Here is a 71,665-nt window from a genome sequence, read left to right as displayed (position 1 = left end):
GAAGAACATGTCTGTAAGTTATTTTCTTCCCTGAGGTACTAATTTCATTTACAGAGTGAAAATTTCAGAACTGAAGACATAATGCTTAAAGAAAATGATCCTAGAAAAAAAAAATCTGTCAGCCTCAGTTTCCACATCTGTCAAATAATCTGTGGGTTTATCGTAAGAATGAATGGCATAATAGGACAGCAATTTTTTTCTACAAACAGTAGTTAAGTGGAAACAAGTCCCCCAAATTCAACAATGATACAGTTAGAAAATATTTACCCATTTCCTATCCAAACCCAGATACTTCTCAGATGGGAGTTCACGGAACTTCTGGATTTGACTGCTAATCAAGGACAAGTTTCAAAAGAGGGAAGGAATGTTTCCTGTGAACACATCCGTCATCTGACAACTTTGGATAAGAAAAAGGATAGTGGGACCCTGAATTTAAAAACAGAAAAGGACATTCAGCTTATTAGGAGGAAATGGGTATTACCAAATGGGTTTCTGATGCTTAAGAATAAATTTATTCTGGTTTGTTTATTTTTTTAAGGAACGGAATATTAAAATGCCAGAAGAGCCAGTGAATTTTTCGCAAATCTGTAGACTAATAAAAAAAACACTAAATAATCTGTTCCTCCTTGAGATGCCTCTTAGCAATTAAAGCATGTCAAAACATTTTATTTACCATACACTTGGACAGAAACAATCATCAGTTGATACCTATATGTCTATCAACTAGCTTTCTAATTTCCTTAGGAAACAATAATTAAGTCAATTTAGCCCCACTTCATTGATTAACCCAACCATAAATAATAAGTGCACTTAAAATTTTACAATGATTTGCATATTTGCCTGCAGGTGATAATTTTTCTACAAGCATAAAGTTAATTGTTATTTGGCTACTCTTATTTAACTTCTCATTAAAATTTCCTTAAGGTAATCAAGGCACTAACTTCTGCAGTATTTAAGTATGTATATACTATAGGAAGAGTATATAAATTATTTTATATTTCATGGTTAAGGGATTTTAACAATGGCTACTATTATATATTAATTACTACAATTATTAGACATACCATTTCAGGCACTAGGGAGACATTTCAATACCTGATCTCTTCTCTTTTATTTTTTGGCTGTCTGTGTCTTGGTTGCTGCCCATGGGCTTTCTCTAGTTGTGGGAGCAGGGGCTGTTCTCTAGTTGTGGGAGCAAGGGCTTCTCACTGCTGTGCTTTTCTTGTTGCAGAGCACGTGGGCTTCAGTGACTGCAGCTTCCTGGCTGTAGGACTCGCAGGCTTCAGTTTCACACCTGGGCTTTTAGTTTCACACCTGGGCTAGGTAGTTTCTGCTCACTTAGTTGCCCTGTGGCATGTGGGGTCTTCCCTGCCCAGGGATCAAACCCGTGTTCCCTGCACTGGCAGGCAGTTATCCACTGCGCCTCAGGAGGGAGGTCCCTGAGCTCTACTCTCAATGATAAACCTGGAAGGTAGGTACCCTTCAGTGCACTATGCAGAAGAGAAAATCAAGGCCCATAGAGTCTGTGACCTGCCAGTGTCCCTCAGAGCAGTGGTCCCCAATCTTTCTAGCGCCAGGGACTAGTTTCCCGGTTCCCCGAAAGGCAATTTTCCTATGGATTGGAGTAGGGGATGGTGCATGAGGATTCAAGCGTGTTACATTTATTGAGCACTTGATTTATACCGCCTTACACCAGCTCCACCTCAGACAGTCGGGCACGAGACCCCGGAGGTTGGGGACCCCTCTGTCAGGGAACAAGGGGTGGATTTTTCTGCGTCACTCCCATCCCCACCAGGCCCAGGACCCCATCAGGTCACTTTCTTGCAGCCATATTGTCGGCGGGTCACATCCCTCCTCTTTTCTAAGCCCATGTGACACACGATCCCGTCACCGCAGCTCCTCCCAACTCCAGGGCCAGAAACCATCACCACAGCTGGGGAAAAACAGGGGGAGCGTTTTTGGCCCCCACTGTTGATTGAGGGCAGCCCGTCTTGCCCAGTCGGTTTTAGTTGAACACGTGGTGACGGTTTAAATTTCCGCAAACTCCCTGAAGGCAGGAAAGAGGTGCTACTCAGCTTGCTTGTCTACTGCCCCTACTCCAGCCCGGAGTCCCGGAACACAGCAGTCACTCAGTAAATATTGAATGGATTGGATATCCAGTTCATTGTTTTCATCTAAAAATCCTGAATTAGGTCAATGAATGTACATACGAATTTTATAATAGTGTTAGTGACGGATTTGTGTCTCCAAACTGTCAGCTCCTGCGGGGACCTAGGATGGAGGGCTGGGGGGTAACCTGTCCCTCTGAGACGGCCACTACCAGGTGGCTCCCCCACCCTCACCCCAACAGCCCTCTGAGGCCGCCGGAGGACGACAGGGTGGGGAGCTGCCTACCGCCTCCGTCGCGCACGCGGGGAGCGCGTTGAAGTTCAAAGGCGCGTGTTTACCAGCAAACAAAGCGCGTCGTGGTCTTGGTCCCAGGGACCAGCTGCGGTCCCCTCAGAAGGGACGAGGGCCGTGGCGACAAATGGACATTCCGCACGCTGGCAGAGGGACATCCGATCTGCTAGCCCCACTCCCGGCTCCAGCGCCTGTTCGCGCGCCGGGCCAGCAGCCTGGGGGTCGCAGTCCGTAGAACTTTGCCAGCCGGGCGGGGATGGCCGGGCAGAAGGTGCATTAGGGAATTCCCAGGGGCAGGTGGCCACTCCCGCTACAACCCCTATCCCTGGCGCCTCTGAGGAGTTTCCGGGAGCGAGGGCCCGGTGGTGGCCCGGAGCCGGCCGAGCGGGCGAAACAAAGGGAGCCTGCGGGCTGGGAGGATGCTGCGCTCACTCCCCTGCGCCCCACCCGGCCCGCTCCCGGGCGCTGCCTCGCGCGCAGGTAGCCCGGCCTTCGGCGCCGCGGGAGGGTGTGTCGCAGCGGAGCCGCACAAAGACTCACTTCCGCGGAGTCTGGGGCCCAGACCCTGGCCCCGCAGCTCACAGCAGGTCCTAGTCCCTGCATCCCCGCCGTCGGCCAGGCCCGAGTGCCCGCAGCTGCGGCGCGCGGTGCCGGGCGGAGCCTGTGCAGGTGACCCTCGGTGGACCGGGGCAGGCTGGCAGCGGTGGCGCGGACAGGCGTGCCTTTACAGGCCGTCGCGACTCCCCAGTCTACGATCACTCTGTGCCACCAGCGGGTCTCGGCTCGCAGCCGGGGAGCGCCCACCTTGTACCCTTTGCGCCGCACCCGCCAGGCAGCGGGGCCCGGCAGTGGGGAGTGGTCGCGGAACTTCCCGAGGCCAGCTGCCGCCCGCTAGGTGAGCGCGGCAGCGAAGGGAGGCCGGAGGAAGCCTCGGAGGCGGAGGGGCGGGGGGCAAGGGGTGGGCGCTGGGGAGCGCGGGGCGGGGCGCGGCGCAGGCTCTGCGCGGGGGCTGGGAGCAGGGAGCCGCCTGGAACAATGAGGCGCGCGGCGCTGGCTGAGCGCAACACCGCGCCGGCCCGGAGACCGAGTCCCCCGCGCTCGTTTTCGCCGCCCAGCACCGAGCGATCAGCACCGGAGCAAACCCCGCCGGCCGCCCTGGACGCGAGCGCGGACCGCCGGGTCTCTGGGGCGGCGCCAGGAGGCTGCTCGGCGGAGGCGGGCTGCTGCTGGAGCCGCTGAGCCGCGCGCGCGTCTGGCGCCCGGGCCCCAGCTCTCTGCTCCAGTCGGTGAGATTGTGGGAGCGCGTGGCGCGCGCCCGAGCGGCCGCGGGAGAAGAAGATGTGACACGCTCGTCCCCGACTCCACGCCGCGGGGTCGGGCGCAGGGAGGCGCGGCGTACGGAAAAGGTGGGCGACCGAGGACTCGGGGTCGGGCGGTGCCAGACGGCTGCCGCTGGGTCGCCGGAGCCTGGGCGCAGCTCGGCACCGAGTTAGACTCGCGACCCGCTCCCAGACCTGTGGTGGGGTGTAGGGGGAGCGCTGAGGACAGTTTTTGGGGGGGAGAAGCAGGAATTCCTCGAGAGGTGAGACCACCGGAAGACTTGCGCTCCTGGGATAAGAGGACACAGTGTGCTCCGGTGACTCAGTGACCCTGATCTTTAATTTTGGCTCTGGAAGGGGCTCGATGTCTTTAATTGTCTTCTCGACCCCATCCGCAGGCACAACTGCGCTTCTTAAAGTCTAAAGTGCGTTGCACTGATCTCTAGTTTTCTGTAGCTGAAACGTTTGGGGCAGAAGGATCTTGTGAATCTTGAGCAGTGGGGTGTTCGTTCTTGCGCACTGGCGCGAGGAGGGCGGCTTCGGAGTTGTCCCACTTTCCACCGTGTACCGAAAGGAGATTTGATGCATTCGAGGGTACGGAATGCAACGTCCATCTCCTTCGGATTTTGCGATGCAGGGGGATGGAGCGGAGTGAAACTCCTGGCTGGAGCGAAGCGGCTGCTGCCTCCTTCCAGAGCGATCCGAATAGCTGTTTGAGAAGCCGTGCTTTCCAGGAATTTAAATGAGACTTTTTGCAAACGCCTTCCAGGTCTCTCCCCCGGTACCGTGTTTGTTTTGTCAGGCTGAACTTTCAAAGCTGTTTTATAATCCGAGAAGCACTTTGGGAGAAGAGTAATGCTTGGCTGGATTGGTTGTGAACGTATTTTTAGTGAGCAGGCTGAAAAATTGAGGAGAGGCAAACCATATTTGGTCGGAATCTTTGCTTTGTGTGCGGTTGGCGTTCTGACCGGGAAGGGGCCAGCTGATCCCCAGCTGTGTCGGCTCTATGCTTGGTAAGGACATTGCTGGGGGACTCGAAAGCGTTTTAAGTACTTTCTGCACATTTTAAACGCCTCGGGCAGGTTGCTCGATAGTTACTTTTTTTTTTCCAATTTTGGTCGACATACTTTGCCATATTGAAATAAAATTCATGACCCGTGGGTTTCAAAAATTGAAATGCTGTTGTTGCAAACTTGGGGTTGACGTTTTCTTTTAAAAGGAGAAATGATGTGTGGCCTTGAGCTTATTTTTACCCTGCTATTTTTCTGAAACTGGCAACCAAAATTTTTCCAACCCTTGAAGGCTCGCATTTCCCACTAATGCATCAGGAAAACTGTTGGCAGTAGGGAGTGGGGAATGCTGGAAACTAATGGAAGAACTGCCTTGAATTTTACAGCTGAGTTTAAGAAAAGTCACTCAAACATGTTGGAATTCTTGATAAAATTTTTTTTGTGAGTGAGGTAAACTGGGGTATTCCTTTCTGCTTGGTGCAGGTGAAGCTTCTGAAGCTTTGTGTTAAATCTAGGAAGTAAAGATAAAGAATTGAGGATATTTAGACTGGAGGATTCAAAGCTGATATAATTTCACATCTGAAAATATATGAATGGATTTATTATGTGGAGAAGAGCAGGCAGCTCTGCTCCGTCTCTGATGAGGATAATTAAGAGAGAAAGGTTTACTCATGGGGTGAATATGTCAGCTGGGTCTGGGGAAGGATGTGTGGCCAGCCTGTGAGATTAGTTGAACAGTGAAGTGGTTGCTGAGAAATTCCTGTAGATGTTTCTTCCTGGAGCTCTTTTTTTCTGAGATTCTCCTTTTCCTGAGATGATGAAGTATGTGAATGCTTATACTAACTGGAGTTTTATCCTCTGTGTCTACAGTTTATCCAAGTGTTTCTCAGTGCTTAAGTCTTTCTATAAATACCAATTTATTTCTATACTTTTGTACCTATTGCTTAGGTAAGCCAATGACAAGTTCCTTTCCAGAAACTTGGAGATATTTGACCTTTGAGAAACTTTTAATTAATGTCTGGATTTGGTGTATCATTCTTGATGCTTTTGCATAAAAAAATGTTTTATGCATTAATAATTGGGACAGCCTTTGTTTTAATATTCACCTAAGTATACAGTGTTTTTTCTCCCTCTTGGATCTTCTATTATATCATCTTAATTTTTAATTGCTTAAATTAAGTGAACTACTTTACTTTTCTTGCTTGAATGTCTTAGCAAAGATAGTGCCTTCAAGGTAAGGGTATGTCAAGCTTTGAGATTTTAATCATTGGACACGCCTTTAAAAAGAACTAGGGGATTAAATTGACAACTGACAGTAAGAGAAATAATTACATAGAATCAGATACTAATTTTGGAGTCAGGACTGTGCAGTTGTAATTTACACAGCAGTTTTCAATGTTCTTAACGGGTTGGTGTCAAGTCCAAACCCTGAGTGTGCTGGAAGAGATGACCAGCTACTCTTATGCATAAACATCGGACTGTGGATTACTACATCTGCCATTTTTCTACTTTTGAGCAATTTATGTGTAAACATGGGGCTTGGGCAGAAGCATGGATTTATTATGACTCTTAAAAAATGCTATCCTGATCTTAAATTCGAAGCCCCGTCCCGCCCCCCTAAATTGATGGGGCAGAAATGCAATTCAAAATGCATGGAACGCACCTGGCCTGTGGGTGAAGTGGTGGCCCTAATGTAAAGGGTGTGAGACTGGCCTGAGCAGTCCTCAGCCGTTAGTTTGGTCCAGCCCTCACATCCACTCTAGACCTGCCACTTGGTAAAAGCTGGGTTTCCCACAGTGGTCTGCCTACTGTCTTTCGCTGGCCCTAGGCAGGTTCCGGTCTGCCTCACAGCACCAAGTCCCTCCTGCTTTGACGTGGAATTGCCCTCTGGATGGAATGACATCAGAGCACTGCCACCCACTCTCAGGGACTTGTCTGAACAGACCTGTCCATACCCTTCCTGCTTTCCGCTGCCCACTGTGGTCTTCTCCAGGAAAGAATCCCCAGTTCCAGGCAGATGTTTCTAACAAGTGTAAGGACTGGGTAGCAGTTTTGCACTGGACTTTCTCAGAGAATGAAGCAGCAGGGAGACCTCTCGGTCCCGAGTCCTGCACAGAGCTGCATGGTTTTCAGGGCTGCCAGATGAAGACTCTGCTTAAACTCTCTCCAAGGTGTCTTCCAGCATGGGGATTGCGTGGAATGGATAATTGTGTTTTCTGGCGTATTGGAAAGCTGATTCCCCTGCTCAGAAGAGAAGAAACCTTTAGTTATCCATACTGGACATCCCTTCCAACAGCCCATAGTCCTGGGGAGAGCAGTGATGCCAAGAATAATCAGAGCCTCTGCTTTGAGACTTTTCATGCCCCACCCTGCTATTATGTCTGCACAGGGCATCAAGGGGCACCTTGGCCATAACCTGAGCCATGCTATGAGACTGAGCTCAGAAGCAGGAAGTGGCTGCCTCAAGAGTGAGAACAAAGCTGGGTCTGAACTTGGGCTTGGATGTCTCCAAATGCAGATGACACCACTCTGATGGCAGAAAGAAACTGAGGAACCTCTTGATGAAAGTGAAAGAGGAGAGTGAAAAAGTTGGCTTAAAATTCAACATTCAAAAAACTAAGATCATGGTATCCAGTCCCATCACTTCATGGCAAATAGATGGAGAAACAATGGAAACAGTGACAGAGTTTATTCTCTTGGGCTCCAAAATCACTGCAGATGGTGACTGAAGCCATGAAATTAAAAGACACGTGCTCCTTGGAAGAAAAGCTATGATCAACCTTGACAACATATTGAAAAGCAGAGACATTACTTTGCCAACAAAGGTCCATCCAGCTTAGTCAAAGCTATGGTTTTTACAGTAGTCATGTATGGATGTGAGAGTTGGACCGTAAAGAAAGGTGAGCACCAAAGAAGTGATGCTTTTGAACTGTGGTGAAGAAGACTCGTGAGAACAGACTGCAGGAGATCAAATCAGTCAATCGTAAAGGAAATTGGTCCTGAAGATTCATTGGAAGGACTGATGCTGAAGCTGAAGCTTCAATACTTTAGCCACCGGATGTGAAGAACTGACTCATTGGAAAAGACCCTGATGCTGGGCAAGATTGAAGGCAGGAGGAAAAGGGGGTGACAGGATGAGATGGTTGGATGGCATCACTGACTTGATGGGCATGAATTTGAGCAGGTTTTGGGAGTTGGTCAGGGACCAGGAAGCCTGGTGTGCTGCAGTCCATGGGGTCGCAAAGAGTCATACCTGACTGAGCGACTGAAGTGAACTGAACTTGGGTGTCTCCAAAGGCCATGCAGCAACATGAGATACCACTCTGAAGAGGAAGGGCACTGACTGGGAGCTCTCAGCCCCACCCGGGCATGCTGGCTCCGGAAGGTTATCCAGGCTGCAAGCGCAGGGCCTGGAGCTCGTGTCTTTTGGAACCTGGAGGCAGACAGAAGCTTGAGTTACAGCTGAAAGGTGGCCCAGGCCATTTGGGATATCTGCTCATGCAGTAGTAGGATGAAATTCAGGCTCACGGGGTGTGACAGCAGTGACATTTCCAAAGAAAAATGTAAGCTAAGATTCAAGACAATTACCCCTGTGCTTTGAGGCCTCCCCCATGGCTCAGACAGTAAAGAATCTGTCTGCAATGCAGGAGACCTGGGTTCGATCCCTAAGTTGGAAAGATCCCCTGGAGAAGGGAATGACAACCAGCTCCAGTATTCTTGCCTGGAAAATCCCCTGGGCAGAAGAGCCTGCCAGGCTACAGTCCGTGGGCTCGCAAAAAGTCAGAAACGCCTGAGCAACTAACACACTTTTGAGTTATTGAGTCAAAGAGTGCAAGCCTAGAAAGTAGTCTCTTGGGATGTTTAGAAATATATTGGCTAAAGCATTAGAGAATACATCGTAAAGAAAAATCCTGCAGTATCTTGATCAGAAGCCTTTGTTTTTAGAAATTTAAAATTCACATACTTAGTCCTATGCTAGGCTGCTTCTAAGATTTGAGCCTGAGAGAAGAATGCTGTATTAACTTTAGAACCATTGGTTTTCTACGTTCAAATTATACAAATTTTTCAAGTACAGGTTCTTGCATGTTGTTAATTATTGTGGCTTCTAGAATGTCTTTCCCAGATAGCATATTGAAAAGCAGAGACATTACTTACAAAGGTCTGTCTAGTCCAGGCTATGGTTTTTCCAATGGTCATGTATGGATGTGAGAGCTGGACTGTGAAGAAAGCTGAGCGCCGAAGAATTGATGCTTTTGAACTGTGGTATTGGAGAAGACTCTTGAGAGTCCCTTGGACTGCAAGGAGATCCAACCAGTCCATTCTGAAGGAGATCAGCCCTGGGATTTCTTTGGAAGGACTGATGCTAAAGCTGAAACTCCAGTACTTTGGCCACCTCATGTGAAGAGTTGACTCATTGGAAAATACTCTGATGCTGGGAGGGATTGGGGGCAGGAGGAGAAGGGGACGACAGAGGATGAGATGGCTGGATGGCTGGATCACTGACTCGATGGACGTGAGTCTGAGTGAACTCTGGGAGTTGGTGATGGACAGGGAGGCCTGGCGTGCTGCGATTCATGGGGTCGCAAAGAGTCGGACACGACTGAGCAACTGAACTGAACTGAGAATGACTTTCTGGAGTAGGAAATGGCAAACCACTCCAGTAGTCTTGCCTGGGAAATCCTATGGACAGAGGAGCCTGAAAGGCTACAGTCCATGGGGTCACAAAAGAGTTGGCCATGACTGAGTGACTGAGCATAGAATGAGCCAGCTCTAAATTACATTTGGGAAAAGGTAAATCTTGTAGGTACCCCAATAGCTTTCATGAATCAGAAATTAATGTGAAAAGTAGCTTCCTTGAAAGTCTATTGATGGCTTTTTGCAGTGTGTTAAAACCTGTATATGTACCTCTGGCCACAGATGGGTAGGAAAAAGTGCAATTAATACGGAATTTGTTTTCTAAATGATACAGTTTATCCAATAGGTGCATGATTAAATGAATGAATTCGCTTTTCTTATTAGAAGAAGGGTCTTACTATGTAAATTATATTTTACAGTTGGGAAGACTATACCCCTGAGAAGTCCCAGCGCCAAAAAAAAAAAAGGAGGACTATCTTTTAAAAGACGACGCAAGCACACACACACATTGGCACACCCTCACACACACTCACACTTAAATACGGGAGGAACACATCCGAGGACTGATGTGACTTCATGTCAGATATGAGGAGAGAGAATGTGAATCGTGACAAGTAAACATTCCTGGCTGGGATTCACGGCCACTGAGAAACAAACTCAGGGTCAGAACCCTGGCCATCTGACTGAGAGAACACTCTTCTTCCTGTATCAGTGATATCTGCAGAATTCCACATCAGTGGAGTAGGAAGATCTCAAAAATGTTTAGGGTTTAAACTGCACTTTTAGTTTATTATAAGTAGACCATGTCTTAGAGAAAGAAATGGCAATTCACCCCAGTATTCTTGCCTAGAGAATCCCCTAGACAGAGGAGCCTGGTGGGCTACAGTCCAGGGGGCGTCACAGAAGAGTTGGACATGACCGAGCGACTGCACAGCAACAAAGACTGCATGTGGGAACACACACTTATTTCTCTCTGTGTGTAGTGTGAGGGTTCTTACAGCATCAACATCTTCGGATACCCAGGTAGGTGCAGGACGTGTTTCATCCTCGGGACCAGATCCTGCAGTGGCATCTCCAGCAGGGTATCTAGGGTGCATCTAGGGTGCTGGGCCGGGCCAGGTGACTGGACTCCTGGTATCAAAACTCAAGTTCCCTGCAGGGGGAGGTAGATTCAGAACAGGATTAGAGGAGGAAGGTCAGGTGTGTGCGTGTGTGTGCTTGCTTTATACTTTATTTTTATATGGATTTTTATGTGGATGAAAGCAGGACTGAGGGTTGCAGTTAGATGTTTCAGCATTCCCCTTGTTTATCCTGTGTGCTTGCCAAGGACATTTTTGCTTAAAGTCAAGTACCTTGGGATGCCCAGTCACCTGTGTACCTCAAAACCAAGCGTCCTTCCTTTAGTGTCTGGCAGTTTGTAGGGAGAGCAGAACGCAGGGGCTGTCACAGGCCCCCTTGCTTGTGTGGGGAGAACAGGGGACAGATGGTAAAGTTCACACCAAGATACACAACAGTGAGTGTCAGTCGCTCAGTTGTGTCCTACTCTTTGTGACCCCATGGACTGCAGCCCACCAGGCTCCTCTGTCCATGGGATTCTCCAGGCCAGAATACTGGAGTGGTTTGCCATTCCCTTCTCTAGGGGATCTTCCCCACCCAGGGATTGAACCTGGGTCTCCTGTATTGCAGACAGTTCTTTACCAACTGAGCAAAACCTTGAGCATCTGATGATCTCCAGGTGGCAGGGCAGTGACATCATGGAACATACTGGGTCTGGAGCAGGCCTTCCTTTTCTCACATTTTGTTAGCTACTTTAGGAAGTCAGACTTAAACCATTCAACCCTATTATTTGTATGCCTCCCTGAATCTCACAGAGAACACCTGAAAAGTGCCTCTCTTTTCATAATGATCCCAGATGTGGTTGGGCCTCTTTGTTCCTTTCTTTAACAGAGCATTCAGAAGTGAGGGACATGTGTAGTCGCCGGTAATTAGTAAATAAATTGGGTAGGACCTTCCCAGGGAGAGTTTACAAAAGCACTCATCTCAGATTCATAAACGTATCAAATCCTAACAATCAGAGCACACACATTAGCAGCCCCTGGTGGGATAATAAGGCTGGTCCCCAGGGATGGGCTGGCGGTGGTTGTGGTTGGGCTGCATTTTTTTCCTGCTTGCCCATGAATCATCTGTGAACAGATATTAAAATTTGGGAAAGGTCCCTGGGCGGGAAAGTATCAAGTCTCAGCTGACCACAAGGAATTGCAAGTGCGGTGCTTTGATTCTGAGTTCTGGCCCTCCCGGTGCAGGTGGAGAAGGTGACACACACCTCTGGTGGGAAGCCGGAGACGGTACTGTGCTCTGTCCCCACCGGTGTGTCACACCTGGCCTGAGTGTCACACATGGCCCTTACACGTTCTGTCAGCACTCCCTGCAGGAGACAGCAACCCAGACTAAGGGCATCTTCCCGGGACAGAGGGTCAGCTGCCTGTGGAGTCATGAGAGTTCATATGGCGCTTCCTGTATTTTCCAAGCATCTTCCCAGACTACGTCCTCTATGTGCTAAGCGCTCTGCATTGCTTTCCCTAAAGGTCGAGTGAGGGCTCAGGGCAGCCCTGGGTGAGTCAGTCAATTAAAGGAACTCTTTCCATTACTCTGAACCCAAAAAATAAAGTCTGACACTGTTTCCACTGTTTCCCCATCTATTTCCCATGAAATGATGGGACCAGATGCCATGATCTTCGTTTTCTGAACATTGAGCTTTAAGCCAACTTTTTCACTCTCCACTTTCATTCAGTTCAGCTCAGTCGCTCAGTCGTGTCCGACTCTTTGCGACCCCATGAATCGCAGCACGCCAGGCCTCCCTGTCCATCACCATCTCCCGAAGTTCACTCAGACTCACGTCCATCGAGTCCGTGATGCCATCCAGCCATCTCATCCTCGGTCGTCCCCTTCTCCTCCTGCCCCCAATCCCTCCCAGCATCAGAGTCTTTTCCAATGGAAAATAAAGACTGTCATCAGTGGTTGAAGTTAGGGACTTCAAGTGATTCTGTGTGGTAAATAGAACATTGCAGGAGTTTAATGAAAGCACGTGGAGTTTTAAAAAAAATACATGGAGCATTTGAATAAACTGTTCTTGCTCCATTAAAGTATGCTTAAGATACAAAGGATGACTTGCAAATGAACAGAGAGGTACCTAAGCGTGGCTTTCCTCTCACCCAAGGAAGTCATTTTAAATCGCTTTCATAATCCAGTTAAGTGGATTTTAATGACAACATGTGTGTTGGTCGTTAGCAGTCAAGTTGCTGCCTGTGGCATTGCGGCAGCTCCATCCCGTGACAATCCCCAGCACCACCAACACTCGGCATCTCCACAAAGTCTCATAGACCCAGGTCTGTTCTGGACATACACACCTGGCAAAGGAAGCTCTTTGGAGGAACCTCCATCCACTTTGGGCTTCCCAGGTGGTGCTAGTGGTAAAGAACCCACCTGCCAGGGCAGGAGATGTAAGAGACGTGGGTTCAGTCCCTGGGTTGGGAAGATGCCCTGGAGGAGGGCATGGCAAATCACTCCAGTATTCTTGCCTGTAGATTCCCATAGACAGAGGAGCCTGGCAGACTATAGTCCATGGTGTCACAAAGAGTCAGATACGACTCAGCACTGCACCATCCACTGTCACAGGCCTGGGTTGACTCCCACAGCGTTCAGTGCTACTGCTATTTGTGGTAATATATTAAAATTGAAAATCTATGAAAACGGTTCTATTTTGTGAAGGACCTTAGCTCTCTGCACACCCTTGAGCCCTTTTAATTTTCCTCATGAGTCACGCTGTGCCAACTTAATGAGGTTTGCACTACCAGTTGGTTTCTCTGCACTTTTTAATTATGTTGTTGTCCTGGACAAGGTCTTTGATAACTGAAAGTGGGTAGAAAATTCTCTTACTGGGTTCTGAAATTCTGATGCCAGTCAGGAAGGCCTAAGCTGGTGATCAGACTAGCTCACCAACTTGTGCTGTGTTCTCCTGGGAATTCAGAACCATGGGTTATTGAAGCTGGTTTCCAGTGGATCCCAACATTTCAGGAGAGGGTGTGAACTCAGCCTTGACCTTTGCAGTGGGCTGAGTGTTTTGCTTGTTTGTTTGGTTTTCGTCTTTCCAACTGCTTCAGACTGCTTGAGAAGATTTACTCTCTGGCAGGGAACCTCAAAGTCAAGACAATTTTGTGGCCTCCTAGAAACTGATGATGAATAATTCAGATCTTACAAGAGGTCCTGCCTTTCCCTTGTTTGTGCTGTGTGTGTGCTCAGTTGTGTCAGACTCTTTGCAACCCCATGAACTGTAGCCCCCCAGGCTCCTCTGTCCATGGGATTCTCCAGGCAAGAATACTGGAGTGTGTTGCCATGCCCTTCTCCAGGGGATCTTCCTGACCCAGCAATTGAACAGGTCTCCTGCACTTTAGGCAGATTCCTTACTGTCTGAAACACAAGCAAACCTGACAAACAGGTAAATAAAGATGATCTGTCTCCCAGGTGTAGAGGCCAGGCACCTGCTCTGTCCAGCTGAGCTGTGTATCAGGATGGGTGAGGGGCAGCTGACAGGGGAGGGAGTCCCCTTGGAGTTCAGGGGGGTCTTCACTTTCAGCCTCATAGAGAGGATAATAGAAAAAGCAAGAGAGTTCCAGAAAAACATCTACTTCTGCTTTATTGACTACACCAAAGCCTTTGACTATGTGGATCACAGCAAACTGGAAAATTCTTCAAGAGGTGGGAATACGAGACCACCTGACCTGCCTCCTGAGAAATCTGTATGCAGGTCAAGAAGAAACAGTTAGAACCGGACATGGAACAATGGACTGGTTCCAAATTGGGAAAGGAGTACCTCAAGGCTGTATATTGTCACCTTGCTTATTCAACTTCTATGAAGAGTACATCATGCAAAATGCCAGGCTGGATGAAGCACAAGCTGGAATCAAGATTGCTGGGAGAAATATCAATTACCTCAGATATGCAGATGACACCACCTTTATGGCAGGAAGCAAAGAGGAACTGAAGAGCTTTTTGATGAAAGTGAAAGAGGAGAGTGAAAAAGCTAGCTTAAAACTCAACATTCAAAAAACTAAGGTCATGATGTCCAGTCCCAGCACTTCATGGCAAATAGATGGGGAAACAGTGGAAACATGACAGACTTTATTTTCTTGGGCTCCAAAATCACTGCAGATGGTGACTGCAGCCATGAAATTAAAAGACATTTGTTCCTTGGAAGAAAAGCTATGGCCAACCTAGACAGCATATTAAAAAGCAGAGACATTACTTTGCCAACAAAGGTCCGTCTAGTCAAAGCTATGGTTTTTCCAGTGGTCATGTATGGATGTGAAAGTTGGACTATAAAGAAAGCTGAGCACCAAAGAATTGATACTTTTGAACTGTGATGTTAGAGAAGACTCCTGAGAGTCCCCTGGACTGCAAGGAGATCAAACCAGTCAATCATAAAGGAAATCAGTCCTGAATATTCACTGGAAGGACTGATGGTGCAGCTGAAACTTCAATACCTTGGCCACCTCATGCGAAGAATTTACTCATTGGAAAAGACCCTGATGCTGGGAAAGATTGAAGGCGGGAGGAGAAGAGGACGACAGAGGATGAGATGGTTGGACGGCATCACCGACTTGATGGACATGAGTTTGAGCAGGCTCTGGGAGCTGGTGATGGTCAGGGAAGCCTGGCGTGCTGCAGTCCATGGGGTCACAAAGAGTTGGACACAACTGAGCAACTGAACTGAACTGAACAATGGTCCTACATGTAGGGCAGCAAAGGAGACACAGACATAAAGAACACTGGACTCTGTGGGAGGGGCCGAGGGTGGGATGATTTGAGAGAATCGCATTGAAACATGTATATTACCATATGTAAGATAGATGACCAGCGCAAGTTCAATGCGTGAAGCAGGGCACCCAAAGCTAGTGCTCTGGGACAGCCCGGAGGGATGAGGTGGGAGGCGGGTTCAGGATGGGGGGACACATGTGCACCCGTGGCCGATTCATGTTGATGTATAGCAAGATTATCACAGTATTGTAAGGTAATTATCCCCCATCAAATAAATTAATTAATTGAAAAAAAGACAGATGTGGGAACTTATCTAGTCTGCCTTTGTGTCGCCATCTCAAACATTCCTCCTGCAGATCCTGTAGATATTTGTTGAGTAAAAGTCGCTCCTTTCATGGCAGACTTGGGCTTGTTGCCATCAAGCAGTGAGTCAAGGAGAGGGGCCGAGGACACTCCTTCCATGAATCGTGCATCTCACAGGGTTGTTATTGTACTCGGTCCCTGGTTCGCGCTCTTTAGCCACAGTTAACAAGTCTGGGAACAGGAACGTGCTGAGGCCAGACATTTCCTTCTTAGGAAGAGAACTAAGTTGGCTTCTTGTCATAGTCTCCGCAGCCCCCAGACTCTCCCCTGAGGGAGGGCGGATGAGGTTTCTTGTGCTGGATTCCGTGCTCCCTGCCATCAGCCTCCGTCTCCATCTCTTTCTCCGACACACACCTCATTGCATCCATACCTACAAGAGCGCTGTGGGGGCGCGGCAGGGGATTTCAGTCCCTGACCTCTGCTTGGAGACTTGAACACTGATGCTTACTTTATTATAGCAGGTGCTAACGATTTATGAGCTGTGAAAAGTTTCTTTTCAGTGCACCGGAGGTCAGAACTGGACATTTAATTTGAAACCCATATGGCACTGACTTGACAGTATGGGGAGACCCTTTATAAACTGTAGAGGGCAGTCGCTGTGAGAGACATGATCTCTGGAGCCAACAGACTAAGTTTCAGATTCCAGGCCTCCACTTTGGAGGAATTTGTGGTCATTATTCTTTTTTTCTTTTCTTCTTTCTGTTCTACTTTAAAAAAAAAAAAAATTCAGACTTTTAGAGCAGCTTAAGGTTCCCAGCAAAATTGAGCAGAACATATGAAGACTTCCTGCCTCACACATGCACGGCGTCCCCTATTATCAGCATACCCCCAAATGGTATATTTGTTGCAATCCGATGAACCTACATTGATGCATCATAATGTCCCAAAGTCCATAGTTAACCTTTGGATTCACTCTTGGGTTTATACATTCTATGTTGTTGATGTTGCTGTTGTAGTTGCTAAACTGTGCCTGACTCTTTTTTGACCCCATGGGCTGTAGCCCGCCAGGCTGCTCTGTCCATGGGATTCTCCAGGCAAGAATCCTGGAGTGGATTGCCATTTCCTTCTCCAGGGGATCTTCCCAACCCAGGATCAAACATGAGTCTCCTGCACTGCAGGCAGACTTCTTAGCATCTGAGCTGCCAGGAAAGTTGAAAACTTATGTCCACACAAAAACTCAGCTGCCAGACATGGATGAGTAGCAAGGACTGGTGGTCGCACATGGGGCCCACATATTCTCCACCTCTGTTCTGCTGGAGCACACGTTCCATGGTCCTGGTCTCCCTTCCAGCTTCACTTAGAATACACAGAATCAAAGACACAACTCTGGAGACCTCCAAGACAGCGACAGGGGAGCAGGAAACCAAGGCTGGCCCTTTGCACGCGGGTTCCTGTAGGGCTCCCGGCTGTGTGCCTTTGAAGTCGGCCCAACTGATGTCCATGGACTCTTAACTTCGGTTTCTCATCATGAAACTGAGGCACTCATAGCACACAGCACACAGGTCATTCTTAGGTTTATCACTGACACAGCAGCACACTTGGAGCCTGTGAGCTCTACCCCTTCTACCACCGGGCGAGGCTTAAACACAGGCAGCTGGTCAGATGCAGCCAGGCCACTCAGTGTCACCTCCAGAACTGAGCAGGCTGCCCAGAGGTTTCCATAAGTCACGGAAGATGAATCTTATTCAGTTCAGTTCAGTTGCTCAGTTGTGTCCTACTCTGCGACCCCATGAATCACAGCACGCCAGGCCTCCCTGTCCATCACCATCTCCTGGAGTTCACCCAAACTCATGTCCATCAAGTCAATGATCCAGCCATCCAGCCATCTCATCCTCTATCGTCCCCTTCTCCTCCTGCCCCCAATCCCTCCCAGCATCAGAGTCTTTTCCAATGAGTCAACTCTTCGCATGAGGTGGCCAAAGTACTGGAGTTTCAGCATCAGCATCATTCCTTCCAAAGAAATCCCAGGGCTTATCTCCTTTAGAATGGACTGGTTGGATCTCCTTGCAGTCCAAGGGACTCTGAGGAGTCTTCTCCAACACCACAGTTCAAAAGCATCAATTCTTTGGCGCTCAACTTTCTTCACAGTTCAACTCTCACATCCATACATGACCACTGGAGAAACCATAGCCTTGACTAGATGGACCTTTGTTGGCAAAGTAATGTCTCTGCTTTTGAATATGCTGTCTATGTTGGTCATAACTTTTCTTCCAAGGAGTAAGCATCTTTTAATTTCATGGCTGCAGTCACCATCTGCAGTGATTTTGGAGCCCCCAAAAATAAAGTCTGACACTGTTTCCCATGAAGTGATGGGACCAGATGCCATGATCTTCATTCTCTGAATGTTGAGCTTTAAGCCAACTTTCTCACTCTCCTTTTCACCCTGGCATGAATACCCTTGCAGAATAGCCTTCTGGGAGGGGTGCGGTGCCCCAGTTTCTGCAGCTGTCTTGCCAGCGTTCAGGAACTCTGTGCTGGGTGCTCAGTCGCTTAGTCATACCTGACTCTGTGACCCCATGAACTGAACCTGCCCAGCTCCTCGGTCTATGAGATTTTCCAGGCAAGAATACTGGAGTGGATTGCCGTTTCCTCCTCCAGGGGATCTTCCTGACCCAGGGATTGAATCCACATGTTCTGTGTCTCCCACACTGGTAGGCGGGTTCTTTAGCACTGAGCCACCTGAGAAGCCCCCAGGAATTGTGTGAGCCGATTATTAACTTATATTAAAAACAAAGATGGTCAGCTCTCAAAACTCATCGATTCCTAACAGTTTCATCACATCTTCTGCCTTTTCTCCTTCAGGAGTCCTCTGCATCTACTGCATCTGTGTAGCAAAAATACTGAGATGAGCTTCTGGGTCTGTTCCCACCTCTGAGTTCAATAAGGACACAGAAGTAGATTGAAATTGGCCGTGGTGGGAATATTTACACCATAGAAAGGCCAATGCTAAAAATCAGGTCTCCTCCCCACTTCCCTTGCCTGAGAGCCAATTTTAAAACTTTTATCTGTTCATTGCTGAGCAGGGATGGCATTTAGAGAAGTTCCTTTTGAAAGGTTTGTTACAAGCTGTATTTATCATAGACCATTCCAGAATCCAGTAGAAAGTGTGGAAAAGGAAAAAAGGAAGAAGGGGTGACCATTCTGGGAGCACCCGTGCCTGGAAGCACATGGACTGTATAGAATCTAATAAAAATCCTCTGCAAGACCGGCTGAGCTGTGTGATGGCACTCAGCCTTTCAGAGGAGAGAGAACTGGAGTTTGTGACTCAGCTCTTTAACATCTTCCTTCTGTAGAATGGGAATCTGGGTATGATTTGCAAAGGCAGTAGTGTTCAACGCTATGGGAAAGTTTTTGTAAGTATAATTACACTCTGCTGTTTCTTTTATTCATGTATCTGTGCCTCAGGTGTTAAAAGCCCCTTGCCAGTGGGAGAAGCAGGCACAGACACAGGGCTGGGTAGCACAGGAAGCACCAGGGAAGGGTGCCCCAGCTGGTTCCTGAGGTGACAGCCCCCATTTTCCTGCAGAGGAAATGGCCCTCACAGAGGCACTCAGCTGGGAGCCCAGTCTCGCTTGTGGGGTCCAGGGCTGCACAGGTCAAGGTGAGTGTGGCTGGTTTGGGGAGAGGTGATGGGGATTAGGAAGCTGTGGTCACACAAGCATCTGTGGGTGGTTCTGTGGGTGGTTTGGGGATTCCTGCCAAACCACCTCCTAACCGCATGGGAGGGCAGTGCCTCTTCTCTCTCTTGCCCTGAGGTTTTACTCACTTATGCAGCCATCCAAGGGCCAACATTCAATGCAGGCACGTGGCCCCTGCCTCTGGGATTTTGGTTCAAGTCTGGAGCAGATGCCAGGAGGTTTCATTTTTTTAATTAATTTTTGTTGGAGTATGGTTGCTTCACACTGTTGTGTCAATTTCTGCTGTAAAGCAAAGCGAATATATATACATATGTTCCCTCTTTTTCAGATTTCCTTCCCATTTAGGTCACCAGAGAACACTGAGTAGAGTTTTGTGTGCAATGCAGTATAGGCTCTCATTCGCTTTCTATTTTATGGGCTACCTTGGTGGCTCAGACGGTAAAGAATCTGCCTGCAACGCAGGAGACTAGAGTTTGATCTCTGGGTTGGGAAGATCCCTTGGAGGAGGGAACGGCAACCCACTCCAGTATTCTTGACTGGAGAATCCCACAGACAGAGGAGCCGGGCGGGCCACAGTCCATGGGGTTGCAAAGACTAGGACACAACTGAGCGACTACAGCAAAGTGAATCAGCTGTATGTATACACAGATCCCCTCTCTTTTGGATTTCCTTCCCACTGAGGTCACCAGAGAGCGCTGGGTAGAGTTCCCTGTGCTCTACAGTAGGTTCTCATTAGATATCTATTTTCTGTTTAGTACAACAGTGTATCTATGTCAACCTCAATCTGCCAGTTAATTCTCCCCCTGGCCCTTTTCCCCCTTGGTGTCCATCCGTTGTTCTCTACGTCTTCATTGTCTCCAACGTGTCATCCCTTGTCTCCATTTCTCATTTTTCACGTACGTGTAGCACCACATACAGAAGTGTTGTTCTCTAACCTCTGTGTCTTCACCCCCAAGGGAAGAGGATGCACAATAATAATAAGGCTCTTTCCAGCTCCACGACCCTCTGGCTCCCAGTCTCCATCTGTCCCCACGATCACCTTGTGAGACATTCAGAGCGGCTGTTTCCTAATTTTCCAGCTAAGAGAACAGAGACAGCAGAGGTTGACTGAGGAGCGCAGGTCCCACCATAGCACGTGGGGCACCCATGCTTCTCTCCACTTGCCGGGGGTTTCTCTTGGGAACACGGACCCTGGAGGTCCTCCCTGGGAGCCCTGGGAGCCACCTTGTGGTCATCTGCTCCAGGGCCAACCTCAGACCCATCCTGCGGTGAACAAGGGAGCACCAGAGTTCCCCAAGATACCTTGAGCTCTGCGAGGATGACTCGATAGACTTTACAGCATAGTCATTCTATTCTTAATTTTCCTCCTGTTCAATTCCTGCAGCACTCTGTTCAGCTGTGGGACTTTATAAGATTGTGGATGTAAAATATGGTTCAGTCTATTTAGTGTCATTAGATGACAAGGAATGTGTTGCAGTAGGAGAGATTTTTGTGGGTTTTTAGATATTTCCATCTCCTTCCATTTCTTAATGACAGGAGAAGACAGAACAAGGGCGTGCACTTCAGCCCTGGGACCCCTGTTCTCATTGTGACCACGTCCAGCTTTGTATCCACAGGTAGCGTGCCGCATTTCCCTAGACCATGGGTTCCTCTCACTGGGGAGAAGAGGGGCTGAGTGGGTGAGGGGTGGGGGTGGAGAGATCGTAGAAGCAGTACCACCGTCACAACCCCCTATTGATGCAGCATCTTCAGCCCACATCCCCGGGGCTCAAGAAATGCAGCTTTATCTCAACTCCACAAAAGCTGTAATTTGAGTGTCTCACTCTCCTGTTTCAGTTCCCCTTCTCCTTTCCATCAGCGTGTGTGTGTTACTCACTCAGTCGTGTCTGACGCTTTGCGACCCCATGGGCTGTACCCGCCAGGCTCCTCTGTCCATGGGATTTCCCAGGCAAAAATACTGGAGTGTTTTGCCATTCCCTTCTCCAGGGGATCTTCCTGACCCAAGGATCAGAAAGGGTTTCCTGCATGCAGGCAGATTCTTTACCATCTGAGCCACCAGGGATAGTTTTTACCTCCCTTTGGGCAAGGGAAAACCGGCTCAGAAAGTATTCTTCCAAATTTTTGTCCTCCCCTCCACAGTCCTTGGAATACAGCTTTTGAACTTAAAAGCTGAGAATTAACATAAAGTGCTGCTAGTTCTTCTGTGACCGTCATCCTGGGTCAGAGAAGGTCTGTTCTTTGTCCCTGTGAATTCAGGAAGGTAGAGCAAAAGGGGGAAAAAAAATCAGTCCGGATGCCTAGCATCCTGCCAGACTGGTGAACTTGCTTCTCCTTCCCACATTACTTTAGGCCTGGGGCAGGGGGTGGGGGTGTGTTTGATGTGTTCAGCATCGCATACCTGGATCAGCGTGTGTCAGGTGTGCAGGTATCTGTGGAGTTTATGAATGAATGAAGCAATGGAAAATCAGCGCTATGCTTGTGCGCACACACACCCGATGCAAGAACATCTGTGCAGCTCTCAGCCAGGGCACAGTGACCCAGTGACTGGCAGTGACCAGAGGCGGGTAGGAACTAGAGCACGCTATCACGGGTGGCCGAAACTCAGAGAAACTTCAGAGACTATTTCATAACCTGGAAACATTTTACTGGTTCTGAAACTGAAAACTGGAGAAGCAGGCTAGACCGAAAACATCCAGACCACGTTGGATTTTCCTGAGGTCCACTGAGTCCACCCTAGCCCCTCGCACCTTTGCTGAGGTGAGGTCTGCAGATGGAAAACTTGGCTTTCAAGCTCTGGGCAGAGTTGAAAGCTCCACACAAAGAAGTGTCTTTAAGGTCTCATGTTTTATATTAAATCTTCAAGTTGATTTCCTGTTTGACTCCATGATAAGTGTGTATGTGTGTTTTAAAACAAAAATTAATGTTTTTCTCACAGCCTGCTGTGAGCTCAGAGCTCTTTTACGCTTCCATAAGTCATTTTAGCTTTGAGCTTTTCTCTTCCAGACTGATAACGTTGTCACATGAAAGTCCTCACCAAAGCTGGAATTCACTGTCAGATTTATATTTTGTGCTGATGTATTGGCAGGAATTATGACCCAAAGAGATTGGGAAACAGAAACATAAATATAAACACAATTAACGAGTTCTTATTTTTACAACTTTCAGGACAAGTTTTATCTTGACAAATTTTGTTATGTTTGAAATCGTAAATACTTGAAATCTGTGTAAAACAGAAATAGTGTTTCCAAACTCAGACTGCACGGTTGTGAATATTTTGCCATTTTACTCCAGACATGCTTGAGTGGTGACTTAAGGCCCCTCCTCCTCTCACCCAGGCCCTTCCCTCCCTCCTCAAAGGAGCTTCTATCTGCCATTTGTATTGGAGTTGTCAGATTTTATATAAACAGTAGCATGTGCTGGGTTTGCTTTGCAGCTTCACTTTTGCCTCAGTGCTTCCCTGACATTTATTCGCACTCTGTGCAGACAGAGCTAGAGCAGTGAGCTTGGAGTTTGAGGAAGTGGCTTTTGCCCACATGCACTCTGATGGAGTGCACATGCCTCGTGGGGTGTTTGAAGACTCCTGAGAGGGGGTCTCCGAAGCGTCCTCTTCTCTGGGCTCTTGGGCGAGTGTTGCGTGCTCAGTCGTGTCTGACTTTTTGCAACCCTATGGACCATAGCCCACCAGGTTCCTCTCTTCATGGGATTACCCAGGCAAGAATACTGGAGTGGGTGGCCATTCCCTTCTTCAGGGGAATCTTCCCGACCCAGGGATCAAACTCAGGTCTCCCCCATTGCAGGTGGATTCTTTTTCATCTGAACCACCAGGATACGTATCCCTCCTGAATCTCTCTCTCAACCCCCACCCATCCTTCTAGGTTATCAGAGCATGAGCTGAGCTCCCTTATACAGCTTCCCACGAGCTATCTACACATAATAGTGTATATATGTCTATGCAACTCTCTCAGTTTGTCCCATACTCCTTCCTCCCACTGTGTGCACAAGTCTATTCTCTATGTCTGTGCAGTGTTACTTCTTTACTTTTACACAATACCAAACCTGAGCTGAAAACGACTGTGTCTTGAACTCTTACTGTGGGCCAGGTACTGTGGTGAGTCTTGTAGACCAATGAGGGTTAGGACACATATGGTGCATGTGGAATGAAGAAGCTGAGGCTTAACGGATTTATCTAACATGACAAGAAGGCTCAGAACAGGCTGTCCGACCTCAGGGCCTTCTGGTCAGCTACACACTGTAGAGTCGTGGGTCTCACTGTCCAACCCACAGTCTGGACTCGGGGGCAGTGTCCCTGAGCTGCCCCTGGGTGGTGCCAGCATCCCCCACCACTGCATCCCGTCTCCTGCCGGTGATGCTCCGGACCCTCTCAGACGAGGAAGGGAGGCCTGCACTTCTTGAGGAAGCAGGGTTCCTGCTGGCTGGAGGCCTCCTCGTGAGGACCACCTGCCAGCCACTGATGCTTTCACCACGAATCTGGGAGAAACATTACATCCCCATGGCTGTATGCCACTTCCCATCCTTCCCATCACCATGAATGCTGGAGCTACTTCAGCCGTGAGCCTTGGCACATTACTGGTATAAAGTGTAAATATCTGAATGCTGATTATCGTAAAACAAACAGACCACTGTGTCCGAAGCAGATTCAGGCAGCCAGAGACCCCAGCTGACAGGCAGCTTGTGCATCTCTGAACAGCCAGAAACAGGCTTCCCAACCCCCCTGCCCTGCCACCACCTGCCACCCCCCTTGCAGAAAGTTCTGAGAGCTAAAAGCTGCCCAGTGCCACTTGCCCATGTGAACCTTTGCCTCTTATTTATTTCTTTAAACTTTTTATTTTCTATTGGGTATAACTGATTAAAAGTGTTGTGATAGTTTCAGGTATTCAGCCAGCTATACATATGTATCCATTCTCCTCTAAACTCCCCTCCCATCCAGGCTGCCATATAACATTGAGCAGAGTTCCCTCTGCTGTACAGTAGGTCCTTGTTGCTTATCCATTTTAAATCCAACAAGTCTCTGCCTTTTCAACCATTTTCCATCTGCCCTGCTGCCGGAGGACAGATCTTGAACTGCTGAGGAAGATGGTCCCAATGAGAGGGGCATCCCACCACTCCTGGTCGCCTGTGTGCATACCAGACAGCCAGGCTCACCACCCTGGCCAGAAGGGTCTGAGCCCCGTCCCCACTCCACTCTGTCCCTTAGGGTCCACCTCTGGTCCCTTCCTCTTGGAAGCAACCAGGATGACTTCAATCCCAGTCGCTCTTCTGTCCACTCACCCATCTTGGGACAGCGAAGGCAGTCAGAATCATCACCTTGTCCTCCTACTGAGAGAGCAAACCCCCTGGGATCAGGGACCTCCACACCTGGAGCTCCTCCAAAAGTGTTGGGAGCTGGCCTCCCCTTCTGATGGGCGGAATTCATGTGGTTGGCCAGCCGGGTGAGGCTCTCTAGTGGCTGCCAGCTCAGAGGTCTGTGGATTCTGTGAACATAAAAAAGGATGTTAGGGGAAACAGGATCTTAGGGGACCACGTGATCCCACCAGTGCAGGGACATAGGCTAGAATTCAGCATGGTATTTGTGGCAGAGAGGGGAAAAAAATTTCATTAAAATTTTAAGCAAGGTGCACCATCTCCAGCTTTGAGATATAATAGAAAAAGATGGGACTCTGGAACGGTGTAGAGGAAGGGAAACATTCAGAGCCAAATGAGATTAATAACGTTTGTAAGGAGTTTGTTATAAACATTGTGTGTGTTCAGTCACTCATTTGTGTCCGACTCTTTGCAGCCCCATGGACTGTAGCCCGCCAGGCTCCTCTGTCCATGGGATTTCCCAGGTAAGAATACTGGAGTGGGTAAAACTGAGAATGAAGAATTAAAATGAAATGGTATAGATACAGTGACTGGTTTGTAGGGGCATCTGCTGATAGCAGTGAGTGATGCTGGTCTGGTCCACCCCCCTGACATCTGCTGTTCATAATCCCCCCTGCCCCTGCCTAACCTAACGTGACCCCATGACACGGGTTTCCTTTGCTGGGAGCCGCTCATAGGATGTCAAGTGTATCACGCTCTTCCATACTGACACTGCCCCAGCCGCCACATTTTGCTCTGAGGGGAAGCCTGGTGCTAAGGTTTGTAACTTACACATTTGCCCAGCGAGCTCCCTCCAGTGGTCCAGCCCCCGTAGCATCCTTCCTCCCGTCAGGGACTGCGGCATCCTTTTGAGGGCCTGGGATCACTGACCAGAAGCCGCCAGCAGTGGGGTGCCCTTCTTTCTGAGGATGAATTGCCCTCCTGCTGGTAAGAGAGAGACAGAGAAGGGGCTATCCTCGCACCAGGAGTTCTGCTCGACCTGGCTGACCTTTTCCTTTCTATTCTTCCGACATTAGCCTAAGAATGGGCTGAGATGGAGAGAGGATGCCCTAAAGAGTGGACTGTTACTGGCCTTGAGGATTCCTCACATTTATAAACAATGAAAAAGAGAAAGCAGGTCCTCTGTGAAGGGAAGGCCTGAGGTGCTCAAGAGACAGGAGCACTCCCTCCAGGGCAGCCCCCTCCTGTGCTTGGCAGGCTGAGTGTTTTCTTGAAGATGTGATGATAGCTAATTTTAGAAAAATGGTTCTTGAAAGAAAATGACTCCTGAAGGCTGTTAAGATGCACGAGTGCCTCGCTGTAGCTCATACATCACACCTTCTTTACTATCATCTCAGTGTTAAAAAAAAATACTTAGGTTTTAGACAACTACACACACACACACAAAGGGCACAAGAGTTTCTCAAACCAAGAGAAAACCTGGCCAAATGGCAGCTGTGGCAGAGGCATCATCCATCAACGTGTGTGTTAAAAAAAAGAAAAGAAACTCTCCATTCAAGAAAACCAGCAACCAAGCTTGTCAACCTCAGGGGGTAGGTAGGACAGTGTTCAAGAAGCAAAGCCCAGGAGTAACTTCTCTTTCATTGCTGTCATTGTTTCATCACTGAGTTGTGTCCTACTCTTGCAACCCCATGGACTGTAGCCGCCAGGCTTCTCTCTCCATGGGATTCTCCAGGCAAGAATACTGGAGTGGTCACCATTTCCTTCTCCAGGAGATCTTCCTGACCCAGGGATCAAACCCACATCTCTGACATTTGTAGGTGGGTTCTTTACCACTGAGCCACCAAGGAAGCCCTAATTTCTCTTTAGCCTTAATAAGATGGTATTAACCCTCGGCTCCCTCAGCTGCTGGAGAATCCCATGGACAGAGGCACTTGGTGGGCTACAGTCCATAGAGTTACAAAGAGCTGGACACGACTGGAGTGACTGAATACAAACGCACGCAATCCTCAGCTGCGTCGTGGTGTTGGTCTGGGCCGGTGCTTACATTGCATAATTTAATCAGACAACTTATCACAAATTGTGCCTTTTTGAGAATGTGATTTCTTTCTGAATGACTTGAAGGAGCATTTGAATACTCTGTGCTCTTGTGGAACATCCATGCAGAAATGGGACTCGTTTCTCTGAGAATTAGTACATAAGATTTGGGCATCAGAATTCCAGAGCAGGTAGAAGCATCAAAATGATTTCTCGCAGTGGGTCACTTTTTTGTTTTGTCTCTAATCCTTGTTGGCATGTTACATTTCCTAGAAGCTTGCCTACAAAGGCGACAGAAAGTGGGCAAAAGATAAGAACAAAGAAAATTGGTTGAAATAGGCAGAGAGCACCCAATTGGAACTTATGCCCTAGCACGGCCAGATGCTGATGTTGGAATCCTAAAAGGAAAAGAGAGAAATCCACACAGCACAGGCCATGCTCCTCAACCTGGCCAGCAGGAACTCAACAGCCTCAGTCAAAGACACCATTCCAGAAAAGGCTGCGTGTGCTCCATCAAGGAGCCCCTTTTCATCACCGCCCGGGGACCAGTGATTTGTATGATGAGCCTCTATTCGTATGCCCCTGGTGCCATTCATGTCCCCCTGCTGATGATGAAACAGGTCAGTGAGTTACAGACACTATCCATTTGAGCTGTATCATCACAGCATTTCAGGTGTACTATACTAATGGGGGGAAAATGTTTTTTCTATCATTTATCCAACATTTCTTCCTATTAGGCCATGTGCTCAGTTACTCAGTCATGTCCAAGTCTTTGCGACCCCTGTGGACTGTAGCCCTCCAGGCTTCCCTGTCCATGGGTTTCTCCAGGCAGGAATACTTGGGTGGGTTGCCATTTTCTATTCCATTTTCTATTCGACCCTTGACACAGGGGGTCGAACCCACATCTGCATTGGCAGGCAGACTGTTTATCACTGAGCCACCTGGGAAACCCTATTAGGCTGTATGGTTATTTTAAGGCAAAAACTGATCCAGGCTCTGACACTGACAGCATCCTCCACCTGTGTGTCCTGGATCTTTGCAAAAGTACCAGTAACTGGTACCATGACACATGAAGTGATTTCTGCAGCCTGTTGCTAGCAGAGGATCTGCACCACCTTGAGATTTCATCATTTTGGAGGACGTCTCCTTAACTGGCAGCAGAGATTTGCAGCGACAGAGGCTGCAGGCACAGCTGCAGTTTATTACCAGTTGAAGCCTCACCCAGAGCGGAGGCAGCAAACCCATGCCTTCAGGTTATTACCAAGCATCAGGCACGGAAGTCTCAGCTGATGAGAAGTCATCCTGTACCTTGGGATGATGTTTGTTTCTCCACGTCCAAGGCCTCACAGACCCGCACTTTCACCTCCCAGAGACCTGTGGAGGGAACCCCACATCCCCTAGGGTCCTGGCCCCTTGCAGCTCCGTCCGTCCTGCAGGGCTTCTCCTTTCCTCCTTTCGAGTCCCCAGACAGCCTCTCATCACATCCCTCCCTTTCATATCTCTCACCTCGCCATGAGGGAAAGGGTTTTTCGAGTCTTCTGCTGGGAGTCAGGCATATCCATATAAAGCAGGCTGTGCGTGTGATGCCCTGAGTGTGCCGTGGGATGTGGCAGGTCCCCTCCCAGCTCAGTTCCCACGGCTTCCTGACCCTGCTGAATAGAGGCAGCTGGGTGTTGTGCCGGCCCCCAGCTCCTCCTCAGGAAGTCAAGGCTTTGCCAATGCCAGCCCTGTGCACACCCCTCACTTTGACTCTGAAGCAAATGCTGAAATAAGAAGCCTCTGTTTCCTTTTTTTTTTTTTTTAATTTTACTTTACAGTACTGTATTGGTTTTGCCATACATCAACATGAATCCACCACAGGTGTACATGAGTTCCCAATCCTGAACCCCCCTCCCACCTCCCTGTTTCCTATTCTTTAGTGACCTGCCAGGATTAGCTCAAAGCTATTCCCAGTGCAGCCAGCAGTAATGAGAATTTCCAGCCAGGAGCAGAAAGACTACCTTTTAAATTAGCTACTACTGCCTTACTGTAGTACAAAGAATTGGTCTTTGTCCCAGGTCTAGAAATGGAGCTTCTAAAACCCTTGAAATCTCCGGAGTTATAAGAGGGTCTTTGTTGTGCTAAAGAGGTGAGTCTTGGTGAACCTTCCAGGATGGGGGCAATTACCAGAAAGACCAATCCAGTGATGAGATGGTGGGGGCTTTGGGCCAGTCTGACCTCTGGAGATGGGAAGGCAACTGGAGTTTGAATTCAGTCACATGGCCAAGTATTCAATCAGTGCTGTCCACCTAATGAGACCCCAACTAAACTCGGGTCCAGGGCTCAGTGGAGCCTTGTGATTGGTCAACACATGCATGTCCCTCATGTGACATTCCTAGACCCCAGGTACAGAGAGCCTGGAACCTCTGCCCTTGGGACAACCCCCACCCAGCCCTCAAACTCTGTGTATCCCTTTCCCAGAGACTGTGATCACTGGTTTATATTAATATTAGTGCTTTCCTGAGTTCTGCCAGTCTTTTTAGCAAATCTTCAAACTTAAGGGTGTCATGGGGAGCCCCCAGATCAATAGCCAAACTGCCAGAAGTGCAGGTGGCTGGGGAGCCCACTCCAGGCTGGTGTCTGAAGTGGGGCCATCACGTGGGACTGAGTCTTTTCCCTGTGGGGGCCCTGCTAGCTGTGGTGGTTGGTGTCAGAGCAATGCGGCATGGCGCTCAGCAAGAGGAAACACAGGATAACTGTTATTAAGGGTAATTTTGTGATTGCTAATAGAAATGTTGAGATCCTGGAAACAGCTTTTCGATCATCAGGCTGGGGCATCACAGTTTGAAGCGCGGGCTCCTGAGTGGACAGGTTTTGGAAGATCATTTAGCAGTTTCTGCTTGATGTGGTCCCTAGGCAGTGTCTGTCTGGGGCGCTGCTCATTGGCTGTCCCTCAGGAGTTACGGACAGAACTTGGTGGTGAGCCCTGAGAAGATTTTTCCAGCACCAGGACATTGCCAAGACTGTCAGGAATGGAAATGTGTATTCAGAGTCCCACAGTTTGGCATATTTAGTATAGACAGCCTCACCTGGTACCATCAGATGGAGTCAGAACTTAGCATTAAGTGTGAGCAGGTGGCTTTTTTGGTGCTGTCTACTGCGTGCTATCTCTGTAGCTTTGGGCAAGTTACTTAACCTCTCCAGGCTTCAACGCCCTCCTCTATAAAATGGACATAGAAGTGTCTCCTACTTACTAGGTGTGTGCTAAGTCGCTTCAGTCATGTCTAACTCTGTGCAACCCCATGGATTGTAGCCCGCCAGCCTCTTCTGTCCATGGAATTTTCCAGGCAAGAATACTGGAGTGGGCTGCCATTTCCTCCTCCAGGGCTCTTCCTAACCCAGGGATTGAACCTGCATCTCTTATGTCTCCTTCATTGGCAGGTGGATTCTTTACCACTAGCGCCACCTGCGAAGCCTGAGTAGGTGCTGGGAAGACCAAATAAGATAATGAAGGAAACATGTTAAGTGAGCACAGAGTCTGACAGAGGGCAAGTGCTGGCACTATTTCTTGTACATTTGTTCGCTGGCATGAGTGTGTCTGGCTTGGTGAGACCATGCTCTATGTGTGGGTTTGATGTGTGGCTGCGAAGGAAATCTACAGCCTTGCTTTGATGTGTCAAGCAGACAGCAGCTGTTAAGAAGCCACAACTTAAAAAACACTTCAGTGAAAGTTTCTCTTCACATAATCCCTCTGAGAGGCTGGACTTGTCTCAAGGGTGCATGACTGTTGAGGCATCTGGGGAACTTCTCATCTGGCTTTTCTAGCAGAGCCTGTTCCAGTGATCGTTTCTGATGTAACGAATCAGCTCCAGACCTGTGGCTCAGAAGAGCAACCTCTATCACTTTAAACCAGTGTCTTTATCACACCTGGTTCTGAGGGTTAACTGGCCCCACTGGGTTCCCGCTTGGGGTCTTACCTGCAGCTGCTGCCAGAGGCTGGACAGAACTGGAATCATCTGAACGTTCCACTGGGCTGGAGTCCAGGATGGTAGTGGGCTGGGACAATTGGACACCCAGGGCTCAGCTGGGCATCTCTCAGTCCATGGAGAGATGCCTGCTTCTGCTGGTGACTACTTCCTCTCTCGTGAGCATTTTAAAGGCAGGACATGGAAGCTGCTGGACCTGAGCCTGGTAACTGGTCAGAGCACTCCCTCTGCTCAAATGGGAGAGACCCAGACCCACCTCTCTGTGGGAAAAGAGCGAAGGACCCATGTCCATCTGTAATCAGCTACAGGGCCATAAGGCATGTGGGTTTCACACCCTGGCACATCATTTTTTCCACAAGAGACTCTGTGTAGCTTCCTCAGGTGACCACACTGATCTAGGGATCGCCCACTTGGTTTCAGTTCTTATCTAAGTAAAACCCTTGCCCTTGCATGAAAACCTCATCTGCTCCCATCTCCTCATCTGCTCCCTTATTTAAAATTTCGACATTTTCCATCTTACTCTATCAGAGGCTGGTGATGAGGGTGAACATCTAGGGGTGTTTTGAGGTCCACAGACACCTTAACATAACCTTCCCCTGCAGCCTCAGTGGCTGGGTCATCACTTACTAGGGACCATCGGGGCACTGTGGAGAAGTTTCCCTTAGAAGCACTTGGCCCTTTGTTGTACAGGATCTGAGCTCTGAGCCAGTGTTCTGATGAGAGAGGGCCACCCGACTGAGGCCTGCTGCCAGCTTCCCCAAACTGAAACCTGGAACCAGCTGCGGGGAGGGATCGGGGAAGCGGGGCAGAGGGGAGAATTAGCCAGTCATGGTGGTGAGGAGGCAGACACATCACCAAGGTGCCTTGGGTAGTTCTCCAAGGTACACCGAGCTCACCTCCCCTCTCCCAAGACCCTGGGCTGAGGGGATGTGACTTCTTGTTCTGTAGGCATCCAGAGTGGGGCATATGAGTGCTGAATTTAGCCGGAGCTCCAGGCCATCCTGGTTTCTGATGCTCCCTCCAACCGTCCCCAGAGACCCTCTAGGATGGACTGTCCCCAGCGCTGTCCTGCGTGGCTCACTGTGACACCCTCTGTTTTCAGGTCCAGCCCGCCACCTTGGGACACAAGCGCTGACCCCGTGGGCCTGCCATGAAACCGCACCTGAAGCAATGGAGACAAGGAATGCTCTGCGGGGTGTTTGCCTGGGGGCTCCTCTTTGTGGTGGTCTTCCTCTACTTCACCGACAGCAGCCCTGCCAAGCCCTCGCCCAGCTCCTTCTCCTTCCTGGAGACCCGGAGGCTGCTGCCCGTGCAAGGGAGGCAGCGGGCCATCATGGGGGCCTCAGAGGGCCTGCCCGACGGCGCGGACTCGCGGCGGGGGTCTCCCCGGGGACTCCCATCCGGCCCCCTGCGGACATGGGCCGGAGATGGCTTTGAACGTGAGCCAGAGTTTCTTTCGGCCCAGCCAGGGAGAATGTCCCTAAGCGCTTTTCCCCCGGAGGACCCCGCTCCGGGCACGTCGGGGCGCCTCTCCCCTGGAGACCCAGGCCCAGAAGGGGCTCGGCCGCCACGCACAGCCCCGGGACGGCGGGCGAAGCGAGGGCCCCGGAGGCAGAGCCGGAGCGCAGGGGGCGAGGACGGGGAGCGGCTGTACTCGTCCATGTCCCGGGCCCTGCTGAGACGGCTCTGGAAGGGCGACGCGTCGGCGCGCATGCTGCACCCGCGCCTGCAGAAGGCCATGGGTGCCTACCTGCGTGCCAACAAGCACGGCGTGCGCTTCCGGGGGCGCCGCGCGTCGGGGCGGAGCCGCACCGAGCTGCTGTGCGCGTTGCGGGGCCGCGTGCAGGTGCGCACCCTGGACGGCACTGAACCGCCCTTCTCGGCGCTCGGCTGGCGCGCGCTGGTCCCTCCGGTGCCACTCAGCCGGCTGCTCCCGCGCGGGCTCCGGACCTGCGCCGTGGTCACGTCGGCAGGCGCCATCCTCAACTCATCTCTGGGAGAGGAGATAGGTGGGTCCCCGCGGGCACCCGAGCCCCACCCCCAGGGCGGCCAGTCTGACACTGTGTTTCTGGAGAGTCTTGGGTCTCCTCCTTTCCCTGGGACCGAATGAACCCAGGTGGATCCCACAGAGGTCTCCTTTTATTGTTGTTTACTCGCTAAGTCATATCCGACTCTTTCGGACCCCATGGATTGCAGGCAGCCAGGCTCCTCTGTCCATGGGATTCGCCAAGCAAGAACAGTGGAATAGGTATTCTTACTGGAATACTGGAATGGTAGTGATTCCCTTCTCCAGGGATCGAACCTGTATCTCCTGTGTCTCCTGCATTGCTGCAGAGAGAAAGGTTAATTTTAAGGCCTCCTCCCTGCCCTTGTCGGGGCTGGGAAGCCTGAAGGCCACTGGACAGGCAGGTAGGCTGGCTGGAAATGCATGTAAGGGTTGCTGTTGCAGCCTGGAGCCCCAAATTTGTGGGGCAGGCTGGCAGCGGGCAGTTCAGGAGGGTTCCCACATCTAGATACAGAGTCCCTTCTTCTCAAGAAACTGCGGTCTAGTTTCAGGCCCTCGACACCCCCAGTGACCAGCCCAGCCAGCTGCAGCAGCGGTGACCCGGTAGCTCCTCCACTCCTTTGGCAGACACGAGGCCCCTCCTCTGGGCAGGTTTCTGTACCAGGTACCAAGAAATCAAGTGCCTACTGGACGCAGCCTTGGCCTCGAGGCCAGATGTACAACCACAGCCCTGTAACTCCTCACGGCGGATGGTGTTAGCTCAGCCTCCCTGGACACAATCTGCAGGGGTCACTGCCCACTGGACAGAAAAGAGTCATTGCCATCTCTGGGGCTGGGGCATTTTCCATGTTCCCTAGGAGTGGCTGATGCCCCATCACTAGGCTCCACAGCCCAGACCTACTCCCACAGGGTCTTGGCAATGAGGCAGAATCTGAAATTTTTAAGAAGTTGAAAAAAAACAAAGCTCAAGCCTGGGCTTGTGGCCTGGAGTCCCAGAGTCCCCGTGCTAACATTAAGCAGGCTCATAATCACGTTGTCCGAGTGTCACAGAAACTTGCGGCCAGGGCCGAGCAGAGCGGCTGCTTCCAATTAGGAGGGAGCTCTGGCTCAGAGGCCCCTGGGGCGAAGTAAAGCCACACTTCTCTCTGGTTCCCAGGACATGATTAATCACGGAAGGAGGAATTTAACCAGCATGCTTTAAAGCAGGCGCCAACTTGCTCTTGGTTTTTTGGTTGTTTTTTTTTTTTTTTTTTTTGCTTTGCTTTAAGCCCCACTGCCTCCTACCTGTGGGTTTGCATGTTTTCATCCATCAGGCAGAATTCCCTCACTCTTTATTCGGGCGTAAATATCCCCAACCAGAGTCTTGTAAATTCTCTTCTATTCGACCAGAGTCTTATAAATTCTTTTCTGTTCAGAATTCAGAGGAGAGTGTGAATGGCACTGGGAATGTCATATTTCTGGGGAACACGATGTGTCAGTTATATCCTTCTTAATTTCTAGCAACCAGATTTAATTGACAGCATCTGCGCTCACACAAAGGTTCATGATTAGAATCGTAGAAAGGTACGTGAAGAACAAACACTTGGAAATTTTTTAAAATTCTCTATTGTTTTGCTTCACTTCCTTTGAATCCAGTTTTGTATCTGCCTTTTTAAGAATATATAATATAGCACAATTCCATTTGTAAAGACAAGAAAGAAGCCTTTCATTTTCATAAGCTGGCATCTCTCAGCATCAGCCCTCATGATGCCAGGTGCTGACATGAACTGAATGTACACACACTTATCAGTACACAGTTGTTAGCACCTCTCTTGATGAGAACAAAGTCACAGAGCCAATTTCCTCAGGAAGCTTGGAATTGAGCGTGCTGTGTGTTAGTGGCTCGGTCGTGTCTGACTCTCTGCAACCCCATGGACTGTAGCCCACCAGACTTCCTTGTCCTTGGAATTCGCCAGGCAGGAATATAAGAGTGATAACCATTCTCTTCTCCAGGGGAGCTTCCTGACCCAGGGATTGAACCTGTGTCTCCCTCATTGCAGGCAGATTCTCTACCATCTGAGCCGCCAATAGGGCATGCTGTACTGTTTAACTAAATTCATCTTAACCCCTAAGCATCTATTGTACTTGTGAATTGGTTAAGTGAAGATCAGAAGACTTGCAGGAGGTTGTGGTCTTATGAGGGCAGAGCTAGAAAATCTCCCCAAGCCCCCTCCCCAAGGGAACCAGGGATGCCCCAGGGTTGCCTGCAGCTGTCCCCTCAGCAGCTCCCTCTTCTGGCTGCTGTGATACCATGGTGTTTCCCCAGTTCTGTTGCACTGAGTCATACCTTGTCATTGTTTTTGAGAACAGTGTAGCAGCTGTAAACACCTCCACTTTGAATATGTTACTAAAAAGCAAACTGAACTGTTTTGGAAACATGGAACACCCATTGCTAGAGTCATGAGATGATCTTGTTTCACCTGTTCTGTAAATAACAATTATTCGTGAGCTCACTAGCAGCCATCCTGGGGAAGCACGCTCTAGACAAGAAACGCCTGCCCTAAGCTAACAGGCATCGCCTGGAATGCGAAATCAAGACTGTTCCTTGAAACTCAGATTCCGGCCAGTGTGTGGGAAATGGGAGGATGGAGAGAAGCCTTGCAGAGAGGGGACGTCTTCCTGGGTGAACTTGGAATTTGGCATCCTGTTACCATTGCTTTAAAAAGCAAGAAAGCCGGTCATATAGTCATTCAACAACCATGGTCCCCAACTCTTCACCAGCTACTGTGCTCACCACCAGTGATGGAAAGATGGATGAGGCCCAGCCCTAACCCTCAAATCTTCTGCTGTCTGGTGGGAAAGACAGACTATAAAGAGACACTTCTGGTATCACAATTAGAAGGACAGAGAGACGCGTAGACAGACAGGGAAGAAATGACCTTGGGATCTGGCCACCCCTCGAGGGCTGATGTCTGAGGAGGTAAATCCAGGCCGAAGGCCGGCAGAGCAGGTGGACAAGAAAAACAGTTCAGTGTGTGGGTGATGAGGGACAGCACAAGGGGCTGGGGGTGAAGAGCCAATAGATAGGCTGGACCACTGGCAGGTCAGCCCCATGCTTTTGTATGTCATTCTCCAGAAGTTAGACTTCACATAATGATCATAATAGTAGGTACCACATATAGCTGGATGGCATCATCGGCTTAATGGATATGAGTCTGAACAAACTCTGAGAGATAGTGAAGGACAGGGAAGCTGCAGTCCTTGGGGCCACAAAGAGTTGGACACGACTTAGTGACTGAACAACAGCAATGTGTAGGGTCTTCCCTGTTACCGCAGGGAAGTTCCCATCCTCCATGCTTTTATATGTTAACCAGCCTTGTGATGCCGAGTGACAGAGAAGATTATTCCCATTTTGTAGATAAAGGAAACTGATGCACCCAGAGACACAGAGGATGGAACCAGGTTTGAACTCCAGTCTGGGTCTCAGAAATTCCGACTCCATCCCTGGCTTCCTGGTGCAGAGCTCTGAAATCTTAAAGTGGAGGAGTGATGGATCAGGGTCTCATTAGGGAAAGATTGCTCCAGAGCCAAGATGGGAGCAAGCACATTGTGAAAGTCACAATGAGGTGAGAAAGACCTGAGTGGCAGGTTTGGGAGGAAGAAGAACTGTCTCTTTGGCAGGGAAAAGAGGATGGGGCGTGGGCTCCCTCTGCAGATTCCTGCCCTCAGGAAGGGTTGGGGTCTCTGGGAATGCAGCGACCGGGGCTGGGGCTGGATTTCATGCTGCTGTGCCTTCTGGCCGGCTGCTCTCTGCAGGGTTTTCATCTTCCTCAGTGATGCGCTGAGCCTGGCTCTGTTCTCAAGGTCAACGTCAAGTGGCTCTTGCCTGGAAATGTGTCCTCCAGAAATGACTGACTCTATGTTCTCATCTCCTGTCTCCTGTCTGATCCATTCCTCTCCCTCTAAATGTGAATGGACAGTTCAGTTTTTAAGGCGATTATCTGGGAGAGGCACAGCCAGGCAAGATCCGTCTGATGGATCTCACAGCTCGTCCTCTGCACACTCCCCCTCCCATCCTGGTCCCTTCTGCTCCCTGACAGCTGGAGGAGGTTCAGTTTCTGTCCCTGCCTCTCTATGTCCTCCACAAAATTGACCTCTTAACTCTTCAAACTCATGCCACTTCCAGAAGAGTGAAGCTAGATTGCCTTTCTGTGCCCTGTGCCTTGTCAAGTCCTTCTGAGACTTAAAACACACCTCAGTGTAGAACAGGGTTTCCCTGGAATCCACCTGCAATGCAAGAGACCAGAGTTTGATCTCTGGGTTGGGAAAAATCCCATGGAGAAGGAAATGGCTACCCACTCCAGTATTCTTCCCTAGAGAATCCCATGGACAGAGAAGCCTGGTGGGTTACAGTCCATAGGGTTGCAAAGAGTCAGATATGACTGAGCAACTAACACTTTCAGTGTAGAACACCAGCTTTTAAAAACTGGGGCATTTGCTGCAGTGATCGATTAATCTGAAGTTTCTACATAATCTGTTAGAAATGCACCCACTGCCTGGCCTCCTCAGTTTGTTCACCTTACCTCTAGATGGAGGCTGTGTTGAGGGGGCATGGTTTAGAGAGAGAACTGGTCCAGGAGTGCTAGCATCCTACCTCTGGCCCTGGTGCCCACCCTGATTATCTCTCAGTGCCTGGAGCCCACCCCGCTTTTGCCCCAGGTCAGCAGTTCATAGAGTGTGTGACCTTGCACTTGGAGTCCCCAAGACCCTTTCAGGGGTTCGCAAGGTGAGAACTGTTTCCATTATAGTGCTCACAGGTCCTTTTAGCTGTTGGCAGTTGAATAGGTAGATGCAGGAGCAGCAGTGGATAAAACAGATCAAAGCAGTGGTAACCAATGGTACCAGCCTTCATGCAATGCTTTGCTGCCAAGCTTAACAGTAACAGGAAAGGGTGCCAGTTCCAAATATGGATGTCCTTGATGAAGCAGTAAAAATGATTGGTTTTATTAGATTTCAGTCTTTGAAGTACATGTGTTTTTAAGACCAAATGGGAAATAACAATGAAAGCATTTCTGCAAACCAGCCCCCAGTGGAAAAGCACGTTTGTGATTGAGCTGTGAGTGGAACAAGCCCCTTTTGTCACAAAACACAGTTATACTTGGGATAGATGACTGACAGACAGATATACTTAATTTAGACTTGGACATTTGGCAGGTATTCTCTCAAAAAGGAAGTAAGTAAGCCTGTCACTTTTAGGAACATAACCAACAGTATTCATTGCCAGTGACAAAGCTTTCAACCATGAGCTTAGAAGCTTCCCAGAGTTAAAAAGTGATGATATCCATGGTGATATATATGATATTTGATACTTTATAAGGAAATGCATAGATATTTGAAAGATCTGCATGACTTAATGAGCTGATAGTTTCCAAATGACCCTTATACAGTGTTACAAATGATATATCATTTTTTAAAACTTGAAATATAGTTGATGTACAATTCTGTGTTAGTTTCTGGTGTACATCAAAGTGATTCAGTTATACATACATATATTCTTTTTCAGAGTCATTTCCTTTATAGGTTATTACAAGGTATTGAATATGGTTCCCTGTGCTATGCAGTAGGTCCTTATTAGTTATCTGTTTTGTATATAGTACTGTCTATCTGTTAATCTCAAACTCCTAATGTGTCCCTTCCCTACTCACTTTCCCTTTGGTAACCATAAGCTTGTTTTCCATGTCTGTGAGCCTGTTTGCGTTTTATAAATAAGTTCATCTGTCATCATTTTTTAAGATTCCACATATAAATACCATAGATTTGTCTTTTTCTGTCTGACTTTCTTCACTTGGTATGATCTCTCGGTCCATCCATGTTGCTGCAAATGGCATTTTTCATTCCTTTTTATGGCTGAGGAGTATTCTGTTGTATAGATGTACCACGCCTTTTTCTGTTCATCTGTTGGTGGGCACTCAGGTTGCTTCCATGTCTTGGCTGTTGTAAACAGTGCTGCTGTGAACACTGGAGTGCATGTATCTCTTCAAATTAGAGTTTTCTCTGACGTATGCCCAGGAGTGAGATTGCTGGGTCATATGGTAGCTCCATACTGTTTTGAAACTGGAGAAAACCCATAGAAATTCCCTATTGCTGATTAACTGTGGTTTCAGCCCTGTTTCTAGGAATCGCATAAGACTCCACAGAGCAGTCTAGATACACACACGCATCTTGACATTTCCTGCGTACGTAAAGCACGTCCTTAAAGACTGTGAATACACACCAAGCATCTAAATATAACTTAGATGTTGTAGGACGATTTGTAATGCATTGATATGGTTTCATGTTTATTTGCCCCCAGCCAGGATCTCATTCTAAATAAACAGTATACCGAACAATGTGTGTGGAGAGGGGGGAGGAGTGTCTGAACTTTACTGGGGTCCAGTTAGTTTCAGGTATTGAAAGATTTGCTTTAAGATATTTTCCTAGATATTGCTGATTTTTATGCAGAGGCAAAAAAAGTCATTTTGTCACATTTGTGCCCTTAGATTCCCACGATGCGGTTTTGAGGTTTAACTCTGCTCCTACACGTGGCTACGAGAAAGATGTCGGAAATAAAACCACCGTCCGCATCATTAATTCCCAGGTAAGCTGGGTAGACTTTTCATCGATGTACATTTTACAGGTAAATAGCTTAACTGGGTGAATGAAGAAAAATCATCCAGCTCTCCATGACCATGATCTCGGGGTTTTGTAATAATAAAGAATTACTGAGAAAAAATGCAGAGACATGGGAATTCATGTGTGCTGTGAAGAGGGAAAAAAGCGGTAAATAAGATCAAAAGGAAAACTCAGAGTAGAGGTAGAAATATATATAGGTAGCACACTGAGTTCTGTGAACTGTGAAAAAGGAAGTTAAACAGAATAAATCAGGGGTGGAGGGCAGAAAGGCAAAGATTCAGAATTCAAGAGGCAGCAGAACACCTCAGAAATTTCACTTTGTCATTGTCATTTGAAAATTTTAAAAAGGAAGATTCTTTTTTGTGTGTTCTTAAGAAGAATGTTTTCCAAAATTCATAACAAAATTATTCTCAGAACAAACCACAACAATTTCTAGCATTTCAAACTATATGTAAAAAATGGAGTGGTGAGAAATTTATAGTGAGTTTCTTATCAAAAAAAAAAGGGTGTTTTCTGCATCAGGCCCTGGGCTCGCAGCCTGAGAGAGAGGTGAGAGTCAGGCCCTGCTTCCTGAATTCAGAGACACCACTGATTGAAGATTGCTCTTCTGTCTGATGACAGCTTTTCAAAGAGAAGAAGATAAGCTCCAGCAAATTAAGACACCTGTCACTGTGAGATACACCCTAACTTTAGAAATACTAAGATGTGAAGAAGAGTGTCTTAAAACTGAGACAAATCAATGCATCATTCCCCCCCCCGCCCTCTCCCCCCACCCACCCACCACGACCACCACCAAACTATAGTTTTAAAAAGGTGATGGGCAGATGAAATTGAAGGACTCACCCAGGGCCAGAGAGGGCCCCAGTCTCCAGATCTCTGGGCTCCGTTTGTTCTGAGGCTGTTTGTCGCAGGGAGGCACCTGAAGATTCTGGTTCTTCTAGGTCTGCCGCTCGCCCTAACTGACCTGTGAAAGCCACTGAGGAAGAGGCTTTTGGGGTAGCCAAGGAGCCAGGGGATTCAATCCAGAGCTGGTATCTTTAGATGGGTCCATTGCGGGCTCTTTTCTTAAAAAAGGAACCCACCCCCCTCTTTCTCGAGATATTTTCTAAATTTCTAGTATGTAAAGCCTGCCTCTCTCCCTCCCCCAGAAAATCTGAGGAACATTTTTTTCCAATTCCTCTTTTAAATGTTCACTTCTTGGGCTTCTGTGGTGACTCAGTGGTAAAAAATCCACCTGCCAATGAAGGAGACACAGGTTCGATCCCTGGTCCAGGAAGATCCCACATGCTGCAGAGCAGCTGAGCCCGTGCGCCACAACTACTGAGCCTGTGCTCTGGAGCCTGGGAGCTGCAATTATGGAGCCCAAGTGCCACGGCTACTGAAGCCTGTACGCCCTGGAGCCTGTGCTCTGCAACAAGAGAAGCCTCCACACTGAGAAGCCCGCACAGCACAGCTAGAGAAAAGCCTGCACAGCAACCAAGACCCAGCACAGCCAAAAACAAATAAGATCATAAAAGACAAGTTTTCACCTTTTAAAAAATACTGATTCTGAAGACATAAGCCCTTACTTTGCAGTGATTTTTGTATATATTTGCAGATTCTAACCAACCCCAGCTATCACTTCATGGACAGTGCATTGTATAAAGATGTCATCTTGGTGGCCTGGGACCCAGCTCCTTATTCTGCAAATCTTAACCTGGTGAGTATTTGCTTGGTGCCCTGACCCTTGCAGGTCAGACGGTACCTTTGACTGATACATAACAGGAAGAAGTCAGGGACTGAACTTGGACAGGCAGAATGAAACTGATCATAGGCGCTAATTAAACTCATGTATGCTCATACTGGTTGACTCCCAGTTGCAGTAGCTCCATGGTGAGCATCAACTCTCTGACGATAAAGTGTTTTTGTTCTGGAGGACTTAAAAAAACAAAACGTACAACATCTAGATGCTAGGAAAGTCCTAGTCATACCAGAAATTGGACAGCTTACATGCTGAATTTTTCCATTGTAGCACAATTACATCACCTTCCCATTTGTTAAAAGATATTTTGAAATAAATGGGAAGTTCTTGGCGGGACAGGCTAAGCTTTGTGACTCCACAACTTATTACTATTGAAATGGAGCCTGTCACAGTTTTTTCCTGAGTGTGCAGCTCTTTGGCTTCTGCCCCCAAACCTTCTTAATCTTATACAAGAGAGGATAAACAAGATTATTCAGTTCAGTTCAGTTACTCAGTCCTGCCTTTGTGACCCCTAGGGCACGCAGGCTTCCCTGTCCATCATCAACTCCCAGAACCTACTCAAACTCATGTCCATCCCGTCTGTGATGCCATCCAACCATCTCATCCTCTGTCGTCCCCTTCTCCTCCCGCCTTCAATCTTTCCCAGCATCAGGGTCTTTTCCAATGAGTTGGGTCTTTTCCAGTGAGTCAGCTCTTTATTTGAAAAAAAAACACATATGTTAGAGAATTACATTCACAGCCTCTGTACTTTGGGGAAGCCTGGCATGAAAAGCCAGTCTACTTGTTCTGAAAGGGGGTTAGGAAGATGGGCTGCACTTTATCCCCATGAGCAATGCTGTAAGCTGTGCCACTGGCTGTGGACTTGTTCTCCGTGACCCCAGAGGATGCCAGCTTCCTCCGATGAAGATGGGAACAGATTTCAGCCCTACTGGGGGGTAACTTTCCAAAAGAGCCGCCCATGGTGGACTGTTCCCTCTGAAAGAAGCATTCTGTCACCGTGCATTCTGAGACGGAGGCTGGACACACACTTGGCATGGCTATAACTATTCTCACCCAGGAGTGTACATCAGCATCTCCTGAAGTCTTATCCCACACATCTCCAAAGCCCTGTTCCCAGGAATCCGGCCGTATCCAGCCTCCACCTGTGATTTTGAGATAGCTCTCTAATCAATTCTCACACGCACCATCTACCGAGAACCACCGTCGAGTGGGTGTTTGCACTTGTCAGCTTCCTTCCAGTCTGAGGTTCTGTGGTTTTAAGTTCTGACAGCTTTCTTGCTGTTTTGGACCCATGAGAGTCTCTGGCTGTGGGCCTTGTTTCCTCCTGATTTGGAAGCTTCCCAGATCAGGGCATGAGCTGTCTGATCAATAGACATGGGCAGTGACTATGCTGCTGTTCGGAGGCCAGGCTCTGCTTCTGCTCCATGAGGGTCTGGAGGAGGTGGCGAAGACCCTGAGTTTCTCTCTCACTGCCCCTGGGGTCTGGGGGCCACAGTTCAAATTATTCTTCCCAAAATGTTTAAAGCCACAGACCACATTCAACCAGGGACTGTTAAGTAGGATCGTAATACAAGCCTGGGCTTCTTTGATGGCTCAGAAGGTAAAAAATCTGCATGCAATGCAGGAGACCCAAGTTTGATCCCTGGGTTGGGATGATCTGCTGGAGGAGGGGATGGCTACCCACTCCAGTATTCTTGCCTGGAGAATCCCATGGACAGAGGAACCTCATGGGCTATGGTCCATGGGGTCGCGAAGTGTCAGACACCATTGAGCAGAAACACCAGTACTTTGCCCAAGGTGTCTATTTGAAGGGACGGTCAGCCGGATGAGCCCCTCCCCACACACCTTCTCCAAACCCCACTTCTTGGTGGCACCTGAGATGCTTCTGAAGACTTTTTAAAAATCAACCTTAGTGTGTATGTTTTCATATAATTGTTGTTGTTCAGTTGCTAAGTTGTGTGCAACTCATTGCCACCCAATGGAGTGCATGGGCGAGCTCATCTTCTGATGCCTTATCTTTTCAACTTTTCATGCCCTTCCTGGGGTTCTTGAGGCAAGAATACTGGGACAGATTGCCATTCCCTTCTCTAGTGGACCACGTTTTGTCAGAAGTCTTTACTATGACCCATCAGTCTTGAGTAGCCCTGCACAGCATGGCTCATAGCTTCACTGAGTTACATAAGACCCTCCACCAAACCCCTCCATGAAGAGGTTTCATGCAATCATTTATGTGTAATCTTTGTACATGTATGTGTTGCTGGGCAGTGGTGAATGTATACAGTCCTGTATTCAGCACTACAACGAAGGAACAGAATCTCCCCATCATTGCAGAGAGTCCTGTGTGTCACTCATTCACCTCCCAGACCTGGCCCCAACCCCAGGCAACAGCTGACATGTTTTTGCATTAGACATTAGATTGGGAAAGCATATTTCTGAAATACAGTGATTGAAACCATGGCCATGGGCCATCTGACCCTGTTTTTTGTTTTCATTTTTTTCCTTCTTTTTATTTTTGTTTTTCTTTACTTCTTTTTTGTTTGTTTGTTTGCCTCTGTTTTTGTAAATAAAGTTTTATTTAAACTTTGGTACCATCTGTGGCTGCTTTCCATGTAAGTAAACAGTGGAGCCCAGGAGTTGCAGCAGAGACCCCATGGCCCCAAACCTCTTTTACTACCTGGCCCCTTCTAGAAAAGTCCACTGACCCTGCTCTAGCCCTTCTCTCTCATTTTAGTGAAGAATAAGCACCAGTCCCCCAGGCTGGACCCAGCCCCTATACTCACTCACCCCTCATCCAGTGTAGAAGTGCCTACAGAAGGGCATCCTAACCCCCCCTCCCAACCTGATCCTCAGCCTCTAAATACCCGCAACCCCAGCACTTCCCGGTTTCCTTTTCACAGTGTGGACCTCTGCCTTGACGGTGTGTTTTTTTCTCTTAGTGGTACAAGAAGCCAGATTACAACCTGTTCACACCATATGTTCAGCATCGTCAGAGAAATCCGAACCAGCCATTTTACATTCTCCACCCCAAGTTTATCTGGCAGCTTTGGGACATCATCCAGGAGAACACGAAGGAGAAGATCCAGCCCAACCCACCATCCTCTGGCTTTATCGGTATGTGACTGTCAGGGTGACTAGCCGCAGGCGAAGGTTCATGCTAAGTGAATGCACATTCGTGCTGTATAAGAACATCTAGAGGGTGTCTTCAGAGGGGGGATAGATTCACTAAAAAGAGTGCAAAGACTCTGTTTCAGTTTCTATGGGCGAGTAAGAAACTACCCCAACATTCCAAGATCTGAAATGAACTGCTTCATTTTCTCTCGTGGTGGAGTGGGTCAGGATGGGCCCAGCTGGGTGACCCCTTTGTTCCAGACTCATGGAGTCACTTGCGGCCATTCAGTTGCCCCATGGGATGACCTTGCTCCCCTGTTGGGCCCATCTGCTGGGACGCCTGGGGGGTGTAGCTCAGCTGGGCTGATGACCGTGTGCCTGCAGGTGGTGGCCTCATGGTAACTGGACTCTTGATGGAAGCTCAGGGCTCCTGGCAGGTGTTCCAGTGATAGGAAGTGGAAGCGGGCTTTCTCAGGGCAGAAGCCTGAGGACTGTCTGTGGGTCACAGCCATTAGAGGCCCCCAGACTCAAGGGGTGGAGACCCCAGGGCCGTCCAGGACCACCACCACTCGCATGCACATTGTTGATGTGGGGCCAGGTCGAGGACGGGATTTCACGGCCACTGGACCACCCCCTGAGGGTTGCAAGGTCACCAGTGGGTCTGGGCTTTGAGTAGCAGGATTCTCAGGCTGAGCTCCACTCTCTCCACCAGATAATGGACTTCATGTAACAAAGGCATCACACTTGGCCTAGTGTATTGTTTGCAGTCAGGTTTTTATCCTCAAATGTGGTCTTAACCCATTTCTTTTCCCATGTTTCAGCCTCTTGCCCTGTTATTGTCTTGGTGGTACCTGAATAGGGTGATATTAAGGAAGACCTTAGCTCCCCTTGGCGTATGAAAGCTGCAGTGAAAACACAGGATAGGAATTTTGTCCATAAAACACTGATAGCAGTCTCTACCCTAATATTGATGAATTTACAACCTGCACGCTGACTTGGGCTGCACAGGTGGTAACCATGACTAAAGGAACGTTTATGGAAGTGACGTGGGTTGGTCAGCAATACATGCCCAAGAAGCATGCAAAGTGAGGCTTGTGGGTTTAGAGCAGTTTTGAGGTATTATAATAATATGAAATATTTTATGCAGAATTCAAGACAAAATTCATGACTGCATGTTATTTTCCTTAAGCAGAGCTCCCTCACCCACTTTATGTCATGCCTTTGATGCACTTTGTTTCCAAGGCACTTTGTCAGATTCTAAGGTGTTTTTTTTTAACATGTATTTATTTATTTTTAGCTGAGCTGAGTCTTCATTGCTGTGTGCAGGTTTTCTCTAGTTATGGAGAGAGGGGATACTTTCTAGTTCTGGTGCGCAAGCTGCTCATTCCAGTGGCTTCTCTTGTTGTGGTGCATAGGCTTAGTTGCCCTGCGACATGTGGGATCTTCCTGGACCAGGGATCGAACCTGTGAGTCCTGCATTGGCAGGTGGATTCTTAGCCACTGTGCCACCAGGGAAGTCCATGTTATGTTCTATTTTTTCTGTGAGTGAAAGATTACTCTGGATATTCTGCTAGGAGACACTGCAAAATTCCCAGAGCAAAGGGTACAGATATGTAATTATATTATAACCACAAGTGGCACGTTAGATACAGTAATCCAAGCTACCACATAAGGATTCTGGAGCTCCAGTATGAGTGGAACAAACTACAAAGTGTCAGTCTTAGGCGCAGACATCTGGGATTAGAATAGGTCAGAAAAACCAGGGTGGACTATGATTTGTCTTTCGTGTGGTGTCACGGAATCCTGCTGACCTAGGGAAGAAAGTGGAACAGGATGGAATGATGCTGAGACAGCATAACAGAACATGGCCATCCGATCAAGTCTCCCTGGGAATTCCTGTGGCGGAAATCTGATCACAGCAAGAGCTTGGGAGCACAGTAGGGGCTCTCAGATGCACTTAACCACCGAAGCGAAGTTTGAAAGTTTCCTCTGACATAGTCATAGCAGGGGAACAACATTTCCCGTGTGTTTTTGCTGTTGAAAGAAATCCTGCCACTTGTGGCCAGCTTCCTTTCACAGCTATGTGCTGAGCATTTAGAGTTTTCAGGGACACTGCTTGCCTGTGTGGCTTCTTTTCCAGGACAAGGGAACTGCAGTTGGGGGTCATTTCAGGAGTGGGGGCTGAGCTGAATGACAGTCCTCTGATGTTGCTGGCTTTCCAGTCGCAGGCGAGTCACTTGCTCCTGTGAATGTCCTCATGCTCCTGGGAGAAAGGAGAGTCATAGCAACACCTTTTTATGGGGCCAGTTCATACCTGTGGTCATTTTCTAGCTCCCTTCTGTCCAGGCTGGCAGCTCTTAGGCACCGGTGGCTGCTCAAGTGTAAGTTAATTAGGATTAAACAGGAGGAAAATGTCTCCCTCAGTGCTTGAGCCCCATTTCAGGCTCTTAAAGTCCCGTGCCCCCAGTGGCTATGGCCCTGGGCAGTGTGGATGGCGACCATCATCACCACAGGGAAAGTTACGAAGGACAGCAGGAAGAAAAGGAACTTTTGGAGGAGCAACCAGTTCCTACTGGACGCTGTGCTCTGTGGGCAGGGACCTGTCTGATGGAAGACGTTTGATGTTATCCATCGTATTGATAAATTGTTACTACATCCACGTGTCAATTCTAATACATACTATAATTTATTCTATACGTGAACATGCAGACTTTTCTTCCCTTTAAACTATTTCCTTAAGATAAATTCCCAGGTGTATATGAGAGCTGAGGAGAGGGTGTGGTATGTTGATCACTGTAGGAAGTGCCAACTTACTGCTTTTTCCCTGACTTCTGACCAGAGGCCGTATTTGTACTTCCGGGTCGTAGAAGGACATCCTTATGTGCGTCAGAGATGTACTCTGTGTACCATCCCCTTGTACAGAGCAGCAGCAAAGAGATGCTTACCCCTCATGCATGGCACATGTATTTTTTTTTTAAGAGTAGAATTTTGTTTTAGCTATATGTATATGTGTATCTCGGAGAAGGCAGTGGCACCCCACTCCAGTACTCTTGCCTAGAAAATCCCATGGATGGAGAAGCCTGGTAGGCTGCAGTCCACGCTAAGGGTCGGACACAACTGAGTGACTTCCCTTTCACTTTTCACTTTCATGCATTGGAGAAGGAAATGGCAACCCACTTCAGTATGTTTGTCCATGGGAAATCCCATAGACAGAGGAGCCTGGTGGGCTACAATCCATGGGGTAACAAAGAGTCAGACACGACTGAGGGACAAAACAGCAACATACATGTATCCCCTCCCTCTTGGTTCTTCCTCCCACCTGCTTTCTATCCCACTGTTCTCTGTCATCACAGAGCACCAACCGGAGTTTTTTGTGCTTTATATTTTTTTTAATTAAAAGGAAGTAACATAGGACTTCCCTGGTGGTCCAGTGATGAAGACTTTGCCTTCCAGTGTAGGGGGTATGCTTTCAATCCCTGGTCAGTAGCTAAAATCCCACATGCCAGGTGGCAAAAAGAAATAAATAAATAAATAAATAAAACAGAAGCAATATTGTAACAAGTTCAATAAGGACTTTAAAAATGGTCCACATTTTTTAAAAAAAATCTTTTTTTATAGAAAGAAGTAGCATACATCCAGGTAATTTGGATGCTCCACAGGACCCATTTCTTTGGAACATTTGTTCCACAGTGTCAGGACCCTTCCCCTCAGTCCACTGGGAGCCACTTGTTCACATGGCAAGAACATCTCTCTTTTTCATCCCTGTCTGGATGCTGGAGGCCTTCTCTCATTACCTGGTACTGGGAGGTGGTTCTGACAGCACTGAGGCCCGGCTGAGGATGGAGAGTCATTTCCTAGGAATTCCATGGTTTCCACATTGCCTTCATACACACTGATATGTGGGAGGTGTGTGAGTTCATCCGGAGTCCTGAAGCCTGGCTGGATGGTTCTGCCGTCTGATGCAGGAGGCCCTCCAGCTTCACCCCAGGGGGCTCCAGGCTGAGCATGTCAGGCAGACTAGCCTGGTGCACCAGCCTGACCAGCACTGACAGGGGACTTGCTTTAGCCTACGGTCGACAATGCTTTCATTGTACAAACCACCAACACCCCCTCACACCTTTGGAAAGGGCAGCCTCAATTGTTTATAGCATAAGTACTATTTCTAGACTTCACAGATGCAAATGCTGTAATTTCAGGCTATTGAATATACAGGCAAGAATAATATGCTTAAAAACAAGTCATAACTTTGTTTCTTTTCCACTTTATTTTGCATTCAGGACTCTAATTTTCCAATATATCATCCAAACTCAGATGGTAACACAAAATAATAACATGTTAACTCAAAATAATAAGCTGCTTAACATCTCTATACATGACTGTGTAAAACCAATCCTTATTATGTTGACAAGGAACAACTTTTTACATTTCCCTGTAAACAGTGAATCCTGAATGTATGTTACCATCAAATAATACAATATAAATGGGCTAAAAAATTGATTTTCAAGTGTTATTCATGCATTACCTGATTTTACTTAATATAGTAGATGCTTGTTAAATTATTATTTTATTACATGAAATGCAGATTTCCAAACCACTTTTTTTACAATTTAAGTAACTCATTTTGTTGAGCTGCTATTGTGAATATTGTCTTTGATTTTTTTTTAATTAATTTTTATTGGAGTATAATTGCCTTACAGCCTGTTAGTTTCTACCATACAACATATCCCCTCTTTTTTGTATTTCCTTCCCATTTCCTTCCCATTCACCACAGTTCCCTGTGTTACACAATAGGTTCTCATTAGTTATCTATTTTATAAATAGTATCAATAGTATATATACTCCAATTTCCCAATTCATCTCATCCCCATAGAAACCACATTTTAATTACAGATATCTTCTGGAAATGTTGCTTAAAATGTCATTTTTTCTCCTTCAGTAATCTTAAGTACAGTTTTTATAATTTTCCATCTTATGATGAATTTATGGAGAAACCACAGAATAGCTACTACATTTCCATTAGACCAGCACATTCAATACCCTTAACTTTTCACCCTCACCCCTCATTCAGAAACATGTTTTGCAGGGTTTATTGGATATTCTCAGAAAGTTCTCATTTACCTGACATGTGAATTATGTTCAAGTGTTAACCTGAAATTGATGAGAGCCTATATTTTTGCCATCACTTGCATTAGGTTCTATTTATGTCCATAGCTTATTTTGCCCCATGTTAAAAAGATACATTCATCAAGGAGAAAATTCTATTATTGTTAACAATTTGGGGTATCATTTTAAATATTTTGCCAGGTGCAAAGTAAGATAACTTGGTGTGATCACAATTAAAGTCTAAATGATTAAGTTCTGTTAGACTCTAACACATCAAACACATCTTATGTATCTGCAAAGTAGAGGTTTGGGTTTCTTTTTTTTTTTTTGGTTGCACTGGGCTGGGTCTTTGTTGCAGGGTGTGGGCTCTCTAGTTGTGGATGTGGAGTGGGTTTAGTTGCTTATGTGGACTCTTAGTTCCCCACGCAGGTGCTGAACCAGCATCCCCTGCATTGGAAGGCAGATTGTCAACCACTGAACACCAAAGAAGCCCCAAAAGTAGAGTTCTTATAGGAGAACTTTGTTTATTCAGAATTTGTGGTCATCTGAACATAACATGCAAACATGCAGGTGGAAGTTTGCTTTTTACCCAGGTTTTGGAAAAATAAATAAGTGTACATACTGCTTGTTAAGCTGAGTCATAGACTATGACATTTTATTAAGACCAGTGGAAATGCTTTTTAATTGGTTAATTATATTGAATTATACAATATTTTAAAACGTATAATTTGACAAATGAATGGCTCTTGAGTCATAATTGCCCAGAAAAATTTGCACTTTTTTTTTTTCAAATGAATCCCTACTCATTTATAAAACCTGGCCAAAAAACTTAACATGAATTATGTTCAAAGATTTTTAGGAACTGCCTGCATGCCCATTTGATTGGTTTGGAAAAATACATTAAAAAGTGTCTAAATATTGATCCACTTATCAAAAAGTCTGGCTCCACACTGAAAGCAGTAAAATTTTATTAGTGCTGAAAGCAGTTCCTTTTGGATAGTCCATAAATGAAATTATGTAACATAAAAGTTCCTTAAGTGATTTTTCTAAAAATTCTTTACTGAATAAAATAGCATGGGATGATTTGTATTCATTTTTGCTCTGAGGGTAATCCTGAGCAGTCCTAAGAAAGGAAATGAAAAAAAATTTTTTTAGTGTAGCCAGATGTGAATTCCCCATATGGGTCTGACGTGGGGGAATGATGAGGAGCAATGTGATGCTGTGAGTTTAGACATACAGGGTATCTGTGCAGACAGGCTGCAGCCTCGCTGGCCTGCCTGCTGACAACCAGGGACCCCTGCCTGCAGGGTTGACCCTTGGCTGGCTTCTGGGAGCCTGGGTTTGGGGAGACCCTCCCTTCTGACAGGGTGGGTCACTGTGTCCAGATGCTCTTGCAGCAGTGGGGCCTCTCCCCAGCACCTGCATCCTTCTGGAGTGTGGACAGTGTGAGCCAGGTTTGTAATAAATCACTGACTCTCTGCTGGGTCCTGTAGGTCCCTCTGGCAAGTCATCAAACCCGGAGGCAGGCTGGGGAACTCAGACCCGGTGCCTGGTCAGCTTAGCGCTGAGAAAATGTCTGTGGACCACGTGTTGTTGGCGTTGACGTCACCATGGTGATAGAGCAGCATCACCGCAGGTCAGAAGAGATGCTGCTGGCAGTGCAGGCATCTGTCTCAGACCATAGTGAAGACACTCTCTTCAGTCATCCTCAGGATGGTAGGTCATGGGCCTACCACCTGTTTTTAAATGTAAACATTCGTTCTTTAGTTTAGTTTACTTTTTTTAAGATTTACGTATTTATTTTTTGGCTGTGTGGGGTCTTCATTGCTGCACTCAGGCTTTTTCCAGTTGCAAGGAGCAGGCGCCAGTCTCTAATTGTGGTGCTCGGGCTACTCACTGCAGGGGCTTCTCTTGTTGCAGCTCAGAGGCTTTAGAGAACAGGCTCAATAGTTGTGGCGCACAGGCTTAGTTGCCCTATGGTATGTGGGATCTTCCTGGACCAGGAATTGAACCTGTGTCACCTACATTGGCAGGCAGATTCTTAACCACTGGACCACCAGGGTAAACCCTACTTTTTTTTTCTTAAAGAAACTTTTTATAAATCCCAGTCCTCAGCCTGTGCCCAGTTGAATACTGAGTGAGTTTAACTGAAGAGGCTTCCAACAGCGCCTAACGGCCTGGTCCCTCCTGGTGTGGTCCCAACCCCATCTCCTGCAGTCTTTCCTCCTCACACCCCATCTCCCAACTCGAGCCTCCAGCTGTGCCAGGGCTGGCACACACTCCAGACATCATGGTCCACCCACTTCCTCTTTGCAACACATGCAGGAGTTTCATTTCAGGATTTAATGTGTGGCTAAGTACTCTAAACTCCTGTGAAAAGTGATGTGCAGATTTAACCACATTTCATAATGATGTCCAGTATTTATTATATGACAGAGTTTAAATTTAAACTCAAATTTATGTGTAGTATCGGCTTGGTAAATTAAAAAGCAGAGTATACCTATGCTAAATGAAATGACCATGATGTCTGAAAAAGTTTTAAATAATTAAAAATATTCTCCACTTGGTTTTCTAAATCTTGTCCACCCTTCACATGTACCCTACAAGTTGCCAACAGATTTTTTTCCTCCCTTTGAAGGTGTAGCCCTGACGATTTGATATCAGCGCTACAACTGCCTGTCATTTAAACACTTGGGGCAGAATCGGCCCTAACTTAAATTTTAGAATGCTCTGGACCAAGGCTTGTGGTTACAGGAACTCACAAGCTTATATGTGTGTGTGTTAGTTATTCAGTCATGGCCGACTCTTTTGTGACCCCATGGACTACAGCCAGGCTCCTCTGTCCATGGAATTCTCCAGGCAAGAATACTGCGGTAGGTTGCTATTCCCTTCTCCAGGGGGTCTTCCAGACCCAGGGACTGAACCTGGGTCTCCTGCATTGGAGGAGGATTGTTTACCACCTGAACCACCAGGGAAGCAAGTTCATACAAGAACACAAAATGAGATGCAAAAACCAGGAGGAAGAATGCAGATAACTCAAGATAAGGACCCTACTTCTAAACCTCTGTCGGCCTTCAGTTGGGATGGCCATGAAATACGTAGCAAATTTCTGTAGTTCTGAAGCTCTAAGAGTTGTTTTGAAATATATTTATATATGAAGGCACTGGTCCTTGGTTCTCTCTGGCTCTACCCGGATCTGGGTCACACTGAGGGGCCCGTGGAAGGGGGCGGGGAGGAGGGAGCCAGCAGAGCTGGGAGGAAGGAGGAGGACTGAGCTGGGACTTGATGTTTCCACATAGCTCTTGGGAACAACTTGACTTCCTAGAAGCTGACCTGAAGAATCTCCGTGTCTCTTGTAAGGAGCACCGTTTACTCGCAGCCGCAAGCAGCTTCATGGCCGTCGAGGCCTGTCCTGATGTCTTCTGAACAGGACACCGGGTCCTCTCTGTCATCCTGTCTCCCCTACCCCTCCACCCAGGTGGTGCCTACAGATTCAGCCCTCACCTCCCCCAGGAATCTTTCTCCGCATCCCCAAGCCCTTCCCACTGCTCTCCCAGGCCCTTGTGCTGGACTTTTCCCCAGTTGTGAGCATTTTCATGCTGCAAACACAGTTGATTACTTAGAAATATGCTTGTCCTCTGCAGACCAGCCTTGTCTATAAGAGGAACTCATTGTGTGATTTCGTGTCTTTTTCATAACGAGGATTATCCTTTCCTAAAAGAGAGAAGGAAATGGCAACCTACTCCAGTATTCTTGCCTAGAGAATCCCATGGACCAAGGAGCCTTGCAGGCTACAGTCCATAGGGTCGCAGAATCAGACACAACTGAGCGACTTAGCACACACACATACATAATTTTAAGTTTAAAAGGTGTTACTACATCGCTTCTCACCCTTTCAGCTAAGATCAAGTGTAAAGAGTGTTAACAGAGGTGATGGGGAAAATAACAGAGCTCGGAAAATAACACCCTTTAGCATAGATCCAGATGAGACTTCCTCTTATGATGATGCAGTTTTGTAGCTATTTGAAATATTAAAAATAAAAAAGAAATCAAAGAAACTTTAAAATGGATAGTTCCAGTGAGAAAGACACTTTTAATATGAATCTTGAACTCTGTGTCTCCATCTCTTTCCTTTTAACAGTTTTATAATAATTTTCTTTCACATTACACACATTTCTTTGTTACATCACAGTCCTCCTGTTGTAAATCAGGTGGACCTGGGTGTGGAATGAGATAGTATATTCGGACTCGGGGATGCAGATCTGGCCCCAACTGTCCTCTGCTTAAGCCTGATTGCTTGGTCTTTTCTTCTCTCATTCCCAGGTCCCCAAGGTCAGCTGGATGGGTGAATGTGTAATAGCATCGTGTCTTAGCATGGCCCCGGTCCCCAGACCTCACACATGCCACTCACTGGAAGCTAGAGTCACAAGGTGAAGCTGACAAGGCAGGGGGCACAAAGCAGGTATCTCCTGCCCCAGTTGTGACCCTCCACCCCATCTAAAAATGCCCCCCATTACTTCTCCTTAAGAAAGTAGGTCATATAGGACTCAGGGAACTCAAACCAAGACTCTGTGACAACCTAGAGAGGTGGGATGGGAAGGAAGGTGGGAGAGAAGTTCAAGAGAGAGGGGGCATATATATATTTATGGCTGACTCATGTTGATGTTGAGCAGAAACCAAGAATATTCTGTAAAGCAAATTATCCTTCATTTAAAAAATAAATTTAAAATTTAAAAAAAGAAAATAGGTCATATAGTCATTCAACAAACATGGATCCTTACCTCTCCACCAATACTGTGCATGCCATTAATGACAAGAAGATGGATAAGTGACCCAGTCCTCACCCTCAAATCCTCTGCTCTCTGGTGGGAAAGAGACTCTAAGCAGATACATGGTTAGGACAGAGAGACACATAGACAAGGAAGAAACGACGGTGGAATCCGCCACCCTTGAGGACTGATGCCTCCCCTTCCCCGAGTTGCTCACGGCTCTGCTTCCCCCTCCCCGACCAGGCATCCTGCTGATGATGAACCTGTGTGGCGAGGTGCACGTGTATGAATACGTCCCATCAGTGCGGCAGACAGACCTGTGTCACTACCACGAGCCCTACCATGACGCCGCCTGCACACTGGGCGCCTACCACCCGCTGCTCTATGAGAAGCTGCTGGTGCAGCGGCTCAACGTGGGCACCCATGGTGACCTGCACCGCAAAGGCAAGGTCGTGCTGCCCGGGTTGCAGGCTGTGCGCTGCCCGCCAGGTGCCTGAGGGGCCGGCCGGGCTCTGCATCCCGGAGATGCTGGAAGGCACCCTAGAGGCGGCGTGACCTCATGTCTGCAGCTGTGACTTTGTGCTGACCACAGGGATCCTTCCCTTTCTAAGCCATTGAGTGTGTCCGACTGTTCAGAACATAGAAATGGAATTCAAAGAAACAGACTCCAGAAAGATACAAAAGAAAAATTTTCAAGGATAGCTAGGGGGAAAAAAATGTGTAAGAAATGGATAACTAGCTCCAGAATGTTGGTCTTTCCTTTCACACCAGGTTTGTACCTGGAAGCAGCCTCGCTTCGGGACAGTGCCTGACACATCTGCTGTGTCATTTGTGTGTCATTTGTTGTGAAAGAGCCCAGAGCTGATGACGAACGTCGGGATTATCACTCAGACCTGTTTATAGGAACAGCAGACCCCACAGGATATCCTGTGAGGTGTTTTCTCCACCTCTGCTCCCAGATGCCACCGAAGGCTTTGCGGTTTGTGTATCAGGACACGTTTCTAAAAGCATGAAGCCCCCTTCCTGGATAGTCCAGGAAGAAGCCGGCTCTGGGCAGCACCCAGGGGAAGCACTTTGCTCTCCTGCAGCATTTCCTTGCTCGACTAGAATCTCCGGGCACGCAGGAACATCACGGCAGGTGCGCAGGGAATGGGGCAGCAGGTGGCCGTGGGCAGCACGGCCCCAGGCCCCAGCTCTTCTGGCCTCAGCACCCGCCAGCCCTCCACACAGCCTGCGTGTCTACAGGCACTGACAGTTAGGACTCCCCGTGGTGGTGGGGGGGCCTTCCAGCCGAGAGCCGTCCCCCTGTGCTTCTAGGGCTGCACACGCATCTCTTCCATGTGTTTTCCTCACAGGTTCATATCATCTGTTGGGATCCTCACGGTGTTACACTGACTTCCGCTAATTCTTCCTACAGTCAGATGGTTAGGAATCCCACCATCATCTTCACAGATCTGTTGTACGTCAGTAACATAACAAAGCCATATAATTAAATACATTTGCGTGAAAGCACTGTTCTTTAACAACAACAAAAAAAGTATATGATTCAGAGGGAAAGACAGTGAGAGGGGAGAGTCAGCCAAGTATGTTAGCTGTAGCAGCTCATTTTGTGGTAATCTCAATTTTTGTCACAAAAGCATAAAATTTTTTTCTCCATACGTGTAGTAAACCAGAAACACGGAATACCTTAGTTCAACGTACAGTTTCAATCCATACCCAACACCTATCTCAGTGGTCCAGTTACAACTTCTTGGCCAGAAGAGGCACAGCTTCATTAAGTATGTTCTCCACAGTGTGTCAACATCAGGAAAGTTTAGTACAGAAGGTTTTTTTGTTCCAGGATTTTATTATTTTTTTTCCTGAGCAAGAATGGTTGACAGAAACTGGCCTCTCTGGTCAGTCTACTCAGCAGAAATCGGGCCAAGTCCCAGACATCTCCTGTGGCTTATTGTCACAGTGAATTTGGGGTCATTGAAAAGCTTTGATTGTGACAATATCCACTATAAGCCTACTGTGAAAGCCTCACTTCCAGCTTTATGATAAGGGGTGGATAATTCTGTCCAGCCTGCCAACTAATATCCAAGCAGATATGAGCAGGCCACTTTCCTCCCTCGTTTCCTGAAGGGACACAGCCCTGTGCAGTGTCCAGTGAGTCCTGACGCTGGGAAGTGGCTGGTGCAGGGTGACCCTGGGCCCTTCCCAGACTGTGCAGGCTCTGACCTCAGATGGCCATGACACTGAAGTTTCTTTACTCACCTTCCTTCTGCGTTTCCCTCTGGGCCCCCTTGTGTCCAGAACAGCCCCTTCTGCTGGCATGAGATACTGGGCAAAAGGAAATTTGCTGCCGGGTCAGCATAGATAAAGTTCAGAAGCCCCAGAAAACACTTCAAAGGCCTCCAAATACATTTTATTGTAACCCATGCACTTTTAAAATGTTTAGCTCACAGAGGTTATAAGAAAGACTGAAAAGGATAAAGAAAATTTAATTAAAGGTTTTGGATTTATTATGGCCTTAAAGACTATTGGGAACCAGGGTCTGTTAAAAACAGTGAGACAACGTGGTACAAGTATTCATACATTGCAGGCTGGGCATTCTTCTGCTTAAGAGTTTAAGTTGTTTAGCTCCTTGAAACTATTAGGCAGTTATAGTTGATGTGTTGACTCTTCATGTCTGCAGACAGTGATTAAGCCCTCTAAATACACACATGGCAATAAGCAGCTGGCCTTTCCATGAAGGAATTAAAGGAAATGGTGCCCGCTGCATTTCTTTCAGGCTTCACCCCTTCCAGAACTTCCACCCTTGCTGTAAAGAGATGCTCTGTAAACTGAGGCCGTTAGGTGGTCCTTTCTTCTCTCTCAGGACTGAAGACTGCGTCACTTATTGAGGTAACTTCATTCCATCTTTTGTTGTTGCTATTGTCACAGTGAAATGTTGACCAGACATGACAACTCACTCACGTCCCAGGCCCTCCCCTTGAGGCTCTCCAGCCCTTCCGCAGGTATGAAGGGGGGGTCTGATAGGTAGAGCATCCTCGCTGTCCCCAGGGATGCCAGTGCTGGCCCTATGCATCACCTTAAGGGCGAAGGGCCTACAGGTGGACAGGAAGGAATGACATAAGTACCCTCCTCCGTCAGGGCTGGCGAGGGGGTTTGGTTCAGCTTTGGTCCCAGGGTCTGTCATTGTCCACAGTATGCAGGCCACAGGGAACCCCAGCCCCACCCTCCCCACATGTCCCACACCCTCCTTTAATCAACCCTGGGCTCCCCAGTATCATCATCACAGTAGCTGTAGCATCTAGATAAAGCCATGCTGAAGTAATGGTCAGCCTTCTCAAAGCTGGGAAATGAAAGTGAGTGTTTAAAGCCACCCAGGGTCACTCTGTTACATGACCGTGAGCCAGTTCCTTCTGCTGGAACAGATTAATTCCTGATGTTGTGGGCTGTCCCTTAAGGGCGGGAACACTCACAGCCACAGAATTAATTAGGTCCAGTCTGGCGGTGTAGAGTGGGGTCAGGATCATGTGAGGGATGGTAGGTGATGGAGGATTTCGTGTGCACAGATGATGTCATGATGAAAGCACCCTCTCCAGCCTTTCTGTTGGAGATCAAGGCACCATGCATGGTTGAGGCTGGTGGCCAAAGTGACCCGGTCCCACTGCTGCTTAACTATGGCGAGAGGCAGAGCCAGGAGGTAGGGTGATGACCAAGAAACCCGTGGCTGAGTGTGCAAGCCACATAGTGTCTGAATATATTCAACGAGATTGCCTATGTCGACTTCTCACTTTCTGATCGTTTACGACTCTTACCCAGAGGTTCCACAGCCAATGAGGGCAGTTGTATGTAGACATTCAGTGCTTAGGGAAAGTGTGCCTGAGTTCACACTTGGGTGTTATCCTCCGGATATTTCCATCATGAAATTATTCTGCATGTGTCTGTGTGTCTGTCTCTCAGGCATTATTTATACAACTGGTAAATGAAATATATTAATCGGTTGAGGGAATAAATTATAATTTCTGATTCTTGCTTTGTTAAGTAACTGAAGCCTTTTAGTAAGAAGAAATACAGAAAATTTCTCTGTGAGCTCAGACTAATGGAATTTAAGGAATGAAAGATACTGATACAGTCCTGACTCTTGTTATAACAAGTGTGCATGTAGATATAGTTATATAATTGTATATATACATATCTACATACATGGTTGCTTTTAAACATTTTTTTTCATCAAACTTTATTTCTAAAACCTTGACAATAAATTTTTTTAATTATGCAAGCACCAGTTTTTTAAGAGAAGTAAGCAAATGTTATATGTCTTTCTGTGAAACAAAAAAATCCAGTTTTCCCATGCACTCATATCTCTCACCTTCTGGCTACATTAAAAAGTATGGCAGAAATATTTACAAGGTGCTCTGAGGGTAGAACTACAACCTAAAGGTTGTGTCCTTATCAGAAACCTAATTGAACTCTGACCTTTGATGAGAAGTTGATCTAGAATTCATGGTTTTTGCAAGATTAGGGGAAGAAATGCTCATTTGAATCTATGGAAAATAGTCTCCCAGCTTAGGTTTCACACAAATTAACTGCATCAGAACTGTTAAAACCTAACATTTATGACACCACACATCATGTTATAGTCTAGATAAAAATCCTTGTGAAATTTTTCTTGGAAAAAAAATCCTTGGAAACCAGTCAACTTTTTTAACAGCTTGGGGAATTTTTTTGTATGATACTTTTTAAAATGAAATGTGTACTCTTCAACATGAATTAAGGCTTGAGGTTTTCCAGGAGTCACCTTTTAAACGTGTTTGTACACAGTTTAACACTTTGATATTTTCTAGTTTGGTTTTGTATATTTTTATGTGTACACAATGTACAGACTTTTTTCCCTGTAAATAAAACATGTTTTCATTTGTCTAGATTCGTCTCTGTTTTAATTTGTAGAAGTTGCACAAAGTAATGAATGAGGGGCAAAATCATGAGGCGTCTCAAGAAAAAAAATGGCACAGAGCCGAGATCTAACTGGAAGATTGTGAAAGGAGTAAGAACAGCAGGCCTTCCCACTCTGAACCTGGACACACCTGGCCTGAAACAGGTAGTTACCTGCGGGTTAACCTGCCAGACCAGGAGATTGGGCATGAAATTCAGAGGAGGGACAGCCCTAGGCATTCCGTGCCATGCTCAGGAAACCACAAGTGCACAGAATCCGGCAGGAGGGAAGCCCTCCAGCACAAAAGGCAAAATTAGGCAGAGGGGTCCTAATGTTACTTATAGGCCAGCACATTGATTAATTTATTGTCACCAGCATGACAGAGCTTTTAGTCTTAGAGACTACAAATAAGGGCTTCCCAGGTGACTCAGTGGTAAAGAACCTGTCTGCCGATACAGGAAACAGGAGACACAGGTTCAATCCCTGGGTCGGGAAGATCCCCTGGAGGAGGGCATGGCAACCCACTCCAGTATTCTTGCCTGGAGAATCCCATGGACAGAGGAGCCTGGTGGGCTACAGTCCATGAGGTTGCAAAGAGTTAGACAGAACTAAGCAACTTAGGATGCCTGCACACATGATAAATGAATGGTTAGAAGGAGGCCTTGGAGAAGGCAATGGCAACCCATTCCAGGGTTCTTGCCTGGAGAATCCCAGGGATGGGGGAGCCTGGTGGGCTGCCATCTCTGGGGTCGCACAGATTCGGACACGACTGAAGTGACGCAGCAGCAGCAGCAGCAGCAGAGGGAGGCCTGGAGCCACTGAAGTCACCTTACCCACTACTATGTCACGTTATCCTTAGTGTCTTTGCCCTTTCCTCATGAAGGGAAATCAGTTAGTTAGGCCCCCGGAAGGACATTCCCAGAGATTTTCCAGTCAGAATGTGAAGGAATCCTGGAGGGGAAGTGTCCAGGGTTGACTGTGAGGACTGATGTGAGCAGCCGGGAGGCCCTGAGTTCCCTCTGAGTGATGTGCTAAGTCACAGGGAACCCACACTGTAACTCGCCATCAGTTTTCTTTCCCCACAAGGTGCAAGATGCCAGCTTCCAGGTCATTGAAATGCAGGCCTGATTCAGGAAGACTAGAGCTGGGGCCCTGCAAGGATGCTGAGATGAGGCGGCCTGGGACAAAGATGAGGCCAAAGAGTGGGGAGCAGGAGGCCAACTCCACCTGCCTCAGGCTAGAGGTGCCAGGGGAGACAGCCCTGGGTGCTCCATGCTGTGCTTACAAAACCCCAGGTATACAGAATCTGGCAGGAGGGAAGCCCTCTGGCAGCAAACCTCCGCTGACCCTTCATCTGAGCAGGGGTTGGCAAACTACAGCCCACAGCCTCCTTTGTCAGTAAAGTTTTATTGGGCTGCAGCCACACTCGTGTTGACGTCTTAGCCATGGCTACTCCATACAGAATCGAATAGTTGCTACAGAGACCTAATAGCCGCCAATCCTAAAATATATATTATCTGGTTCTTTACAGAAAGGATCTGCAGAGTCTCAATTTTAGATACAAAATACAAGAGCTCATTTAGGCAAGCATTGTGTTAATGGCGGGCAGGTGGTCCTCCCAAACCACCTGCTAAGGTAGTTATAATATTAGCCTCAAGAATATTGGGATTACAGAGGTTAATTCACCAGCCTGCAACCCCACAGCCAGAAAGTGATAGAGTCCAGCTTGCAGTACCCATCTGATTCAAAGCCTCTACTTGGAACTCTTAGGTCAGGCTTTCTTTTTCTTTTCAATATTTATATATTTATTTTGTTACCCTGGTTCCTAGTTGCGGCATGCTCACAGAATGCGAAGTCTTAGTTATTGGCATGTGGGATCTAGTTCCTTGACTAGGGATCGAAACTGGGCCCCCTGCACTGGGAGCGTGGAGTCTTAGCCACTGGACCAACAGGGAAGTCCTGTGTCAGGCTTTTTAGAGCCTTTTCTCCCTGCAACACTACTCTGCTGCTCAAAACTCCTAAACTCAAAACCCCCCAAACTCCTAAACCCCTGAACTGCGTGTGTCAAGTGCAATTTCTACTTCCCGTCTCTGTGTTTGTCACAGCCCAGTGGAAGGAGCAGGTCTCAGATGCAAAGAGAAAGCCAACATCCCATAAACTCCCCCCAACATATACACAGCTCCCATCCTAACTCCTCGGTGTTGTGCTGGAGAAACCACCTTGAAGAATGAGACACTACGCGTGAAATGATCACAAAAGTCAAAGAAACAGAAAAATCAATGGATATAAGGGGAATTTGTAGAGACTGGAAGGCAAAATAACTTAACAAAAATGAGAAAGCTGGGGGTGAGAGGGAAGCTGCAGAGGGAAGGGATATATGTGTATGTAGAGCCGATTCACTTTACCGTACAGCAGGAACTAACACAGCATTGCAAAGCAACTATACTGCAATAGAAAAAATAGAAAACTGATATGCTGCAGGAGCAAGATCTAATCCAAGCTTCCAGCCCCTCAGCCTTTGTTCACTTTGTTGTGCTGCTTCAGTGTTACTGGCCTCCCCACCCACCCCTGAGCTACTAGGCCTGCTAGACCGCTGCACTTGATGGCTGCTGTTGTGACTGTTTAGTGACTAAGTCTTGTCTGACTGTTTGTGACCCCATGACTGTAGCCCACCAGGCTCCTCAGTATAGTTGCCTCTGCAGGCAAGAATACTGGAGTGGGTTGCCATTTCCTTCTCCAAGGGATCTTCCTGACCCAGGGATGGAAACCACGTCTCCTGCATTGTCAAGCAGATTCTTTACCATCTGAGCCACTGGGGAAGACCTTTATATCATACATAAATACATACATGACTTAAAAATAATTTTAAGTGCCCAAATAGTTAGAACTAGTGATTATCTCTGCATGGGCATGGTGAGAAAATGAGGAGCTTATCTTTATCCTGATACTTAACATATTTTTAAAAGATCTATAAACATAACAACAAAAAACAAATTTTAACAATATTCAGGAGATCTTGTGGTCTAGTGGGAAGAGTTGAGCTTTGACAGAGTGGCTGGTCAGAGAAGAGAACCCCTCTCCTGCTTTGCTTTATTCATTTAACTGATCCAGATGTGGTGGGGATCAGAACCCCCAGATGCTCACTGCTATACAGGCAAGTTCAGCACCCAGCACCCTGTAATGTCACCACCAACAGCACGGGATCATGTTATTGATGAGAAAGACCAGGTCCGTGCCTACCTCCTCACTAGCTAGGCAACCTTGAGTACAGCATTTATTTTCTCTGACGTTTGTTTCTTCATGTGTGAAAAAAGAGGTCATAACAGCACCTACTCATTGAATTATTGCAATGATTAATTTAGACAGTGTGTGTAAATTATTTAGCACAGGGTCTGATAGCTAACAAAATGAATCGTTGCTGGTCTTGTTATTATTTTTATATTTTGATCTCCTCAGTCTAATATATCTAAATAATTAATAGAAGAGGACATTCACGGATGCTAAACAGAGCAGGTGGTTGCTTTTTCACAGACATTTCAGATGTTTAAATTTTAAAGTAAAATGAAACTATGTCTTTGTGGGGATGATTTGTTTTCAACTCTCTCTAAACAAAGTACAACAGGAATCCTCCTCTTGCATGAAATAAGGAAGCCCAGGTAAATATGAAAGAAATTTTTCTTCTTCTTTCTGACCCTTTTCCTGCCTACAAAGGATCTGTGCCTGCTGTAAGGAGATCTGCATTGCATTACCCCCAGGAAGGAGCTAATCACCTCTCAGTGATGCTGGTCAGAATCTGCACAAACTCTCACTAAACAGAATAAATTGGCAAACGGGGGAGTGTTGCCAATAGCTCAGTTCCTATTTATTTCCTCTTCTTTACAGTTTTCTGCTCTTTTTGAACATTTGCACTGTTGGTACAGCAGTTATCTGCAGAGCAAGTGCTGCAAAGCAAGCTGAAAGTAGTCAAAGAGGAAGTGTCTGTCGCTCAGTCATGCTGGCCTACAAGAAACATCAGGGCCTATTGGCCTAACACCATCTATCAGATGTGGGGATGAGGTGAACCATCCAGTCTGGGTGACTCCACGGCTGCATGTAGCCCTGGAACCACCCAGGAGAAGCCAGCAGAGGAACCGGCCGACAGACCTGCAGAGTGGGAGGAACAACACATAGCTTCCGCTTTGAGCCTTTATACCCTGGTGACTCAGTGGTAAAGAATCTGCCTGTAATGCAGGAGACCCAGGTTCAATCCCTTTGTGTCCCAGCAGGGGTGTGTGATCTCAGGTCTGAGTGTGGTCCAGAGGACATGAGGGGCAGTGGCTGGAGCTACTGAGCAGGACTCACAGGGCCTTGGGGATGGGGTGGGGACAGAACCCCTCCCCCACATTCTCTGCTGCAGCTCCTCTGAAATACATAGACGGCAGTATTTGATGCATGTTTCCTGAGCACTAAGTGGAAGGTGTTAACTACGTGAGACCCTGAACACACAGCCCAGGCCTCCTATAGCCTAAGGACTGACGATGTTCACCCTGTGACACCACCAGCAGCCTCCCCATCAGCCAATCAGAGGATTGTGGGCGAGCTAATCACACACCCTGAGACCCTCTCCCTTACCTGCTTTTAAAAGTGTTTTGCTGAAAGCCTTCAGGCAGTTTGGGGGAGCTAGGAGCTTTTTAGGGCATGAACCGCCCTTCTGCTTGTAGGGCCCTGCAACAAACCTCTGCTTCAAACTCCAATGTTTCAATTTGCTTGGCCTCACTGTGTGTGGGCACACAGACTTGCGCTAACACAAGTTTGGGATGCTGTCCAGGGTTTTGATGTATGTGGTGAACCAGTCATCAGTATGTGGTGCTTTCTCATCCTTGGCCAAAATAAATAGTTCTAAGGTGAAAATGAGGGTACCCATCTTATGATCACGCCTCAGACATGATCAGCAGAATAGGCCATTCCAAACAGACCACTTTGGCTTAAGGATCATTTTGATCTAAAGGCACCTGAAAGACAGCAGGTGCAAGAAATGTGCTCAGATCACCTATTTTCCTCCTGGAGGCAGGAAATGAAGCTTTGCTATGAATGATGCCCTCTGGTTCTAGGAGAAAAGAAGCATTCCCATTCCCTGAGAAGGGGAGTCAAGGTGGAGAGTAATCTGTACAAACTCTGATGAAGTTTGACCTTGACCTTCCTTTAGCCTCTGAGTATTTTAGTTTCTTCCCCACGACGGAAACTCTGTTCAACCTGCTGTACGAGCACCGAGGCCTCCGGAGGCTCCCACGTGCCTGCAAGAATCTGCACTGTGCTGTGTGCTGTGCTTAGCTGTTCAGTTGTGTCCAACTCTTTGTGACCCCATGGACTGTAGCTCACAAGGCTCCTCTGTCCATGGGATTCTCCAGGAAAGAATACTGGAGTGGGTTGCCATGCCTTCCTCCAGGGGACTTTCCCAACCCAGGGATTGAACCCAGGTCTCCCACACTGCAGGTGTATTCTTTACTGTCTGAGCCATCAAGGAAGCCCACGAATCTGCACACCCTTCTGTAAACCTACTGTTTGTCAACTTAATTCTCAGCCTAATTGGAGCCCGTAAGACAGTCAAGATAAAGCTTGGCCTTCTCGACAGACCCGGTGAAATATTTTTATTGCTGATTGCTGCAATTCACTGCTTTTTTTGTTTGTTTCTTTTTAAACCTTTCATTTTTAAAATTTTATTTGTTCATTATTTTTGACCACACCATGAGGCATGTGGAATTAGTTCTCCGATCAGGGATCATAGCCATGCCCCCTCTGCACTGGAAGTGCAAAGACTTCGCAACTGGCCTGCCAGGGAAGTCCCAGTGCTTTTCTTGTTTGGAGGCTTCCTAACCAAGAGAGGGAGGCTTCCAGTGGGGGACACAGGAATGTAACCAGCATCTTGGCCATTTGTGTTCTCAGGTCATTTGGTCAAAAAAGTGAGCAGAGAAGAGAGGTTGCAGAGTCTGCTGGGGTACCATGGTCCTGCCATGGAGGAGACAGTGGGAGCTGTTACACTATGGGGGCAGGAAGAAGAGAATGGAGCCCAGACGACCCCTGGTCCTTAGGCTGCCACGCCTTGTGTGACACCTGAACACGGGCCAGTTTACTGAGGCTGAGATGCAAATGAAAAGCTAAGTTATCCCCGGGAAAATGGAATGGGAGTGTGGCCTCTGTGCATGCTTCCTTCCTTGCCCGGAGGAGCATCTGTTCATATGTTTTAATGGTCTCCTTTCTCTTCCCTGCCTTCTTCCCCACATTGTATGAGGCAGAGGTCCCTGGGGCACATTTCAAGGAAGACAATTTTTCCATGGACAGGGATGGTTTCGGGATGATTCAAACACATGGCATTTATTGTGCACTTTATTTCTATTATTATTACATCAGACCCATCTCGGATTATCAGGAACTAGATTCTGGAGGTTGGGAAGCCCTGGCATAATGGATATTCTAGTGATATTCATGTTGAAACTGTGACTATAAGTTGCAGAATATTCCGACGGCATTACAACTGCTGCAGAAATCCCTGTGTCTCCTGAGATGCCTGGAGCTGGTTGATTGAGTGATGGTGGCTTGGACTGGATCCTGTGGGGAAGGGCCATGTTCTTTCAGGTGGGAGCTGCCACTTCAAAAGTGTGAGGTTAGAAGGAAGGTTTAGGCAGGTGCTGAGTAATCAAAGGTGTGGGTGCAGGAAATAGCTCACAGTTTTGAGGATGTGCCCACCTGATACACATTCTTTCAAGTTGGAAGGAATTCCTCCTTACAAGTCTTCATGGGAAGCAATAGGGAAACTGGCAACAATGCATGCTTCCTCTCCCAGCCTACAACCAGGAGGGTGGGCACACACCCGTGCACTGACCAACTGCATGTTCTCCCCCTGGACTCTGAGGTTAGCATTTGTGACACAAAGTCCACAAGATCATTGAGACACAAGCCCTGACAGCATCTTGGCCAGGCCACCAGTGGCCCCGAGCTGGGCTCCGTCCACAGCCCCCCCTCCTACTTTTCTCAGGACTACATCCCTAATACTGAGCTCTCTGAGATTAATATGGGAGATTAATCCTTTGTCAGTTGCTTCATTTTCAATTATTGATTAATGCATATATGTGGAATCTAGAAAAATAGTACTGATGAACCTAACTACAGAGAAGAAATGGAGGCGCAGATGTAGAGAATGAACTTGTAGACACAGCAGGGGAAGGTGAGGGTGTGACGAATCAAGAGAGTAGCATTGACATACATACAGATAACTAGTGGGAAGCTGCTGCAAAACACAGGGAGCTCAGCTCAGTGCTCTGTGATGACCTAGAAGATGGGATGGAAGAAGATGAGAGGGAGGTCCAAGAGGGAGGGGGTGTATACATACACATGTACCTGATTCACACTGTTGTACAGCAGAAACTGATACAATGTTGTAAAGCAATTATCCTCCAATTTTTTTAAAAAAGGCTGATTTTCAGCCCTCTCACTGTTGTCATCAACAGCTCAACATCCTTCCTCTTCTGATGAACTTGCCTAAGTCTGTTTCTATCTCTTGCAACCAAGGATTGACTAGTATCCTAAGCAATCAAAAGCGCTCCTCAAAAACGAGGCAATTTTCTAGTAAAGAATTTTTTTTTCTGTATCTTTCTAGCAACCTCTTTTAATCACAACTATTGAAATATTTTGATAACATCATTTGACATCATGTTCACTAGAAAAGTTTTTCTAAGTAAGAAATTAACTTAAATGGAAAAATTAGAAAGTTTATTAAAGTTAGTATTGTAAATATAAATTATAATTTGCTGCAAAATTTCAGAGTAGGCTGATGGAAAGCTAAAATACTTTGGCTATTGTAAAATCAGAAATGAGATAAGGTATAAATTACATATACATGGTATAAATACATATACATATAATTTACTTATACAATAAAAATAACTATATAAATCACATATATAATTTATATACACATGTACATATACAAGTGTGTGTGTGTGTGTGTGTGTGTGTGGTTGTATACTTTCCTCCCAAACACAGATTTCTTTGTACTTTTTCCAGAGCTTCAGAATCAGATTTATCATTCTGCTAATTTTACATGACATTTAATGAACATCTGACACCTCCGTAAACAATTTTTTTAATTTCTTCTCTCCATTTGAAAATTTCTGAACCATTGTGAGAAGACATCTATTTTTAAAGACATAATATGTTCTGCTTCCATCGGAAGGTTTTGAGAGTTGATTTTCCCCTGTAACTTATGTCGGCAGTAACTGACATTTGAAGCTTATGAAGCTTATTACATGTGCTTGACACGTCGACAGTGTCATTGAACATGCTGCTTGGTAGATAAAGATTAGTCATCAGTGTGAGGTTGTATTTATGGAAACATGAAATTAAAAACTCAAGTAATTCAATAAATTACACCTTGAAAAAAACATGTTCCAGAAGCAAAATTCCAAGATGATAATACTTGTCAAAGCAATCTACAGATTCAATGCCACCTCTCCTGAAATATCAATGCCTTTTTCTGTAGAAATGGAAAAGGCAGCACTCAAACTCATATAGAATTACTAGGAAACCAGAAAAACCCAGACAGCCAGGTGTCCTGTATGTGAGTAAAAAGGACAAATCCTCCTCCAGGACTGTGGGCTCTTGGAAACAAACACCTTCAGGCTCCAACATTCCAGACTAGGGATCATAATGAAGGTTTTTCCTCTCAGGCTAGGATTAACTGTAAGATGGGCTTACAGAATCAAGGTTCCTCAACCTACAAGCTGATGGCAAAGTTGCAACATCATTGAAATCCCTGTGTCTCTGTACATGTGTGGCTGAGTCCCTTTGCTGTTCACCGGAAACTACCACGAGGTTGTTAATCAGCTATGTGCATGCGGGCTAAGTCATTTCAGTCATGTTGAAAACTCTTTGCAACCCTATTGACTCCCACCAGGCTCCTCTGTCCATGGGATTCTCCTGGCAAGAATACTGGCATGAGTTGCCATTTCCTTAGGGAGGGGCACTCAGGCAGTTACCCACATCTTAAAGCCATGGTTCTCAGATCTGGTTGACTGGATGGTCCAGCTCTTTTTGCTATTTGGAATCACAGCACAACTGTGAGCTAGCTCTCCTTCTGAAAATGTCTCTGAATTGAGAACTGCTGAACTCCTTATGATTCTTCTGCCTCACATCAAAGCTGCAGGCCCATCCTAATTAACTGCCTGTCTTTCAGAGATGGATGGAATGAGCTACTTGCATCCGTTTGATGTTCTTCCAAAAGCATAAATTACCCGCTCAACTCACCTCTAGCATCCCAGTCAAACGGGCTTGGGAAAGATGAAATAGAAGCAGACAAAACCTCGCCCCCTGACCCTCCACTAAATACTTGGAAAGTGGAGATAAAGAAAAGATTTTGTCTGTGGGATCTACGGTTTGAAGAATCCATCCAATTTCCTCCTCTTCTCCTGTTTTCTGAAGCGTTTTTTTTTTTCCACTTCCTCAGTCAATAAAGAAAAGCTGAGTAACAGCTGTTTCATCTCTTGCTCTTATAAATTGGAAATAGATTTTTTGTAACACAGCGAAATTCTGTACCACAAAAATCGATGAACCCCATGGACGGTGGGAAAGGGATTTGACCTATTTAAGGATTAATGAAATGTAGGTGCGAGCCCAGTGCTGAGCCTATGTCTCCAGCTTGGCCTCTGTCCACCTGCCTCCTGGGGAGGGACTAGGGGGGAGCTGCCTTTCTCTGGGTGGTGCACACGCTGGGCTAAGCTCTGATGGCTTCCGCGCCTCTGATCTCACTGTTCCCACGCCCCACCCTTCACTGCCATCATCTGCCCAGCGCGGTCCCCGACTGAACATCCCTCCGTCCACAGAGCCCTCCCCATCGGCCTCCCCCTCCCGCTGCTGTGGATCAGCCTTTCCTCCGAAACAGGGCTGAGCTCATTCCTCTGTTGTCTGTCCTCTGCCTCCAGGCCTGGGCTCCTGGAGGGTGGAGGTGACTCCTCCACAGGGAGCGGTTCTGAATTCACCACTTGGGTTCATCAGGATTGCCTGAAACAAGCACATAGACCCCTGCTCACCTCCATGCTTTATTCATCTCATTCCATATCTCCTGTGCCTTCCCTTTGTTCTCCCCTCCAGGTGCTCAGATACTAACCATCCACTAAGACCAAGCTGAGAGCATCCCAGGTGGCACAGGGTAAAGAACTCACCTGCCAAACAGGAGACATAAGAAACACAAGTTCAGTCCCTGGATTGGGAAGATCCCCTGGAGAAGGAAAAGGCAACCCACTCCATGGAAAATCCCATGGAGAGAGGAGCCTGGAGGGCTACAGTCCATGGGGTCACAAAGAGTCAGACGCAACTGAGCAACTATACGCACACACACTAGACCAAGCTCAATTCCCACCTCCTCCATGAAGCCCTCTAGGACTCTTCTTCCTGACTCTGATTGTACCTGCAACCTGACTCTGTTGGTTGATTCCGCCTCTGTTCTGTATAAAACTCTGGATCTCCTCCAAAGCTGGCCCTCTCCTATGACTCTATACTCTGTCTCTGGGTGGTTCCATCCACATCACATCACTGCCATGGTCTAGGTGCTCTTCTTCCCTTTATCTTCATCTCTAACTTAATTTTAGTTGAATCTATTCAATTCCTTCTTGACTATGCCATTGAACTATTTTAACAGATCAGCATGGAACCCAAGATCTTTCTTTTCCCAAAGAGTTCTACCCACCATGAGCCTCACCTCGGTAACCAGAGTTTTCCCCTACTTTGTAAAAATTTAAGAAGTGCCCGTTCCACTAGACACTTTACTCCCAGCATTGGAACTTTCTCATGATATATTAATTTTATCTGGACAAGACAATGCCTCCACCAGTTGGAAACTCTTATTATAAAAATAGGAATCTGTGCTGTCAGGGGAATAAACGACAGCCTTTAGAAGCAACACCATCATTCTCTAAAGTACACCTGGTCACCCTGATGGACTGAAATACAGGTGCCTTTCCTGTTAAAACTGTCTGGAGCACGTCACCCAGGCATTGGTTCTGAATGTTTACTTGATACAATGAAATAATTGAAAAGTGAAAGTGAAGTCGCCTAGTCATGTCTGACTCTTTGTGACCCCATGGACGGTAGCCTACCAGGCTGCTCCGTCCATGGGATTCTCTAGGCAAGAACACTGGAGTGGGTTACCATTTCCTTCTCCAACCCACTATTAGCTATGTTCATGTTTTTTTAAAAGGAAAAGAAAATAAGAAAAACAGAGCATTGTTAAAATCATACCCTTGAAATTTTCCGGAAGTAAACAGAAGGAGTGCCCGACGTTCTCTTATTATTATCATTATTTATTTTATTCAGGGACTTCTGGTGGCTCAGTGGTAAAGAATCTGCCTGCCAATGCAGAAGACATGGGTTCGATCCCTGGTCCAGGAAGATCCCAGAGCAACTAAGCCCGTGTGCCACAACTGCTGAGCCTGTGCTCTAGAGCCCAGGAGCTGCAACTCCTGAAGCCCATGTACCCTAGAGCCTTTGCTCTGCAACAAAGGAAGCCGCCACAGTGAGAAGCCCTGGCACTGCAAGAGAGCATCTCCCACTCCCCGAAACTAGAGAAAACCCCGAATAGGCTCACCTAGGCCGGGCAGGTGAGGGCCGGCGCAGGGCAGGGAGAGGAGCCCGCAGTCCCTACCAGCGCACAGCCAGGCGTTGCTCGCCCTGCGGGTCAAGGAGCACCGTGGCGGCAGGTGATCGTACCTGGGGACTTGGTTCAGAGGGACTTTCGCTTCTGGCAGCCGGATTGAAGACAGAACCTTTGGGTGGCCCAGAGAACAGGAACCTGACTCGAGGCCCAGCTCTCAGATTCCTGTGGATACACCGCCTGCTCATCTATATCATGGCCCTCCACCCCCGCAGAGTTCGGCTGAAGCCCTGGCTGGTGGCCCAAGTGGATAGTGGCCTGTACCCAGGGCTCATCTGGCTACACAGGGACTCTAAACACTTCCAGATCCCCTGGAAACATGCCACCCGGCACAGCCCCCAGCAAGAGGAGGAAAACACCATTTTCAAGGCCTGGGCTGTGGAGACAGGGAAGTACCAGGAAGGGGTGGATGACCCTGACCTAGCTAAATGGAAGGCCCAGCTCCGCTGCGCTCTCAACAAGAGCAGAGAATTCAACCTGATGTATGATGGCACCAAGGAGGTGCCCATGAACCCAGTGAAGATATATCAAGTGTGTGACATCCTCCAGCCGCAGGGCTTGATCATGAACCCAGGATCCACTGGGTCTGCTCCTTGGGATGAGGAAGACAATGATGTGGATGAAGAAGATGAGGAAGATGAGCTGGACCCGTCACAGCACCACGTCCCCATCCAGGACACCTTCCCCTTCCTGAACATCAGTGGTTCTCCCATAGCACCAGCCAGTGCGGGCAACTGCAGTGTGGGCAACTGCAGCCCTGAAGCAGCGTGGCCCAAAACGGAACCTCTGGAGATGGAAGTGCCCCAGGCACCTATACAGCCTTTCTATAGCTCTCCAGAGCTGTGGATCCGCTCACTCCCAACGACTGACCTGGACATCAAGTTTCAGTACCGTGGGAAGTAGTAAGGGCAGACCATGACCATGAGCAACCCCCAAGGCTGCCAGCTCTTCTATGGGGACCTGGGTCCCATGCCTGACCAGGAGGAGCTCTTTGGTCCCATCAGCCTGGAACAGGTCAAGTTCCCGGGGCCGGAGCACATCACCAATAAGAAGCAGAAGCTGTTCACCAGCAAGCTGCTAGACGTCATGGATAGAGGACTGATTCTGGAGGTCAGCAGGCATGCCATCTATGCCATCAGGCTGTGCCAGTGCAAGGTGTACTGGTCTGGGCCATGTGCCCC

The 71,665-nt window shown here is 47.5% G+C and overlaps 1 protein-coding gene and 1 pseudogene across 1 annotated transcript; both read left to right on the top strand.

Moving 5' to 3' along the window:
* The first annotated feature begins 31,653 nt into the window (after nt 1-31,653).
* Nucleotides 31,654-54,377, top strand: ST6GAL2 (ST6 beta-galactoside alpha-2,6-sialyltransferase 2). The gene is made up of 5 exons (XM_068984788.1): nt 31,654-32,512; nt 39,027-39,124; nt 40,757-40,858; nt 43,837-44,011; nt 54,124-54,377. The coding sequence occupies exons 1-5, from the start codon at nt 31,654-31,656 to the stop codon at nt 54,375-54,377; spliced, it is 1,488 nt and encodes a 495-aa protein (XP_068840889.1).
* A 16,302-nt stretch (nt 54,378-70,679) lies between these two features.
* Nucleotides 70,680-71,665, top strand: part of LOC138086804 (interferon regulatory factor 6 pseudogene) — a 1,286-nt pseudogene continuing 300 nt past the window's right edge.

This window comes from Capricornis sumatraensis, chromosome 1 (assembly GCF_032405125.1).
Source record: "Capricornis sumatraensis isolate serow.1 chromosome 1, serow.2, whole genome shotgun sequence".
Taxonomy (NCBI): Eukaryota; Metazoa; Chordata; class Mammalia; order Artiodactyla; family Bovidae; genus Capricornis; species Capricornis sumatraensis.
This window is presented reverse-complemented; position numbering and strand designations above follow the sequence as displayed.

Bases quoted from the DNA above. Each gene is read 5' to 3' on its own strand.
- ST6GAL2 (XM_068984788.1), top strand. From the start codon at position 31,654: ATGAAACCGCACCTGAAGCAATGGAGACAAGGAATGCTCTGCGGGGTG. The intron at 32,513-39,026 runs GTGGGTCCCCGC...TTGTGCCCTTAG, and splicing joins ATCTCTGGGAGAGGAGATAG to ATTCCCACGATGCGGTTTTG. The intron at 44,012-54,123 runs GTATGTGACTGT...CTCCCCGACCAG, and splicing joins ACCATCCTCTGGCTTTATCG to GCATCCTGCTGATGATGAAC.